We start from the raw sequence: 72,089 nt of genomic DNA, 5'->3' as shown, positions 1-72,089 counted from the left end.
AATAAACGTCCTTGATGTTTTAGACACAGTTAAATGGGTTCTCTATTACTTAGCGTGAAAAGCTTTCACAACTGATAGACACATCTTAATGGCCACTCTCTTAGCTATGCAAAGGCCCGGCAGAAGCTTTGAAATGACTCCCCATAAATACTCCTTTAACTCGCCAAGAGCCATCTGCACCTCTGTGTGGCATAAGGGAAGGACAGAGACAGTCCCTTCTACGCAAATCTGGTCTCCTTAACAAAGCTCTTTAACAGCAAGAATGCATTTTTATGTTCTTTTATCTCTTTAGTAACACCTAAACTATATCCATACACATAGAAGATGTTTAGAAAATTCCTGATGAATTGTGCTGAGCCAAGCATTTGGTAGCTATTCTTCTAAACAATTGCAGTTGGTTTCCATTTAGTTGTGTTTTTTTTTTTTTCTCTCCCATGAAGTGTCTCATTTCCCTATTATCTGAAGCTTTCTTAGGGCGGAGTCTATGTCTATTCACTATGTACCCTGGAATGTCCTGGGGCACGTTCTCCAAGCACGGCAGGGACTGCCCAGTAGGGGCCGATTGACACGGGAGAGCATATTGGACACGATGGGTGAGTCCACAACGCCAAGGTCATCTCCAGAACCCTGGTCATCTCACCCCATTGCCGATGACTGGTCCAGGAGGAAGTATCCGACTGAGAACCGGCCAATGAGATGCGCATGGGAATCTGCTGGACCTCCGGGAAGGACGTTCTCATCACTAGGAGGAGGGCACAGAGAGAGACCACCCCGCCGTTCTCCCTCTGGGACTTGTGTCTGAACACAGTAGCGGAACAGCTGCAGCCACTGTGTGACCCCAAGGGGCCCAGGCTTGTGGGGAAGCAGATTCTGAGGGTGCCAGACCAGCGAGACGGCAGAGCCAGTGTCCCTGACGAGATCACCGTGCTATGGGTGGGGGCGTTCCACACCCTCCTCCCCAAAGCTCCGGACACCTAGTTTTGTGAAATAATAAATTTCCACATTTTCAAGTGAATGCAAGTCAAGGTTTTTTGCTGCTTGCTGCTAAATGCGTCTTAACTGATGTAGGTGCTTTCGAATTAGATGGGAGGAAGGAGACCCCTCCCCGAGCTGCCTATCCAGCGGCCCTGTCTCTCTCTTACGTTCAAGCAGGAAATGATTCGTGTGCGCAGGATGCAGACGGCTGTGGGACAGGTTCCAGGCCTTCTGCTGGCCAGGCCTCTTTCTGCTGGGGCTGAGATCTCCTCTTGGTCTGCTTGTCATTTCCAAAGAGCCCCATAATTGCTCGATTTGCATCTTGAAAACCTCTAATGACTTACAGCAGCGACTAATTAACTAGCAAAACGTGTTGGGGCTTCTCCCAAATCTCAATCTCTCGTACGTCTCTTCTCGGTGCTTCCAGCCTAGGTGAGACTTAGGAGGGTGAAAATAGAGCCCCAGGGAGTGGGGTCCCAATAAAGGACCTAGGAAGTCACGAATGGGCAAGGTTTGGGCCCATAACTCTGCCTCCCACGGCGCTGGGCAGCTGTGCTGCTAGGACTGTGCCTCGGGAAGGAGCCCTAATGAGCCCTCAAAGATGCCCAGACAGGTGTGCTAGACAGAGTCAGACATGCCGTACGAGTACACCAGTTCCTGCCCGTCTCAGCCACTTGGTGTGAGCTTGGGCCAAAGCCCTGCAGTCCTCAGTCTCCTTGTTGGTAAATAAGGTGGTTGCTTCTCCTCACCTCCCAGGACTTCCTTGGTGCCAGTGTTTTCTACAGCTGTGGGCATTTCTCAGTCCACCAGTGACCTTCCAGTGGTGCAGGGCACCTTGACAAAGCCTAGACAACAGGACATGCAAACGTCTCTCTCTGCAGGAGCACTGTGATAAAAATGTCACCCAACGCCATTCTCCAGAGCTCACTTGTGCAATCAAACCCCGGAGAATGAGATGGAAGAAAAGTGTGGACATCGCTCTTCCATTGATTTCCAATCCACAGCAACCCCTGCGACAGAGGTTCCAACTCCAATTTCCCTGCATAGCCAAGGAAACCTTCCCCTCCAATTCGAGGAGCGGCATCAGGCTCCTACAGTGGTGGTAGCTCGTGGCGGGTTTGACATTTTGGGTAGAGATGGTAGAAAAATTCTCAGCTATGGAAGACTTTTAAATCGACTCATATCTTGAAAGCAATGCTATTTTATATCCACTCTGAAAGGGTAATATCAAACTTATGAAATATTTACTAACTTGGCTGCATAAACAACAAATCACCTCTTTCCCCATTAAATATTTTTGTGAAAGATATTTTCGTAAAATACTGCAGCTTGCAATTTAATTACAATGAGTAATTAAAACTTAGAGCATAATCATTTTTGGCAAAAAGTCAGTTTTTGTTAAAATTTTAAGATAGAAAAAAGATGCATATTACGACCATAATACTGTTAGTAATTAAGATAAATGCATCAATTATTAAAGATGCAAACATGTCAAGCAAGCATAACTAATTATTTGAGCATGTTAACAGTTGTTTAATGTTAACAAGCAGTGAATTATTAAAGACCCCATGTGTCACATTTTGGACTGCATAAAATATAATGTTCTGGAACGTTTTATGATTTTCAGGTTTTCCTTAGATCTCCTCCATCGGATTAGCCATAAAGTTAAGATAACTTGCCTTTAAAATGTATTTCTAAAATAATTAGCTGTAATCAGGGTAGGAGAGACCACATCTCTGAGTCTGTGCGGCGGAGAGAACTGCAGACTGAGCTCCCCGTCTGCAGGGAAGATTTATGCAGTTTGGGGGGATGTTTCCCACTAAAGGTCCGGCAGAGGGGCGGATGCCGGCATGTAAAAGCAGGGGGAAGGCGTAGGGGACGGGGAGCCTCACATCCACTCCACAGCTGTATATTTCATCTTTTTTTCTATTTAGAGATACACCTTCCTGAAAACAGCACTTCACGCAATCATATAATCAAGATGCCAATTAAGACACTTGTATAAATCACATGCAAAGCAATGCTTGGATTATTTTTGACTGTCAAACTGCAAATCAACGCCGGCAACGTTCTCACTGGAATTCAACCAGTCCTGGGTGTTTCTTTCCCCCAGACACAGCACAGGGCCCTCAGGGAACCCATCTGTTTATGGGCCCAGAGAATCAGCTAGAAAACATCCTGCTGGGGTCCTAGAGCCCCGGCGTTCTGAGCCTACGTGGCCACGCACGGTTCACTCTTGAACCTTCTAAACAGAACAGGAAGAGCTTCCCGAGCCGGGTCTGGCCGAGCCGCCTGGCGCCTGAGTGAGGCCCTCAGAGGAGCTGGGTCTTGACGGGAGGATGAGAAGGGGAGGCAGGTAGCGGGGGTGACCTCTGGCCATCCCTGCGTGGTGCCCACTGGGATGCCCAGGCACACTCCCAGTCCAGGGGGACGTGCCTTCTGATGACAAGCAGAACACGCGAGGCAGCTCACCTTTCTCTGCACACTGAGGCTCAGCCACCTTTCCAGGGCCACAGAAGGGTCCATGGCAGCCGCTGATGGAGTCCACTGGGCCTCTGCCCCGCTCGGGCCCTCCCAGGAGCTCAGCCCCCTGCCAGGCCCTGCCAGGCGTTCTGCTAGAGCCCCGCCTGCTCACGGGGGCCTTGCGATCTATTGCAACGAAAGACTCACCAGGCGGGGAAGCTAAATCCAGGAGAGGCAGTGAGACAGTGTCCGATCCTTCCACTAAACGAGAGGCGACTAAGAATGTCCGTCTTCTCATCCTGCCACACGCCCAGCCTTCTTCTCAACACCTGCTACGCACGGGCTGTTCCCTCCCCAAACCACTCCAGGTACAGGCAGTGGGGGGGGGGTGGGGGCGGGGGAACCTCCCCGGAAGGTGACACTGGGCTTACCCTGGAGATGGCACGTCTGACGGAAGCCACTAGCTCATCTGGAGGGAGGGCGGTGTCTTGCCGGGGAAGGGGTGACCGGGGTGGGGAATGGCCCGTCACAGACGCCGGTCAGAGGTGCAGGGGGTGCACCAGCTGCCTCCCCTGCCCTTCCGTGGGTGCGGGAGTGAGTGCCGCGTCCGGCTGCAGGGCGTCAAGCATCTTGCAGGCAGGCTTTCAGCAGTGACCCTGGGCTGAGAGGGAGGGACCGCTCTTCCGGAAGGGCCTCCGTGTCCCCCATCAGCTGCTCCCACAAAGGCCCTCAGCCCCAGACGTCCACACGAGCACACAACTCCCCACTCATAAACACAGCGGGAGTCATGATGTTCCAGCTAGAGTCCCTCGGGACCCCTGCGCCACCCACTGAGGCACAGGCCTGGGAGGAGCCCTATAGCAATTTTGCATTTATAATTTTGTATTTTTTTTTGGCTGAGAGGGTCCCCCAAACTGTTTAAGTTTCAGGCCCCCCCAAACCTGCACCTGCTCCGAAGCCAGCGTCTGGCCAGACTAAGCCAAAAGACTGACTCCTGTGTCCCGACAGCCCTGCCCGGGTCTGCAGTGTCCCCTGGTCACAGCACAGGAGGCACCTCAGGGTAACACCGCAGTGGCCCAGCCCGCCCCTCCCTCCCCCAGGTGCTGATGGGCACCTTAGGGTCCGGCCTTGCGGAGACCGGAATTGCCAGTTGCCTCCTCCCTGGCCCAGCACTGCTACTGGCAGGAGGGAAGTCACACCTATCGGCAGGTCTCGTCCTGAGCGGAAATTTCATTTTGCTCCTCGCACGTCCGTTGTATTTGAGACTCAAAGAGTGTTTGGCAGTGCTGGAAAGGAGAGTCCTTGCAGGGGCGCGGGGACCCTCAGGGTGGCTGGCAGAGCTCGCGTCTCCCCTCGCCCCTAACAGGGGCCTCTAATTAATTACTTGAGTGATTTCCATGGAAACCAAGAGGCCAAGAAGAGGAAGTCTGGGACCTGAGTGCCTGGGGTCAGAGGTGAGAGAGGCTAGAGGTTGAGGCTGCGGCTGGGCCTGGCCTGAGCCCCGCCCCGGCCCCAGGGCTGAGTGCTACGGAGGGACGGGCACTCTCACTTTCCATCAGAATTCAGGTGGCACCACCGGGCCCCTGTGGAACTGCCCATCTGCGAGGACCACGGTTCTCAGCGGGGGCGGGAGACCACACGTCTAGGGAGGTCAGCGAGAGCGCCGATGTCGGCTTCGGCTTTGCAGGCGGGGAGACCGTGCGAGGGCCTCCTGGAAAGCCACAGCCCTCGCACCCACGCGCCACTGCCGCTGACCGTGGGGACCTCTCACTCACGTGCCGGCCTCGTGGTACCCAAGTTCTCGTGGTCCCTGGAATATGAGTGGGAGGGGACTGTGGGACTCCGGGCCACCGCTCTGAGGACAGCAGTGGCCTCCTGTGTGTTCTCCCTCTCCCACCCCACCAGCTGGGGGCAGAAGGGGGCAAGACTCCATTGGGTGGTGGAGCCACAAGGTGTAGGGAGCCTGGGCCCCCACTCGGGTGCACGGAGGGGACCTGCCCCACCCTGTACGCTCTGTATGTGACAAATAAACTTGCGTGCGTGTGTGTCCTACATTCTGGGATCCGTGTGTGATAGAAGTGAGCCCACCTTGACTAACACAGCAAGCCAGCAAGTGTGTGCAGTAATGCCACCGGGCTGTGACACCGAAATTGTGCGAGACTTTCCTTGGAAAACACGATACCCAAGAGAGGGTCCTTTGCGTGCGTGTGGCATCCCAGCAACCGGGGTCACAGGCAGGGCTGGCACCTGGCGCCCTCCCCTCCCACCCGACAGCATTTGCACGGATGCTTCTTTGTACTAAGATTTTCCCTTCTTCCAGCAGCCGCTGGTGGCAGCTCTAGGTAAAAAGCAAATCCTAACTTAGTTAAAGGAAGCTCCGGCAAAGCTGGCAGGCCTCCACTATTGTGTTTATGCGCCATTTACAAAAGCCAGAGTGGGCTCCCCACTGGAGCTCGCGGTCACCTGGAACGCCAAGAACGCCGTCCTCCACGGCGGGACAGACGGGGCCCAGGAACCTTCCGAGGAGTTCTAAATCCTGGAGCCGCTGGTGTTCCAGATCCTGAAATTGTGGGTCTCCCGTCTCAAGCTTGAGCACTCGTGGCTGAATTAGAGTGTACGGCTGGCCCCGCGCCAAACGCATTGCTTCATGTGTCAGCCCTGAATCTCTTCATATGTTAGGGTGAGCTGCGTGTACACTGGTTTCTTCACTTCCAAGGCAGTTTCGCCATCTGTGTCTATTATGGGAGTTTATGGCTCAGAATACCTCAGACACCAGAGCCTGCGTTTTCTTCCTGGCGAGCAGTTAAAGCACTTTATGAACAGAATGATTAAAAGGTAGGGGCCTCCTTAATTTTCCCCCATTTTTCTTGGCACATTACGGAATTCAGAAGGATTTTTTACAGTTCATTTTATGAAGATGAAAGGTGATTTGAGAGAAAATTAAGAAATTATCGGGGAATGTAAATGTGGCTGCAACTCAGCTTCGAAAAATCCTTTAATCTCACGATGATTAAGTGGATTTTTCATATTGTTCCCTAACTACGTGTACTTAAGAAGGCAAAATTCAAGCACAGTCTGAAATTTGCAAATAATGTTGGGATTTGATATCTCGGAGGCTCCCGTATCTCTGTATTTTAAAACCAAATGAAGACAGCGACACTATGCAGCTTTTAGGCAAAGGGTTTTGGGTTCATCCCGCATCACACACACAGATGATCAAACCGTAGAGCTTTCACGGCAAGACATGGAAGTGTTGAAATCCCACATAAAAGCTTCACTTTTCAGGGTCTTTTTTGAACGTGACATTGGTCTACTTTGCACACACATGCACACACTCCCGTGAACACACGCACATTTTTCTGTATTCTGAATAACGAATGTGTTCACACAGCACTGAGAGGGAGAGATTGTGTTCACTCCAGTACTTTTTGTCCCTTTGCCTATTGATGCAAACAGTTGTGTGTCCTTAGAGGACACTAAAATGGGTAAGGATGACCTGTGACACCCTGGACAATGAATATAGTATTAGGGAGTAGAAGAAGCCAGAAGACTCACTACAACTTGCTTTAGAAGGGAGAACGCGGCGTATAAAATCCCCAAGAAATCTCCTCTTTGTCCATGGAGAGGCCCGTGTGTGGGGAACACGTGGGACCTGAATCCGCAGACTCCGCATTGATGTTCAGGGAAGGGGCCCCTTCCACACTGTCCGGCACCTTCCTCTCCGGCTTTAACTAGCCCGAGGAGCGTGGTAAGGTTCACACAGACCAGAGAGCCCAGGTTCCTGGGGCTCCCCAGCTCCCGAGTCTTCCTCTAACTCCCCTCCTCCCCGACCCTCCTTTGGAGGTGTCAACGTCCCCGACATGCTCCACCGTCCCAACCCGTGCCTGGTGGAGGACAGCTCAGCGTCCCCCTTCCCCAAGGGGGGGGGCTGTGCCCAGAGGCAGACCAGCTGTCCCCTGTTGCAGTCACCACTTGCCTGCTTCTGTGCCAAGCCTTCGACGGGCGCGGGGTAAGCTCCAAAGAGGAAGACCCCGCCAGGGCCCTGCATTGCCGGAGTGGGGGCTCCAGGGAAAGGAACCCGAGAACAGACAGCACAGCCTGTGCCGGCCCTCGGGGAGGGAGCACGGGGTTCGATGGGCTCTGCACAGCGTCCCTGGGCAAACACCATCACCAGGGCCGCAGAGGAGGATCCAGAGGTAGCTTAGCAGAGCCCACGGGGATTCAGCTCTTTTCAGACTCCTTTTCTTGTCACCAGGGGTGTACTGGGGGCAAGTGCACAGCAGGGGCCTGAGCTTCGACAGCAGCCCCTGGGCCGGCTCCACTGTGAACTGAGAACCACACCGGCAAGGACACTCAGCCACAGTCGAGGCGCACGACGCCGCGCGGGCTGCCGGCTCCCTCAGCAGCGTCATGGGGACACAGGACAACAAGAGGCTCAGATGCAACAAGGACATTGTCACAGCTCAAACCACCTGATCTGAGCCTCATAGCAGCTCTGCAAATGGGGGTGAGCGGGTGATGTTCTCAGGGGGTGAACTGCAGTTCTGCCGCCTCCTGTCTGAGCTGGGGCAGGTCCCCTGATGTCCCTGAGCCCCAGGTCCTTCCCGTACAGGGCAGATAGCAGGCCCAGCGCCTGCCTCACAGGCTGTAAGTGAGGAAGGTCGTGCGAGAGCTCGGTAGAGCCGGTGTAGAACCGCGTTCCCTTGGGTCACGGGTCACCGTGCGCCTGGCTAGAAAGGCTTTGCTCCCGTGAGGTCTGCGGCCACGTGTGCCTGAGGAGTCAGGACGGGGTGGCCCAGGGCACCTTATTCCCCCAAAGAGCTGCAGTGGGAGAGTTTTCTGCCCTTGTCTGTTCTAATTCCGGGACAATACAGCTTACTTTGTGCCCTGCTCACATTGTTAAATACTTGCCTCCCATGCTGACCGGTTTTGTGCTCGAAAGAGTTTTTAGTGCAAAACGAAGTACGTTCCCATCTCCAGTCCAAGTACGTCACATTTTGTTTTAGGACCAAGAAGCTCTTGCTCTCCTTTTAAGGATAATTATACTGAAATTAAGGTCTGAGACTCGGGCCAATGTGGCCAGCGACGCCTCCTGTCCCCCGCTTCCCAGAATGCAGGGGGCACCGCGTTCTGCGCCGAGGTCCCGCTGCACCCCCCTCGGTGAACAGAGCAAGCCGAGCCCCGATTGCAATTTATGGGGCCCTGCGTGTAAAGAGCCAGGTGTTACGCGACTCTCCTTTGTCCCTTGCTAGAGGACAAACGCATATTCTTCCCACGTCCTGCCAGCAAGCACACGGCCAGAGCAGCGAAGCCAGACCCGGACTCGAACGGGATTGACGACAAACACAAAGACAAACGCTGAGGTTTCGTTTATGTCTCAGATTTGGAAACAAATTCAAGGGGTCCATTCATATTGCGACCCTCTGCCAGTCACGGCCCCGCAAAGCATTTTCAGGTCTGCATGTTCAGACTGGAAACTTCCCCAAGCCCCTCACCGAGAGCAGACTTTCCACGTGGCCGACTTATGTTGGTGTCAGACAAGACACACGCTGTCATTTCCAGTTTCCTGATGGGACGGGAAGTGCACTGGTCTGGAGTTTCGTCGTATCCGGTGGATGACAACCTTCTGGGCTATTCCTCCTCCTTTTTGCATAAACTCCCCACGGGCACCATCCTCAGCCCCTTGGACTGACCCACTGGGTGTGTTCTGCCCAGGGGGCAGCAGGACCATGATGTCCTGGCCCAAAGCGTTAAATTGCCCCCACCCGTGCTCACCTCCACCTGCACCAGCCTGCCTCCCCTGCCCGGGCCGAATCCCTGTGATCTACGGAGGCTCCGTCCCTGAAGGCAGCTGACGGTCACCCTCCTCTTCTAGGTTCCCCCCTTCACGGCCAAGGTCATGCGCGAGGGGGCCCCTCCAAGCTTCCTGCCCGCGCCCTCCTTCACCCTCACTCCGCGGCGGCCTCATGAATCATCCCGTCTTCACATTGAACTCCTGACGCTTCCCTCGCACCAAACCGCCCGACTTCCGCAATTTTTCTTCATTCTCACTAACAATTTGGTAATGAAATATTGATTTTTAGTTAGATTCAAATAGATGTTATTAAGTTTGCATTGATAAATCGTTCCCTTTCTCAGGCTGGAAGTACCTCAGTCAAATTCTAACTGCGCTTTCATACCTGGTGATGTATTAATCTGACGTGTCTGTCAGCCGGCGTCGGGGCCGGAGCCGGGGGCGCCACCTCCTCGCCGCCACCTCCCCGCCGTCACCTCACGCGGAGGGCGCAGCTCCTGCCGGGGTGTCGGAAGGATCTTAGCCCCAAGACCCAGCTGGTAAACATTTCCTCTGGGGCACCCGCTTCTCAAAATGGCACCATTTTCTCCGCGGAGACTGGCCTCAGAGACAAGGAGGAGGTGGCCACGGAATCTGATTTCCCCGCCTGCCCTTTGTTAAGCGAATATGTAACGCCCAGGCTGTACGATAAAACACTGAACAGACTGGCAGGAGGGGACCGTGCCCCTCCTAGAATACAGGAGCAGGACTGAGTGCTCACAGGCGGCAGGCGGAAGCCGTGGTCCCCTCCGACAATCTCTCACCTCCTGGGTCCCCGCACGTGTTGCTTTCAACTTTGAATTAACATGCACCAGTGGGCACTTCTGCGTGCGCGCCTTTAGCACCACATTTTGAGCATCTACTTCCTTAGATGGGAGCTAACTCCTGGTGTGTCTGTTTCCCACTCCTGACTATAAGCTCCTTGGCGATAAAAATCTGATGTGTTTCCTTAGCGTCTAGAGCAGGGCTGGCACAGAGCTGAACACATGCGTGTTGAATCGAATTGAATGGAATAAATTTCACTGAAATGGATGGATGGGAATATGATTAGCTACCTCTGAGCATTGGGTATTCAACCACATACCAGTTACAAGTGACAAGAATGCTTAAAATCAAACTGGATTAAGCAAAAAAAAAAAAAAAAGTATTTGTGCGCTCATATGAGTCCGGGACCAGATCCTGCCTGAGGCCTGCTGGACCCTTGATGTGAAGAAGCAAAGTTATCTAAGTCTCTCTGTCTCTCCTTCTGTTTCCCTCTGCATCTGCTCCGTTCTCAGTAGACCTTAGCCTCATGGTGCCAAGATGGCTGCCAGAGCTCCAGTCTTACATCCAGTCCTTCTACCAACTAGAAAAGAGATGACTTCTCTCTTTCGAGTGCTCCTCACAAAAGACGTGCACGTTCTGATTGGCTTGGCTTGGGTCATGTGGCCATCACTTGGTCTGGTCCTACTGAAATGCGAGAACTAAGAGGGGAAGAAGAGCTTCCCCAGAACAAACCAGGGTGCTGACACTGTAGGAAAGGAACTGGCAACTACAGCTCACTCCCTGCAGGTGCTGGCCTGGTGGCCTCAGGCTCCCTAGCCCTGGTCCCTCAAAATGCAATCTACGTGGCACGGTTGTTTCACTGCGCTTCTCAGCCCAGCCTGTCTGGGTGCGCAGAGAAACCTATGGAAAGAGCAGCCGTTCACGAGGACCAGTGGTCTCCCGGCCACCTGCAAGGACCCCGGAGCGTGGGGTGGGAGCAACGCCCTCGTCCTCGAGCTGGAAGAGGAAATAGGGTGCCTGCCCCTCAGACTCCTTCTGAGCTTCTTGGCCCGAGTGGCAGGCCTGTCACTACAGCACGGAAGGGACAGGCTCCAGACATGTGGGTTCCAGGGGCAGATGACACTGAGAGTCGGGGTGGGGAGATGCAGGCGTCAACACAGTTCCCAGCTGGTGCCGTTCCTGGGCTGTGGGACTGACCCCAAGCTGTCCTAGAAAGGGACTGATGTCCCAACTCTTTTCTACAACGAGGGCAGTTGGGAAACACAGAGAAACCCCCACCATTCCATTGCCAAAGGCCTCGGACAGCCCAGCGGACCCGCTGCGAGACATTCGGCCGTCTCTTTCCGATCCTTCCACTCAGTGTCACCGAGGGAACAGAAGGAATGCGTCAGTCTGTGGTTGGTACCATCCTGCCCTCGCCCAGTCCTCTCGCCCAGCCGACACCATCCAGAAAACAAAGGAAAGGCGCTTGCTGGGACCGATGACAAGGGTGCCGCGGGGCCGTCCTCGTCCTCCTGCACTGGCTGCAGCTCTGTCCTCTGTCTTCCCCAGCCAGGGCTGTGCCCGTGGGGGCCGCCCAGCCTCTGTCCAGCAGCACTGGCGGAAGGTACTAGAACCGCCACAGTCCACCCGCCTGCCCTCCCAGCCCAAGGCAGAGCCAGATGGGGAGGGAGGGGGTCTCGCGTTTGGCCCCTGCTGTTTGGATTTCCCTCTCTGGCCACAGAGAATGCGATTTAGAGCTGATTGATTTTATCTGTGAAATGAGCTGAAAATCCCTCCCAGCGAGAAGTGCTCAACTCCCTTCCTCAGCCCAGACACTCCGGATAACTCGGATTGCCCATCACCCAGAACTCGCGGGCGCGTGGGGGCCGGCGGGGGCTGGCGGGGAGCAGACGGGCAGGGACTGGCGGCCGGGCCCTGCCCCAGCAGAGGAAAGGTGTGCCAGGTGTTCCCACGGCCGAAAAATCCTCAGCAACCCAGGCCCTGCCGCCCCGTCTCTGAACACCTCACCCTTGACATTCAAGGCTGCCTTAGTTTGGGTTTCTCCAGAAATAAATCCTGAGAGAGGAAGATGAGGGCAGTTGGCGATTTGGGAAAGGACCCAGGAGGCACAGTGGAGGAAGTAGGGACCTGAGTTAAGAAAGAGAAGAAATCCGGAACCCTGCTCCTTACCCCACTGTGGCCACCTGGGCCCGTCTCAGTGGGGCTGAGAGGAGCAGGCCTTGGGACCGTCCACCGAGAGGGCAGAGGCTGGGACGCTCTTCCACTGACCCTCACCCTTCCCTCCTGGGCTGCCCGGAGAGTGGGTCACCCACGCTTCTGTGGCTGGAGACCCCACCAGCAGAGACACGGCGCCATGCACCTGCGGAAAGACTGTCTGCTGGCGCCGTCCGCGCAGGCCTGGGGATCACGCGGCCAGGACAGCGTCCTCAGCGCCCACCCCCTGCTTCCACCGCGCCCCCTGCGGGCAGTGGGAGTGTCTCCCCCTGGAGCTGCGGGTTCTTCACCCCGAAGGCCCCATGTTCTGTGGTCACCGCGGGAATCCTTGCCCGGTTCCTACGCAGAGGCAGCGGCCTCCTTCCTCCCCTTCCTGGGCGGGCCAAGCCCCTGGGCTCTCCCCATGTCTCCTAGAACATTAACGGGCAATTACGACAGTCCTTCTCCTCCTCAACCCTGGTGCGGTTGTCTACGAGTCACTGATGAAGCTGATGTGAAAAATTCAGTGATTGGTTGCCAATATCCAATTACTCCGGGGTAATCTGCAAGTGATGGGGAGGAGATGGCCAAAAGGGCGCAGCCCGCAGCTGTCAGGCTCAGAGGAAGCGGAGGAGGCTTGGCTGGGGCGGAGACGGCCAGGGGACAGTGTGACCGAGGCGAGGCAGGGGTCTGTGGCCTCAGACTGTCTCCCCAGCCCAGCGCCCCCGGCTAGTCCTTCACCTCTGGCAGGAAGGCTGCTGGAGGCCCAGAGGAAATGGCCCTGCCTGGGGACAGGGCGTCCCAGCCTGTGCCCGGGGCCTTGCAGGCCCCTGTCTGTGCCGTGGGGGCCAACCCTGCCTGCACGCCCAGAAGGCTGTTGGTGGAGCCAGGAAACAACCGGTGGGAAGATAAGTTTGCAAATAAAGGCGCAATTAAGGAATGAGTGGCCTTGAGTGCCACTCACTGCCGGCCAGCCCTTCAGGGGACTCACAGGAGCACAGGCCTGGAGAGTGGTCCCTGGGGAAGGAAGGAGAAGGTGCCAGAAGCTACTCGACACACGCTGGTGTCAGTCAGTAATCGCAAAGGGACCGGCCCCTGCAGGTGACGCCTCCGCCCGGGGAGGCCGTGCCGAGCCGCGGTGCCCACCGGCAGGTCAGGGGTGAGGTCAGGGCCGGGGCGAGGGGAGGCTGCGTCCTCCTGCTGTCCTGCACTGTATCATGTCTGCAAATAAATGGGATAATTCGGTTTCCAGGACTCTTAACCTTTTCACTTGGCATAAATTGTGATCACCCAAATAAATACAGGCAAATCACATTAAAAACATATATATACGAAGCTCATTTATTCAAGACGTTTTCCGACTCTGAAAAATACCTGTATCTTACCCAGAGAGAACAAACGAAAAGCAGCTCAGTTCAGAGCTGCACACATGCATTTCTGTCTCCGCTGGCTGTGGACAGGGGCGTTTGGAGTCTAACGGCCCCAATGACCTGACAGTCCCACCTCAGACGGGTCAAAGGTCAAAGAAACCACTTTTCCTCCGTTGCGAATTGGCAGAGAGAGGGGAGATGTATGAGCAGATCGCACCGCGGTGCCAGGGACGTTTGAGCAATAATCAATGGCAAATTATGTCTTATCAAGTTAAGAGTCAAATGGAAGGGGTTGTGGCTGAATATTTTATCAAAGCAATTTAATAAGAATGCAAATGACCACGAACCTTTAAAGAGAGGTTTTCAGGTGCCCTAAAGAGCTGCACTGCCCAGGCAGGCAGCGCTGGAAACCTGTTCCTCCATCTAGAAAGCGCCACGTTTGGGGGAAGCTTCCAGAATAGCCCACTCTGGGTGGTGGCAGCGCCTGTGGCTGGGGTCAGGGACTCCATCCCTCCCAGGATCCAATTCACAGGGACGTGTCGTCCTCGTGCTCCCGGGGAACGAGGGCCACTCTGTCCTTCGTGCACAGCCTCTGCCGAGACCGTGACCTGCCATTCGTCACGGCCTGCACGCCAGGGTTACGGGGAGGTGAGGCCTCACACGAGTGCCACGGGGAAGGCAGGCCAGGGCCCAGCCTGGGGACAGGGACAGCTTGGCTGCCAGCCCCTCAGAGCTGTGGCTTCCTCCGGAGTGTGTCTCTGCAGATGCCGTGAGAGGCAGGACTCACGCATTTCTGAGAGCAGAGCAGACATACTGCCGCCACGCGCCAGTGGCCAATGCAGAGCCGTCCTCAGTGGGCATCGGAGTCACATTTAAAACGCCGTGGAGAGGCTGAAACACCAGGCGGGACCCCCCTCCCGGGCAGACTCCGGCTGTCTCCCTGCTCGGCTTGTGCCTGTCTGGGTTCACACACAGGGAAGAAAAGAAAGAAAGAAGGAAAGAGAGAAAGAAATAGAAAGGAAAGGAAAGGAAGGAAGGAAGGAAGGAAAGAGTCACACAAGTCATTGTGTTTCAACCCTGTGTACCTGTCGTGCATCACAATTCACACAGAGCTTCTGCTAACGCTTGTTGCTCACAGGCTGCCCCAGAGTAGAAGAGCTCAGAGCTCGCCCCCCCTCCCCTTGGCTGAGACAACTGGGCCCCAGAAGCCCGGGGCGGGGTGGCCTCCCGAGGTCACTGAGTCATGGAGGTGGGTCTAGAACCCACAGGGGACAAGGTCAGCACATGAGCGTCCAAAGGAGCTAGATGCATCCAGAAGAAATGGAAAGAAATGTTTCCAAGACCGATGGAAAGATGACATGCTCGTATGTGGGGCGGTTGTGGCTCAGGTCTCCACCTGTCACTTTTGGGCCACCACCGCATCCGCACCAGAACCGCATTCGGGGGTCCGCCTGGCACGGGGGAGGATGGTGAGGTGGGGTGGAGCCAGTGTCAGCCCACAGCAGGAGTGAGGGCCACGTGGCGACCAGCCAACAGCTCAGCCAGCCCCGGGACTAGAAGCCAGTTTGCACTCCGTGGGTCAGAGGGGCAAGAAGCCTAGAACCAAGTGTTCAGCCTCATCTCGTCAAAGGCACGTGCTCTCCACGGCCCGCACCCACCAGTACGGCGTTCGGGGAGCTTGTGCCCAGGTGAGGAAGACAGAGCGGCACCCCCAGCTCTCTGCCTCGCGGGACAGCCGGAGGGTCCACCCAGATACTCCTCGGCAAAGCACTGGCAAAGGACAGTCCCTGCTGGTTTATTTCTGTCTGTCTTGTAACGTCTCAGTCCAGTCGCAGGCAGACAGTAGCTGGGACAATGGGCGAGGGGGCAGGAGGTCCTAGTGTCCCCTCCACGACTGCATCTGCTCCCTGCAGAAACGGAGCCACTTTCCATGCTGGGGAGGTGGGGAGACAGCCAGGAGCTGAACCCCGAGAATCTGCTTCACGTATTCCCGTCTCGGGTGGGATGGGCTGCCTCTCCACCCATGTGAGCGATGGACTTTCTGGGATCAAATGAGCCAGCATCGGGGGTCCTGCTTCTGCTGAGACCACCCTCCACGGAGTCACTAGCTTCACCGCCCACTGTCCTGCTGCGCCCGCCTGGCCCTGCCTGGCGCCCACGGGACGGACGGGCGTCCTTACTTTGGGCTTTAATTACGCCTGATTTCAGCTTCTGTTGAGTGATCGCTCCTCTTTCTCTAAGCCCCCATTTTTCCCAGAGCATTTTCTTGATGTTATTAGAGCTGTCTATAAAATATGAATCCCAATTCCATGATCGTCATAAAAGCCATAAAATTCTATGCCTGCCATGAAAATACTACATGATTTATTTTTGTGTGAAGTACATATTAAATCTCAGTCCTGGCATAGGAGTCTGGCTCTTCAATATCACAAACTTTTAATAACACACACTTTGCCTTAAATTGCTATTATTTTAAGTTTCTTTCTTCGTTTTACAATAGCTCTCATTTCAAAATAGGATCAGAAAATAGCCCTGGTCTTATTTATAGGTTAAAGTTAGTATTCACTGTAGCTTAGATTTTTTTCCTCCTTTTTTATGGTTGTTTTTGTTTTATATAGGACATGATTTGTGCATTTGATTTGTTTTGTTTTATGTCAAGCTCCTTTGGAGAAATATCAGGTGATTAACCGAACCCTCCAATGAGTCTGATTCCACCATCCCGGGGCACAGGGTGGGTCTGCGGAAATGCACACGCGTGAACACGTGGCTGGAATCGGGAGGGAAGCGGAGGAGTCTGTGTGCGGTGGGCGGGGAGCAAACACTGAGAATCTCTCTCCTTTTCCCAACGACCACAAACCAGTCTGTAAGAAGTCCCCAAGTTCCCAGCGTCCGGCAATCAGCTGGACACTCGTGGGGCAAACAGACGAAGGAGGCTGCTTAGAGAGAAGAGAGTCACACGCGTGAGCCAGTCAGAGAACTCTGCAAGGCAGGGCGAGGCCGCCAAGCTCATGGTGCACGGGTTGGGGGGTGATCAGTAGGGAATGCGGGGATCCGGTTTAATCCACTGGGGAAGACAGGAGTCGAGTTGGCCCTCGGAGAACAAGGGGAATTCAGAGAGGCAGCGGAGAGATGCGGACAGTGCTAGGCAGAGGAGCCTGGGTCTAATGAGGAGAAGCCAGAGGGACCCCGAACGGGGTGGAGAGAGGACAGTGTCCAGGCAGGCACGGCACCGCTAGAACCAAGCCCCGACCCTAGTCCCCAACTCGACATTTGCCGGCTTTTCTGCCCAAAGACCCCACACCGTATTTCAAACAACTTCAGGGGTGGAGGGAAGATGGATTCTCAGCCGGGACGATACGTGTGACATTTGGAATGAATTGAACCTGATCTAAGGGATTTTTATTTCAAAAGCTATCTGATCTATCGTGTCGATGGGGTGTTTCACACACCTCATCAGAGTTCAAAGACGGCAGCCCCGAGAATGGGGTTTCCAAGGTGCGGAGCAGATGTAAACGGCTGGAGCGGGAGGGGGCCTTGGCCGCTTCGGAACGGCCCCACCGGCCATCTGACATGCGATGGAGAGACAGCCACGTGTTTGATGCAGCGGCCTTTGGGTGGGTGGCATCCTGGCCTGGGTACAAACAAACAGGCCACGTGTTGTGCCACCTTTTCCGACCCGTTCTCCCAGCTCACCAGCCCTCCGAGGCATCCACAAGGCGTGGGGTCATTCCCCCCTCCCCCCCCCCCCCATCACCGTCGCCGGCTGCTCCGACAAGATACCTGATGGGACGTTGCCACGCCCAGCTGTTCTGACACTGTGAGACGTGCACTCTTCTGCCTCCCCGCACCCCCCCCCCCCCCGGGGCACACATGCCTCAGCCGGGGCGCCACGTACAGCCGAACCTGCGCCGCAGCTCGGGTGCTAGCACCTCGTTAGGGAGCACAAACCCAGGGCGCACAAGTGAGGGCCAGGACGGTTGAGACAAAGAAGGAGGCAATATCAGCGTGAGGATGTGTCACCCAGCCGGTCACCTCCACCCACAACCCATTTCTCAATCTTGTAGGACTCTCATCCGAGAATCCTCACAAACCACATCTCAGATTGTCCATCAGCGGGGTGTGGGGTAGATGACTAAAATGGAAGAAATAATTTGAAATAAGTGGTCCAGGATTTGCCCCATAGGACACTAAATCTCCCACTGCTCCGGGCTGTGCAGATGTGGCCACTGGGTGAGTCCCAAGGTGTTCCGCAACTTGTGATAAGCAGGGAGTCGCTGGAGTGAGTGGAGGTCAGAGGTCGTGTCCGTGGCACCTGCGTGAAGTCAGGGGCAACCGCCCTGCAGGCCTGGCCCCTGACACAGCAGCCAAGCTAAGAGGATCGTGAGGGCGCTTGAAATCATCCCGTGGGTCGGGGAGGTCTTCCCTGCGGCACTCACCCCCCAACCCAAATGCTAACGGCCGTGCATGCACGTCAGCCCCGTCCTACAGCTCCCTCTGACTTGCGGGTTCAGGTGGAGACCCCTTCCCCGCCAGGGCCACCCTGCCTTGCAAGGTGCATCAGAGGCACTGTGGGTCAAGTATCGGGAGCCGCTGAGAGAGCCCCCGGCCCTGTACGTCAGGGCACAGGCGGCCAACCCAGCATCTGCCTTTGCCTGGAGCAGAGAAGGAGTCTCCAGGGAGCTGCCTGGCCCTAGGGGGCAGCCTGCCTAGATCGAGAGCAATAGAATTCGATCCCCAACCACAACCGACGAGCCTTCTCTCCATATGAGCACATCTACCAAATCAATCCCACAGGTTAGACAACTAATAATCCCAATATTAGTCCTAAAAATCATACACCAATCAAATAACATTTTTTGCATTAGAGAGACAGAACCAAGTGGATTGGGGGGGGGGCTCTTTGCCAGATTGGATAATGCCACCACCTCAGTTAAAATAATAAAAATAAGAAGAAGATAAAAGAACTTAAAATGGTTGAGGGGAACCTGAGACTGGCATAGAAACAGACACGCTTCTAGTCTGGTGGTTTCCAAAGAGCCTTTCTTGAGTGAGCAGCAGATGGGAGGACAAAAGGTAGGAGAGGAGGCATCTGGAAAAATATTAAGAGTTTTGTGAAAGAAAATCAATCAAGAAAGATACACAAACCTGATTAGGAAAAGGAAAAATGTGGCTGTAGTATATAGAGCAGCCTGGGAACGGGTGGCTGGCTCCTGTACGATGAAAGAAAATGACCTGAGGTCCGGGTTTCCTTCTCCTTCCGCCCTCGTGCTCGGCATCACGCACCTGGAAGCGTCCTCCCCCGGCTTCAAGCAATTTGCTGAGAAAGAATATTTTTGCTGCTAAATGATCTCGCTCCCCAGTGGCTCCTGCAGCCACCGGCTCCGAAACAAACGACCTCACCGAGAATGGATCGTGCTCGGCCTTTGCGCGCAGGAGGCCCTCGCTGGAGTCCACGCCCCACCCTGCTGTCTGCTCCTGGGGTTTTGGAAAGGCCTTTCTCAAACGGAAAGTCAGGGCAAGAACGAAGGTTCCAGGTCTCCTGGGAGACCCTCCCCTACAGAGAAAGCCTTCTGGTCCGAGCAGGGGGAGGGGGCTCCCAGGTGAAAGTATCTCCTCGCTCAGTTTTGACGTTGTCGGTCAAGAAGGCGGCCGCAAGACAAAGTGCCCGGCCAAGAAGTCAGCGCAGGGTGGTGGTTTATAGGAAACCCGTGACTTGCTAATGTTTCTCAGGCCTCAGGTGCAGGGAGTGGGGTGCACAGCACCCCCTGGCACCAGGCCTCCACCCCAAGGTTAGCAGAGCACAGCCACGCTGGCGGGCGCACGCCGGCTAACCTGCGCGCTGACGGCTGACGGGCACCTCGCTCTGGTTTCACTTCTGGGACAAGAGAGCCTGTGGTTCTTTTGCTCCATGGTTTGCTGTTTTGAGACCGAAATTCAGTGAACGGTAGGAACAGATGTAGGAAATTCACAAAAGCCATTTGACAACCACTTCTGCCTTGGTTCAACCAAAAAAAAGTAATACCCTCCCTCCTTCACTTCCTTTTTATACTCATTATTATACATATAGGAAGTCATCTGTTTGTATTTGAGAACTTGTTTATTTCTAGACTTGTATACCTTGGCCCTGCGTTAATGCCCCTGCCCCCAGTCCCCCAGGGCCCCGGCTACTAATTACCCTGCTGCGAAAATCACCGTCACTCTCAGTGACACTTTGCACTGGTTGGTGCTGTGCAAAGTTAAAATAGACACAGAAGTCAAACTACCGCCTCTTACAAACACAGTAAATTAAATGCACATTAAAAGATTATCTTTTATATTTATCATAACAAGATTTTGCATCGATGTCTTTCTCCCTTTTGAAATAGGAATAAAGATCTCATATACATTTTCTAATTTATTATCTAGTATTTGTTATGAGAAGAGAGTTTTGTCTAATCACAACTCATTAAAATCACATATTATTCACAATAACCCACTACTGAAGACTGGTCGCGTGCGTGAGAAAGAATAAAAAGTGTTTTTAAAATGAAACTTCATTTTAAGCGTTTCTCTTTGGAGATGGTCCAACATGTTAAAGAAAAGAAAGGAATATGTGTAATAAAATACCTTGGCAAAGAAAATTTGCTGCAAAAAATTTTAAAAAAATGAAAGAAATAATATCAAGGAGAGCTGAAATGCAAATGAAGTCGGAACTCTACAACCAAACTCAACAAGCTTGCTTTCAACTGTCCCCTAATGAAGAAAGAGAAGAAAAAAAATCAGGCCACGAATTTACCTAGTCTACTTCTTATTTTTAATCATGTTCCTTTTCATCCTCCAGCACCGGATGATAACTCACAGGTATCTTGTTAGCTGGATGAAGCGGTTCTTCGCTTCCCTCCTGCTCCAGCCAGGACTGATGTTCAGATCATTATTATATGCACAAAGAGGCAACAGTGTAGCATTTGCAATTCTCATGACTGTCACCCCCTTCCACAGCAGGCCATTGGAATGGAAGTTATAAATACCCAGTTTGCTGAGTGAGATGATTCTGGCATCAGCGATGTGGCATTTCCCACATGTTTAGCCTGAAAGAAGACATTTGTTTGGACTACTATATGCTTCTGTGTACTTTTTTAATGCCATAAAATTGACAGATGACTCCTTTTTGCAACAGGTTTGGAGAAAGAGAATGTTGTGGTCTCACCCTCCCCTCTTCTGCCTTGATGGCTGTTTAGACAGCAGGCCTTAAAAAAAATCACTAGTCACTAAAATCCCTCATGCCCATTTCATATTGTGTTGATTCATATTAAATTCATGACAACAAAAAAGCAACTTGAGGCACTTTTGGAAATGACCGCTCTTTAGTGCGCCTCTCCTTCCTCCGGGCTCGGTGGGCCCCGCGCCCATAAAGCTGCCTGCTGTCTTGTGTCATGAAAAGAAACAGCTTTGCCTGGGAATGCCATTACTGTGTAATGAGGCATGCAGCAAAATATACCTTCAGCAGCCACTTGATGAAGGCTTGCTGACACACCAGACCAGACAGAAATGTTTTTTTGTATGTTCTTCCTTATTTGGTCCATCAATCACATCATTAGTCAAAGCAGACAAGCCCGTCAGCCAGGCCCAGATGCGGAGTGCAGGCAACCGGCGGACAGGTGTTCCAGCTCCCCCAAAACGAGATCCCGAAACGAGATGGGAGCCAAGACCTTGTCTCAAGGGCTGGAATGTCAACGAGAAAGGGAAAAAAAAAAAAAAAAAAAGCCGCGGAGGGGAGTTCTGAAGCGGACTTCTGGGGAGCTGACTGGCATGGCGCCCCGGTATCACCCCAACGAGCCGGAACAGGGACCCCGTTTGGGAGAGGTTGGAGGAATCCAGGACAACATCCATGCGTCTCTTGTGATCAGTGAAGTGTTCAAATAGGACGTTCGGAAACAGTAAATAAATGGAACTTCCTTTGTGACCCTCTTCGATATCCCAAATGTATAAAATTAGAGTGAGTGGTCCAGACGCCTCGGGCCACCCAAGCTCACCTGAGCCGCCCACCTGGCGCTGCCTGGGAAACCGCGGGCGTCTGCAGGGGAGAAACTCACCTCCCCTCCTTTCCAGCACATTCCAGAGTTCCTCCGTTCAGGAATCGTTCTCGCCGTGCTTTCTCTCTGGAACGTAACAGGTTAACGAAACCAACCAGATGGAGTCATCTTCAATGGCTAATTTCTAGCTTTTCCAGCAAGCCCCCGAATGGATTTGCGTAACGAGCTCATTGCTCGGTTACCTCCTGGTTACCAAGAGGACTAGCTCGCCAGGCCCCCACCCCGAGCCGGGCCATTTCGGCCGCGGTGTCCAAGGTCACGCTTTGTGACGTTCCCGCTGAATTGAGGTTTTAGCAGGCACCATTTTGTTTTGTTTTCCATTTTTAAAATAGACTTCATTTTTAGGTTTTAGATTTACAGAAAAATTAAAAGGATCATACAGAGGCCTATACCCAGTGCCCCCATCATCAACATCTTAAATTAGTATAATACGTTTGCTACAAGTAATGAGCCCATGTTGATAAACTGTCATTCACCAGAGTCCATCCTCTATTCAGATTTTCTTGGTTTTACCTAGTGTCCTCTTTCTGTTCCAGAATGCCATCGAGCATACCACATTACACTTGGTTGTCATGTCTTAGGCTCTCAGCTGCCACAGTTTCTCAGATGGCTTTGTTCTTCATGACTTTGACAGTTTGGGGAGCATTCGCATGTGCCATTTTTGGTAAGTCATTTGGTTTTTATCTTGTATTCACGCATAAAAATATAAATATATATGCATGAATACAAGATCTTTTACACCTCGATAAATACTAGCACTCAGAAAGGAGGGAGGGGAACGCTGAGAGGGAAGGAAGAGGAGGAATCAGGACCATGGAAAGGCCAGAAGTCTTTATACAGCGCCAGGGAGAAGATGCCGACACTCTAATCTTTCCCAGAGCTGACCTTTCCAAAGAAATGCTGAGCAGGAAGGGGCGAGACTGGATAGATTCAGACCCACACTTCCACCTTTAACGGAGAATTAAATCTGCAGATATTTCCTCTGGGGTTTCCAAAAGGAAAGCAAGCATGTCATTAATCTAACCAGCCATCGGTAGATGCCACCCTGGCCTGACTCCATTTATTCGGCCGATGTGTGAGTGGAGTAGGGGCTGTGGAGACAGCAGGTCAGATGACATGAAGGTGTGGGCCCAAGAGGACCGGGGCTGCGGCTAAATGCGCCCAGCCTCCCGGTACCCAGACGGGCGGCGGTGCGGGAATCCAGCCCTTTGAAGATGCCTCTCCAGCAGTCTCTCTTCCCCCCAGCTCAGAGGTGTCAGCGAGGGAAGAGACAGTCAGGTTGGGCATGGATGATAAGGAAAGACCATTCGCTTCTTCCCGCATCTCAATATCTCACCTGGAGAAGAGACACTGCCTTAAAGGGCCAGCCGTCACCAGGACACCAAAACACACAGCCGCTCGGTGCCCACGGCGTCCTCCCCACAGCCTGAATGTTACATGTGATGTTGTTACGTTATACTTTACGTTTCATCCTTGCACGTACCCCAAGTTTTCCAGCTCATACGCATGTTTTACGAGCCTGACTTTCACCCAGAAGGTCTACAGAAAGTAAAATAAATGAATCTAACACTTTATTCAGCTCGGATCATCTGACATTTATTCTTAGAGGGGACAAGTGACAATTTGAGAGCTATGCTTGCACTGTAGGAATTTTCAAGCCTGATGTGCAGTACAAAAATCAATCAATCAATCGATCAGTTTTACAGAGCACCTACTGGGTGCTGGGCCGGGTGGAAAGACTGGCTCCTGCCCTCCAGGAATTTAGAATTGTTGGGGAACAGGACGCATCTTCTCTCCTGGTGGCTGCGGATTAGATTCGATTCCATGAGACTGTGCGGCTCCCCTGACTCTGCGAGGGTCAGTGAAGAGGACTGGTTGGACTATGCGGATTCTTTTTCTTGGGAATTCGGAAGTAGAACACGGAACACCTAAGCCAAGCCTCTATGTCTCCCAGTTGAAAGAATAAGCAGGTGAGGGCTGAATCGGGCTTGAGAAAGCACAAGAGGGTAAGAGAGAGAACAGGAAAGAGAGAGAGAGAAACAGCAAGACAGAGAGAACATGCACCTGTGTAGAGAGAGGTCCGACTGAAAAATAACCAGGTGGCCTCAGAGAGCAGCGGGCTGTATTTCCCGACTGGACCACCTCCACCCCTTTTTCTGGTCCTGCTGCTTCCCAGGGGCATCTCCTTCCTACCTGCCTCTCTGGGAAATACCCCCATAGCCCTCCCACCAATCCCTGGGCTTGCCTACGCCAGCTTGGGGCGGGGGGATTGTATTTTCTATACTGAAAACGCCCCTCACTAGAACCACACGTACCAAACAGACCTGAAACACAGGAAATATTCTCCCTGTCGGAGGAAGGAGAAAGGGTTGTGGGAGGAGATGCCGCCGAGGACCACAAAATTTGTAATTGCTGGAAAGACTCCGATACTCAGAGGAGAATGATGCTGCCCGTTCAGAAGACCAAACAGAAATGTGACATGAGTGATATCGGTGGAATCTGCTCCCGCCACGAGGGAATCCTGATGGAGATGTGTCTTGATTGTGGTATGGGTGACAAGGATATAAGCATATTAAAAAATATGTGATATAACTTATTTATCAAGCTGCATATTTTAAATGGGCACATCTGATCGAATGTAAATTTCATTTCAATAAACTATAAAGAATGATGCAAAGAAAAAAAAAATCTGCTCCCGCCCTCAAAAGATACTATAGGAAAAAAAAATAGTAAAGAATCCTGTAAAAGCAAAGAAATGAAGGAAATGTCTCAGCTTCTTCCAGAAGACTTAGAAAGTCTCCTAACGTCCCCGAACCCCACAGGCTGCCTCCCCCGAGAGGCTGCGTGAGCGCCTCCTGTCCGCCTAGCGCACGTGCTCACTGCCGCCCGGGGCAGGGCAGACACACGCAGCAGGGACACACATGCCTCATCCTCAGCCCCACGTGGCTGTCTTTCCCCCGGAAGAACACATTCCAGAACTAGAAACATTCATTTTCCATAGAATATTTCATGAATGATACTAACACGAGAAAACATGCAGTTCTAGAGAATGACTGTTTTTGTTTTCTGAGGGGTTTTGGTGAGCTGGTCCGTTGGGGTACTTAGAGCCCAGGGAAGTTCACCGGGTTGGACGATTTCCCACTACTTTTAGAAGTTCCTTTCCAGGTCTCTCAGAAGGAAAATCACGCACTGTCGAATTGTTCTGGTCTTCGTTCCTCGTGCCTTGACCTGGTGCTAGTAGCAGCCCCGGGGATAGCAGAGTAATAGCCATTATCCATAGAGTCTTCTGAACACTGTCTGTCACCTGAACGCCGACCACGCAGAGTGGAAATTCTCATAAGAGGCTCAGAAATGCTAAGACACGTGCGTGAGCCGCAGCGTCTGCAATAGTGGTGCTTGGATGCAGCTCTGGTCTCCAGGGCTCCAGGGCCCCTGGCTCAGCCACGAAGTCGTGTCCTGCCCCTGAATGCTCAGGGCCGGCAACGGGCAGACTCATGTATCCAAGACCATCTGGAGATGCTGGAGTCTCCGGCAGGCAGCTCCTCTGTGTACTACGTAGGTGCCTTATTAGGGAGCATTTGCAGGAAGTGTCTTTGTAGCGAGGTGTGTTTCTGTTTTTGCTGAGAGAGCAAATAGAAAGGCCTGCTGTTGTTCTGTACGTGGAAGGTAAATTTGGAGGAAGATTCAGATACGTGCTAAGGTCAGATATGAGACTTTATTCACTCTATTGGCCAAGTTCATTGTAAGGGGCGACCGTTCAGGTTGCCAAGCTGCTGACGAGAGTCGGAGTGCAATATGTCAGAGGTCCCCGAGACCACGCAGCACTCTAGTGCCAATGCAGGGTCAAGACGTTTGGTTTCCTGCAAAGAAGACAGATGATGTTTAAAGCTTGCAGAAAATGAAATATTCTTCTTAAGGCTTTGTGGAGAGAACGGCGGCAAAGAGCGGCCCGTGGCAACAGGGGCCATCAGCCTGCACTGCAGCGAGTGCGGGGTTCAAGGCCTCGGGTCCACGTGAAGCAGGGGGCTCCTCGAGGACATCGGTCCAAGTGCCGTCATCGATCCCTTCGCTCCTACGGAGCAGCCCCCTGCTAGCCCCCAGGGGCACCCTGTCGATAGCTCTGAAGGTCACGCCGACATTGCATTTACGGGGAGACTGGCTCGGCCACCTCATGGGGGCTGCGGGGTGGGCAGCAGCACTTCCTCCACACAGGACCCCCGGAGTCTCCGTTTGTCCTGCACCAACGAAAAGATGTTTCTCACTATGGTGCCTCCCTGCTTCCCCACGTGGGGTGCTGGGTGTCTGCGTGTGCGTGTGCTGTGAGTACACGTGTGCCCGCTAGTCTGTCTGGGCTGCAGAAGCCCAGATGTCCCTGTGGGGCTCCGGCCCGCCAGCCTGGCCCGTACCTGTCCCGGCCCCACCCGCAGGCGCCCCAGCGCCAACAGGGCAGGCGGAGGCCAGCAGGCGCCCTCAGCAAGTCACTCATTAGGGGCCCTGCAAACTGATAATATTCAAATATCTATCTGTTCAGCATTTATTTTAAAAAGATGGCAATAAGTGATATGTAGTAATAAAATTGCATGCATTTATTTCTTTAATTTTACCTTAGTATAATAAGCCATCCACAAAAAATGGCAAAAGACTTAAACATCGCTGAAATAAACGTGTAAGTCCCCAAATGTACCCCGACCCTACCACCGTGCCTCTCTTCAGATGTGCGCCCCGTAAAACAATCAGATTCACGCCTGTCAGTCATTTCTCCTACTCCCTTCTATAAATTTATATACATACAAAAATTAGATTTCCACATAAATGAGAATATGTTGGACATATTATCCTGTCCCCTGATTTTTTCACTTAACTCATTCCAAGGATCTTTCAAAACCAATTCACGTTATTCTCTTTAACAGCTGCTTAGTATTCCATAGTATGGACATACCATAATTTATTATTATAATTAGGTGCTTCTAGTTATTTTTTCATTATTGCAAATAAGACTTTGGTGTACAATCTTGTATATACGTCTTTGAACATTCAGAAGTGTTTCTGTAGACTAGATTTCTAGAATTAACAATGACTTATTTGAAAGATGTGTCCATTTTAAATTCAGATGTCTTCTGCTAAGTTGCCCTTTCAAGAGGGCTAATTGATGTTTCGCTGATGGTAGACAACATGATGTATTTTCCTATATTGTCGCCTGCCCAGGACTTATCAGTCTCTTAAAATTTTACCATTCTAATGTTTACAAAGAGACAGCCTTGTTTTAATTTGGATTTCTCTGATATTTAGAAAGTTTGAATGTTTTAAAATATTATGTATTTGCTATTTGTATTTCCTGTTCTCTGAATGGCCTAATCAGTTTCTTTGTCTAATTTTCTTAGGAGTTATTTTTATTTTTCTCACTGAGTTTTAGCAGTGTTTTACAACTTTATTTTATTTTATTTTAATTTTTTTTAGTGACGGAGCATCTCTCTGTCTTCCAGGCTAGAGAAATCAAAGCTCACAGCAACCTCAAACTCCTGGGCTCAGTGATCCTCCTGCCTTAGCCTCCTGAGTAGCTGGGACTAACAGGCGCATGCCACCAAGCCCAGCTAATTTTTGTAGAGAGGGGGTCTCACTATGTTGCCCAGATTGGTCTCGAACTCCTGGCCTCAAGCGATCTTGCCTCAGCCTCCCAAAGTGCTGGGATTAGAGGCATGAGCCACTGAGCCACATCTATTTACAAATTTTGGTAGTAATTCTTTGTTTGCTATGTATGTTATACCTATTTCTCCTAATCCATCATTTGTATATTGTTCAGAAGATTTTTGTTTGTTTTAAAGTAGTCAAGTATGTCAACCCATTCCTGCAGATACTCTGGACTTTGTATCTTATTGTGGAATACTTTTTACACTCTAAAATTTTTTTGCAATAATTTTTATGAACTGCTAATCCATGTCAAAATTTTGTATATTAGGAAATAGAGGTCTAATTTTCCAAATGAATAGCCAACCGTCTTCATCATTGGTTAACTGGTTGATTCTTTTCCTTCCAATTGAAAGTGCTGCCTTTGTCATCAACTAAACTCTTAATTACATGGTTCTATTTCTTCCCTCTTTATTCTATTCCGTTGACCTCTTTCTTTCTTAAGATACATGGTTTTAATTGATATACTCTTAGATTGGGTGTGCGAATTTGGCAGGGAAATTATTCCTCCCACCCCCCACTTGCCTTCTTTTTCAAAACCCTTCATGATTCTGCTGCAATGTCTCTTCCAGATGATTTCACAATCAGCTTGTCACATTTCTTTAAAAATCTCTCACTGAGGTTCGAGCAGGAGTTATATCAGACACTCATATTCCTCTGCGCCCCCCTCCAACCCTCCCTTCATTTTGGATGCTGCTGGACCATTTTCTAAAAATAAACTCCCTGCAGGCAAATTCTGACCTCAGATTTTGCTTCCTGGGAAAGCAGCCTCTATGAGAAGATAAGAGAGCAGTGGCTATTGAGTGGACACTTAATTTTGGGAGATTTGACATGTTTGCATTACTGAGTCTTCCTAGCTCTGAGGACTCTTTCATCTCCTTTGTGTCCTTTATAAACTTTGACCATTACATTGTTACAAGACTTGCACATTTTCTGTTACCTTTATTTCTAGATGTTTTATGTTCTTTGCTGCTATTAAATGGGATACGTTCACAATGTACTTATTTCTTAATTTGTTGTTGTTGTGGAGAAACACTATTGTTGTATGTTTATCTTCTATCCAACCACCTTCAAATATACTTCCAAGGAATTTGCTTGGATTTGTTAGGTATGCAAGCATATCAGCTAAAAAATCATGGTGATTTTATTTATTTTTTTACAATATTTATCCACCCACTGAACTTCATTTCCACATTCAGCAGCTGAGACGTCAATGAGCATCTTCTTGAGTTTCTTGACTTCAAATTAAATATTTCCGATTTTACATCATTAATTTGGATTTCTTAACATTTTTGTTGGGATAAGAAAGTTTTCCTCTTTTCTTACCTTACTAGGGCTTTTAAATATAATAAATGAGAGATGAGTTTTATTTAGTGCCTGCTCATATAACAGTCCTATTTTAATCTGTGAATTTTACTAGTTACAGTGATATATTTCTGTAGGTTTAACCATTCTTTCACTTCTAGGATAAACTTAACTTAGTAAAAAAACAACATAAATATATTTTATTTAGAGTTTTTGTGTCTATACTCATACATGAAATTTTTAGTTTTATGCTACCCCTGTCTTTTCTTAGTAGAAGGGAAATTTTACCCTAGCAGAATGAGTTGGGAAGGTTCTCATATTTGTCTATGTTCTGGAATGTAAGAATTATTTATCTTTGTTTTCTTTTATAAGTTTTAGTACAACTTATCTGCAAATGGTCTAGGCCTGGTGTCATTTTTAGGAAATTACTTTTACTATTTTTGTAAATTTCTTCCACAAGTTCCATTTTTTCAGGTTGTCCACTTGGATCAGTCTTGGTGATGTGCATTTACTAGAAGAAATGTTTAGATTTTGGGTATGTTTTAGAATGTATTAATGTTCACTTAATTTTATAATCTCTTCATTATCTGAGATTATATTCTCTTCCTCATTTTTAATATTATCTATCTTTGTGTATATTACTTTTTCTTGACCATAATGATCAGATATTTTTTTCCTTTTCAAAGACCCATGTATTAAAGCTATTTTTTATTTCCCATTAATTTTGGATTTGTTATCAACTTTGTCCTACTTTCTTTAGGTTTATATAATAGTATTATCCTTTTCCTAGCTTCTTGAGTTGCATGTTTAGTTCATTTAATTTCAACCATTTTTGTTTTCTAATATATACACTTAAGGTTCTTATTGTTGCCATTTTTTAATATTTGTGGGACTATCATTTTTATTGTGAATTTTTTATTTTTATTTTGATCTCTTCTTTAACTCAAAGATTATTTTAGAAGTCTGGATTTTCAGTGTGATTTGTGTACATGATCTAAATGGTTTCTGATTTGAAGAATTTATAAAAACTTTCTTTGGGACTTAATACACGAACAATTTTATAACTATTTCACATGTGTTTGAAAATAGTATGAGTTTTCTATTGTCCATTGAAAGTATGTGCATGGATACACACATAGTCAAGCTTACTGTTTTATTATATTATTGCACTATTTAAATGTTCTATAACATTACTGATTTTTCTTTTAATCTATGTTCTTAGTTTATGGAGTTCTGAGAAAGGTCAGGCAACTGTCTTCTGATATAATTGAGATATTACATGTAGTGCATTTTCATTACTTTTGCCTTGTATGTTTTGAAGCTGTGTTGGTGGGTACATAAAGGTACCTTTTTCAAAGTGAATTTAAACATTTTGTTCAACCTGCGACATTTACCTGGGAGACAGAAATAGTTTAATGCCGTCTGAATGGAGGCATCATGCCAGGAGAAAAAAAATCGGTGAGCTCGGTAAGGGACTGATTATAAAAGCATTTGGGTGCTGTGCTGTGGGTTTCGGCCTTTGTCCTCTATGGAATGAAGTCATCGAAGATTTTAATCAAGGTCGCGATAGGTCAGCTTTTGCTTTAAAATGATCACCCTGGCCGCGTTGTGAGAATCATGGCGTGGAAAGGGAGAAGGACCGACAGCTGAGAGGGGCCCACAGGTCCTGAGGAATCTACGCAGAAGGTCAGTGGGGACAGGAAATGAGGCACATATTTAAAGACTACTTTTACCCAAGGCTTAGTGTCCACACAGGCGTTACACAGAGTTTCAGATTCTGCACACACACGCTGTCCATGGAGACAAGAGGCTGTGGCAAAGGTACTAAGCACTAAGCACTGGGCACTAAGTACTAAGCGCTAAGTACTAAGATGCAAGTGCTCAGTGCTGAGGGTGAAAGTCCGTCCCTGCAAAGAAGCGGGTCACGCCACCCCCAGCCTGGCGGGAAAGCTCGGATGGAAAACACAGAAAAGCTCCAAAATAGCACAACAGGTTCGTAAGTGAACCCACGCTTGGCTACTGGAAAGACAAAGTGTGTCCGAGACACTGCCCAAAAGCAGACACCAGACGGATAAGCCGTGACTGTGTCACATCCCAGGGCCTGGATGTGTCACGTGGTGGCCACCAGAGCGCTCCGCTTCCTTTGGACGCACAAGGACCGAAAGTGGCAGGACCACAGCAGAGCCAGCCTCTCTGGGCGGCCAGGGGCTCCTGTCCTCCCTCCTGCGGGGAGGGACGGGGGTCAGACCCGACTTCTAAACACAAGCAACCCAGGCGTCGTTAAGGTTCGATGGAGCGGCTGTCTTCTTAGCAGAATTCTGGTCTCTCAAATTCAGGGACAAGATGGTTCCCTTCCTATCACTCAGGAAAAAAAAAACAAACAGAAATGGCCGTGCAACCCTCCCTGAGCTAAAGGCAGGCACTCACGGGTGCGTACCTCCAGAGTGGCCTCTCCGAGTCATCGCGAGTTAGTACCCGCTCCCAAAAAGGCAGATCAAAATAAAGCTATGTTTCGCTGACAGAAGCTAACAAAATATGGAATATTCTGGGGAGGGAGAAGGAAGAAAAACAACAGAATAAATTAAACTTGGAGTTTCAATGTTGACCTTGAGTTTTCCGTCTGTTTTCAGAACTTGAGGGTCAAGGAACGTCTGTTTCCAATTAATTTTATTCTTTATCATTTTCCTTAAAGAAAAACATGCCTTTAGAATCAAAGGCTTCTCTGTATTTAAAAAAATAAATAACAAGACTAAGAAAAGTGCTACCATTTAAAATTTGCTTTTGCTTTTTTTTTTTTTTTTGCACCATAGAGAAATGTGTAAATTGTTACAAAAAGGTTTAGAGAGAATGGCAAAAAGTCTACCATTGTTTTACAGAATAGTTTTCTTTTTCAGAAAAGTTAGGGAACTAGTAATTTTGGAGAGTCAATCATCAAATTGTGTTTAGCAAACTGGTAAAACAAGCAGATGAATATATGAATATATTTTGTTCAAACTGAAAGCATTTTTTGAATTTTTGAATGCTTTCTTAGTGCCAACATTTTAAAATAAGGATATTTCACATAAAGATCTGAATTCTTGTTTTAATTTGAAAGATACAGAGATCTGACAATATTTCACAATCTGCAAGTGCTGAGTGACAGCTGCCCTTTGGGTGGACACACCTAGACCACCGGGACCCCCACCGCTCTAGGCCTCAGAGGCAGGTGCCGTCTAGCATTAAGTTTGCATCATGGTTCTACCTGGACCAGAATTAAGAAGAAAGTGATATCCAGGTTGCTATCAAAATGGAAACACGAAAGCTGCATCATGCAGTCCAAGGGTTTGAAACAGTTGGTGTGTTCTATACCTGGCCAGCTTTGTTCATTTGGGTAATTTACCCGGCCTCCGCCAGCCTGGGGTTTGTGGCCACTGCCAGGCAGAACGCAACGTGCCCTAGACCCTGCCCTCGGGCGAGGCTCCACCTGGCACCGGTGGGAAACATTCTTTCGGGGCTGCCTCTTTATTCCAGAAACGTCTGGTTCATTTCCCCTGGGGTTCCTAGCGTCCGAAAGATCACAGTGGGAGCTGAGATAACATGAAACCGCTCCCACCAGCCATGCAGAGGAACGCTGGATACCATGTAACAACCCGAAATATTGAAAATGCAAAGCTGAGCTTGAAGATAAGGGACCCTCCTGGGTGGAAAGTGCAGAGGGAACTCGAAACGAGAGAAGTCAGCATGGCACTGAAGCCAGGGCCACCCCGGGCATGGGGCAGGAGCTGGAATCTTCTGTGTTTGTGTCCTGGGGGGGGGGGGGGGGCAGTGCGGGGGGCTTAGCAAAAGTACCACAAACGGGCAGGGGGTGCACAAAACAGCGGAAGCTGGAAACATGGCGTCAAGCGCCGCCCCCCCCCCCCACGCCCACCCCCCGCCCTGAAGGTGCAAGGCAAGAATTGCTCCGGGCTGTCCGAGGTTCTGCTAGTGTCAGGCGTCCTCGGCTGGTAAATGCTTCACTCTGTCTTTCATCTGCCTGGGCGTTCTCCCTGTGTGCTCACCTGGTCCTCCCTCTGCATGTCTGTCCCTGTGCGCAAATTCTCCCTTTCTGCGAGGACACCAGTCATGTTGGATTAGGGCCCACCCTAATAACCTCATTTTTAACTTGATTTCCTCTGTAAAAACGCTATTTCCAAATAAGGTCAGATTTTGAGATACTGGGGTTAGGACTTCAATAGCAACCCATCATTGGATCCCTTTGGGCAAACCCCCGGACTGGGGTTTTAAAGCCCATGTGGAAACTAGACCAGTTTGAAGAAGAGTTGGAACCCCCGATCCCCATGTTGAGACGGGACCCGCAGAGAGCTGCACCCTCAGTTAGGAGAAAGGCTCTGCGATAAAACTTCATGGACCACGATGGGAGAAGGAGACTAAAGCTGACTCATGGGTCTGGACCCAAATGCTTGCCTGAGGATGCAAAACCCCAGCCTGAAACTGTCTGGAGTTTGCATCTGCAGCCTCTACAGGATCTAGAAGACTCTCAGCCTCCCAAATTGATACAAGATTTGTCTAGGGCTAGTGCTGGCCCTGGGCCTCAGAAGAAGCAAAGGGCATAAAAACCTCCGTGAGATCGAGTCCGAAACACCGTCCGCCTGGGTTTCTCACAAACGAAACACAATGACAATGACAAGGGGCTCCTAGTCGAAAATGACTGAGCAGACAAGAGAGCAGCAGGTTAGGAACGAGAGTCAGCAGAAACAGTAAGTAGATGAATTAGAGCCCCAAAGTTGAGAGAATGGAATGTTGATTTAAAGGATATTATGTAACAAGAAGTTCATTTAAAATGATTTTTAACTGTTAAGACGTTTAAAAAAATTAGGCTCCTGGGAGCAAGACACTTTGAAAACAGAACACATAACATAAATTTTTTAAAAAGAATCAAATTGATAGATCATCTAGAAATAGAAAACATAGTCAATAAATTAGTGGATGGTTAAGGAGTGGATTAGACATAGCTTAAGGTAAAATGTCAAAAGTATATACCTATGAGCTACAAATAAACTTGAAATTATAGTTATTTCTCATATTATATTTTAAAGGAAGATACGGAAAACAATAAATATCATTGATAACTCAGAGGTGTCCACCAAATGCAGCTGTACTCCATAAATGTAACATATAGCACTAATATCAGTACAGCAATATTATGTAATACACAATCCATATTAACATTTTCCCTTTTGTTCCTTGTGGAGTTTTGTTTTCAGGATCCAATCAAGAATCTGACATTGCACTTGTCACCGTGTCGTTTTTGCTCCCATGACTTACAACAGTTCTCTCACTTTTTTTTCCTTCTTACCTCTATAATGTTGACACTTTTGAAGAATCCAAACCAGTTGTCCTGTGAAACATCCCCAAGTTTGGATTTTTTTGGTATTTCATTGAGATTGAATTCGTGTGCAACATACAGGTAAGACAGCTGCAAAGACCACAGGCTGCTGCAACACTTGCTTAGCAAGTCAGCAAGTGTGTGTTGGTTGTGGTATCAATAATCAGTAGACAAGTATATGTTGTAGCACAGAGCAAATAAGTAAATATATCGGTGTTGCTGGGAAATAGAATTTTCCCTGAGAAAGGAGACACGGATAGAAACTAGGGTAATTGAGGAAAACTCTTATGGTATTAGAAGTAATCTGGAGAGATTATGATTAATAAATTCACAATTTTGTTAAAGAAAGGCAAGAAAGAAAAACAGAAACTCTACGTTTTCTAGTTCTGTCTACTGAAACGGCCCAGCAGCAAGGACCCTCCCATAGAAACCAGCACATCCGGGACCCGGATTTTGGTTTCCAAATGCCGTTCTCTGCTAAGAAGAACCAGACTCCTGGGAGAAATGGCCGATTCCCGACCAAGGCAGGAAGGACAAGCTGGCCTTGGAACAGCTCGTGACACAAAACAAGGAGGTGCTCAGAGCCAAAGGGGTCCTGCCGGCCAAGCTGCAGACAGTCTGAGGACCAGAGAGAACGATGGTGGTCACAGATTGTAGCATGTGACAAAGAACCGCAGATAGACGGTGACAGATTCTTACATATGTATCAACACCAGCTCATAATTGTAGAAGTAAGGATTGCAACAGAAAATCACCGTTTTGCAAACAGAAATGTACTAAGAGACTCAGTGGTGGATTGTTCTAAAACCAATGGTCAAAATATCGTTGGGAAACAGGATATTTACAGGGTATCCAAGTATCAGCACACAGATGGTTCACTAACTGCAGAAAGCACAAGGTACTTACACCAGGAAAAGACCTGGCCGTCGCTGCTTTAACTAGGGAACGACCTTCGCATCACCAATTAACGGGACACACTGACGTCCCATTCCTCCTGGTGCGGTACCACAGAAAATGCACATCACCGCCTGAGTTTTTACTCTTACGAGGTCTCTATCTGTACCCTGAAGCTCATGCAGCCTGGAAAAACTACCGAGGAAGCAAGGACAGTGTATCCACAAAGACAGGGCAAGGTCCCCACACTTCTAAGGAGCTCACGCTCAGTCCTAGGCACCCTGCTCCTCTGCCCAGAGTCTGTCCTCCCCAGTGGCGATACCTGTCACGCTAATGCTGCCTCCCCTGGCGTTTTCCAGTGTGGGGCAGTGAGGGTCCTGGCTGTAGCTACCCGTGGTAACAGGCACTAGTCTGGCAGGAGAACACTTCATTCGGACCCAAAAAGTAGGTCCTGAGCTACCTTGCGTTTGACAGAGGCACCTGGAGCACCCGCAGATGAGTTGGGGCACCAAACACATGTTCACACCCCCGCAGCTGGGAAGAGCAATCGCACCTTCGCCGGAGATATCAGCCACCTCCTGAGAACATGGCCCGAGTGGCTCCCCTCCAATGCCTGCCCTGCTGTCTTCCTCACCTTCCTCGGATCCCCAATCAGCCTGAACGAGTCCCAGACACCAACGAGACAAGTGGCTTCCAGAACCGCATCTGAGGTCAGGACATCTGAGTGTCGGGCCAACCACAACGGCAGCGTCCAGGGACAGGGGTTCCATTCAGCCTTGAGGGGCAGTTGGGCTGGGGGCGCTTCTGCGCCTTTCCGTTTGTCCTTATTTTACCTTTCATAGGATCTTTTTTGGCAGGTTGTAAAATACATCCTCTCCCCTCAGGAGAGGCTCTGCTGTGCTGCAGTCCATCTGAACAAATATGTATTTACAACGGGTTCTTTTTTAAAACATGCATTATGTGCCTAATAGACTGGAATGACTCTTTGGGGGGAGTGCGGCAGAGATCCCAGCAGCCTTCCGCTGTCTACGACGTCCGCTCTTTTATACAGGCTATTTATTTCCTCTGCTGGTTTGGACGGTGAGAAGGGCTGTGAGGAGGGGAACCGTGTACCCACCTAGGAACTGCAGGATATAAAACCCGGAGATTGGGCATGTAGCACTAATGATCTTTGAGGCTGATATGAATTTGAGCTCTGTACTGAAAAAAGTCAAAGGGAAAAAAAAAGACTCTTTCTCCTGCTTGTGAGTTACTTTAGAAGTTTAAAGTTTGGGAGCAAATTCGTGCATCAGAACGATCTTGGCTATTAAGTGAAGGGAAACCCTACTCAAATAGCTCAAGCAATAGCGGAACCCTATTAGCCTAATAACAAAAAGTCTGGGGACAGGAGCTCCACAGCTTCTTAATCCTACGGTTCAATGGGTCCACCCAGACTCAAGTCTTCATCCTTTCCCTGGACAACCTTCATTGCATAGAAGACTGCCGCGATTCTAGCTGTCACATGTCATCCATTAATGGCCGGTGCAGGAAAAGACACCCTTATTTTGTATCACTTTACACAGTCACCTTTGCTGCTAGGAGGATTCCTTCCACATCTTAATACAGGCCTATGGCCAAGGCAATTGCCACTGAAGGGCATAAAGCCACAATGATTAGCCCTGACCAGAGGTTATTAAGCTTTTGCTCATGCAGTTTATAATCAATTAATATTTACCCTATTAGAAATCAAAATCAAAAAAACTTTAAAATATTTTTTCATTCATTTGAAAAAACAATAAACATCCTATGTTAATATAAATAGCATAGAGTTATGAAAAATAACTGTATTTTCCAAAATGAAAAAGGAAGAGCAGGAGAGCTGGTATTCTGTTATATTTGGGTGACTTCCTAGTGCCTGGTTTAATAGAGACACAGGTTTCTCATATCTGCTTCTGCAGTCAGTCTGCTGTGGTATGTTGTTTGGTTGAAATATAGGAAGAAATCTACCTTCGCAGAGCTAGACAGCTGCAAAAGGGAGGATACTGTAACAACCTCTTTGGATAATTGTGGAGATTCTTCTTTGATACTACGCTAAAACTCAACAAGTGGTAGATTTTAAATAGTAGGCACGGTGTGAAACCTGAAGCAAATCAAAGAACTATTTTGTATTTCATTACATTAAAACCCATTATTTATCTATCATGCTTTACCCAGCCATGTTTCTGTAACATCACGCATCGATCATTTGGAAAACATTGGTTAATTGAATTATGCAAATCTTCCAATGTTGACACATATTCTTACACCATTTGAAAAAAATAATGTTCATTCATATCATCACTGGTCTCATCAGAAAATCTTCAGCGATTGGGGAGCTATTAATCTCAGATCAGAATACAATGTTTCTAAAAACTATTACTTTGTTTGAAAGCTTAAATTTGATTATTGGCAACCAATACTATTAGCTATTTCCCTTTGTTTATTTTTGAAAAAAATGTCTGTCAAATATGCCAATTTGAATCACCATAGTCAGATATTCTATAAAGTAAAAATGATGTCTTACAAAAAAAGCTAGCTAGATCAGGTTACAACTTGACCCATTGCCCAAGGACCTTTCCTTGGGACAGACATGTCCACTGTACCTGGGTACGCAGCAGAAACGGTTTTGGGATACTCCCCTTCTCTACTCAGAATGATAAAATGACATGCACTCAAGAGTTGAGACTTCATAAAAATCGTAAGTTTTACTGTCTCATCAAGGATATTCTCAAATAAAACTGACATTTTAAATTGTGAGTAGTGAAGAATGCAATGTCGTTTAGGACCAGTGCCTTGACTGGCACTGAGGAACTAGGGATTTAGCGCATCTTTGCTTTTTTACCTTCAGAGTGGACGCCAACACGGAGAAAAGCAAACGTCTCGTCATGAAGATACTTTTGGTCTCAAGGATTCCTAGGACCCTGGGGTTCTATAGATCACTCTTTGAGAACTGTTAGTTCATATCATCTGGGGTTTTTCTCTGCATGTGGGATAATTTCATCCTATTAAAAATCATGTTTTGGGGGGTGCTGAGTACCCAAACAAACCTGACCCCTGCCAAGAGGAAAGACGTGGGGAACAGCTGTTCGACAGGCAACCGAAAGTGTGTGTCATAACCCTACAGGGTAGAGCTCGATATACCAAAGAAACAACCAAGTGTGACCCTTCTAAGGCTGCTCCAAGAGACCTAAGAACCAGTCCTGGCAGCACTCTCCACCCCTACACACCTGTAGGAGGCCTGTGAGCAGGTGACAGAGCAAGGTCCTAGCTGTGACCAGCCGGCCAACAGCTCTAGGCAGGATGCTAGGCGCAGAGACAAGAACATTAAACACAATCCCAGCACAAATGAATCTTAAAACAATTAACCCTAAGTAGCTGGAAGCTCTCCTCTTCAAAGTCTCCTGGTTCAGGTAACAGTCTCACCTGAGCTCCAACTCTCCGTCGGGGCTGATCAATGGGGAAAATTATCGCTACTGATCTCAGAAAACAGCAGTCCTGGTGTTCTCCCTTCACTTTAAGAAACAGTGATTTAAAACAACCACAGAACAAGGTGATCAGAAACGCCAGCCTAACACTGTGGTTCCACCCGTGTGTGAAGGGGCCTACGACACCGAGGGGAAAAGGGACCACAGACATCTAAACCAAGCTTTAGACCCACTGGGGAGACTCGTGGAAACCACTGGAATATCTCAGGCCACAACAAGAGGAAGAATAAAATCCACTCCTCGCAGCAGGGGGTCCCACAGAGACCCTGCCTGTTCATTTCATATAAACCATGCAATTTGCCTGGTTGTATCTCCCGTGCATCTTAGCTCAAAAATAAAACTCCTAATAGAATAAATGCACTGCCTATAAATCTCAACACATCCTGCGTTATTAGTGAAACTTTTTAAAATTCATAACTTATTAAGTCATAAACTCTTTTGACGACTAAGACCCCACGCACCAAACGGTGAAATACTATGAGACCTGGTAAAAGAATAAACCTGTTGAATAAATCTGCTATGCAAAAATTTATCCCAGTGTTATATATAATGCAACCCTTCTTAAACAAAACCCTGATAAAACAATAAACCTGCTCAAAGATTAAATTCGCTGCACTCCAGGGCCGTATTTCTCACCTGTTTTCGGAGCTGCCAGACAACACAACCTGTTTAACCTCTGTGGTCCTTTTTTATACCAATTTTGGCTGTTCTGCTTCAATCATTTCTACAGCTACAAAATGTGAGGAATTTCCCCAGACAGGGCACAGAACGTTGTTATTACCTCTGACGATGTTAATAGGGACAGAGTTTATCTTCTCCCCAGTGCAGACCCCTCTTCCTCAGCCACCCCGCCGTACGCCTGTTTTTATTTTAGAAGCCTTCTCCACGTGTCTTGATAAACCTTGTTTCCTCCAATTAGAGAAGGGTCCTGGCTTCCTGCCCCCCTCACGGACCCCAAAGGGCACTGGGGGAGAACATGAGAAGCTCTAGGGGAGGCCCAAGTGTGGACAGAAGGGCCCCAGATGAAAATAGCAAAGCGGACTCCATGAATTTCCCTTCACTCTTCATAAAATGTTAGCGGACGGGGCAGACCAGGAGGGTCTATCAGAAACCTAACAAGCAGTCGCAGCTGCGTGGACAGCCAAGTGCAGCCATGTCCCAACGGCACGGAAAGACCAGCCGTGGTCCCCACCTGGGTTCCTTCCTCCAACATAGAAAGTCTGGTGGTGTTAAAGGAAGGAAAAGACGCAAATAAATCCCACAGGGAAGCAAAGCCTGAGAACGAATTTTAAATTGCTTTTTTGCATTCACCTTCTTAGCCGATTCTTACATATCCGTCGGAAAAGTATTAATATGAATAAAAAAATGGGCATCCATGTAAGAGCCAAAATTCACAGCAGAGCCCTCGGGAAGCTGAACACGGATTTCAGCAATGTATCCATTGCAGAAATGATTTCTAGAATTCATATCTGGAGAGTCCCTTCAAAGCTAATTTTGTTAGTTTCTCCAGAAATACAACTACTGCTAATTACCGCCACCCTCATCCTCACCCCCACCACCCCTCCCTCACAATCCTCTCTTGGGGTTTGTGTTCAGTGGCTGGTTAACCGATTTATTCACGTGATGCTTAAAACCGAGGTCCTCATGCTTTCGAGACCTTGCCGCAGGGGCAGGGAGTGGGGTGTTGGGGCAGGGGACAGAGACGGACTGCTGCCCTCACGGTGACAGGAACATGTCCCTGCCATAGCAAGGACAGTGACCATCGCATAAAATGCTGTGTTTCTCGACCCTCAGGGATACACCAAATGCATCATTTCTAGATTGTTTTACTCTCTCTGAGGCCAATAATGACATCAAAATAAACCAGTTGGGGATTGTCTTTTTGTTTTCATCATCATACTTATTTAATAACAGTTTTATTGGTACATGATCCACGCGCCGTAACATTCATCTTTTGAAAGTATATGATTAAGTGAATTTTAGTATATTCAGAGTTACGTAGCCATCATCACTATCTCATTTTAGAGCCTTCTTATCAATCCCAAAAGAACCTCGGCACCCACTGAGTCACTCCCTACTCCCCTACGCCCAACTTCTGACAAGTACTAGTCTTTCCTTCTCTGCGGGTTTGCCTGGGCTGCGCATTACCGGCGAGTGAAGCCACACAGGTTCTGGTCTCTTGTGCATGGCTGCTGTCCCTTGGCACAGTAGCTTTACGGTCACCCGTTTGTAGTGTATGTCAGTATCTCATACCGTTTTCTCACCATTGCATGATATAGATGTATTTTATTTATCCATTCATTAATTAATGGATTAATAAATTTTGAATGAAAAATGCTGCCATAAATGCCAGTGTGTAAGTTTCTGTGCGGACACTTCTGTTTCCATTTCTCGTGGGAACACTCAGAGTCGAAGGGTAACTCTCCCCGGAAATTTTGGAGGAACTGTCAAACTGTTCACAATACCATCAGCAGTATACGATGGTTTCAATATCTCCACAGCTTTGCAAATACTTATAATTTTGTCTATCTCTGATTTTAGCCATTCCAGTGAGGATGAAGGGGTGCCTCTCTGTGGTTTTGATTTACACCTCCCTAACAATTAATGACGCCGAACAGCTTTTCATGGCTCGTTGGCCATTTGTATGCCTTCTTTGGAGAAATCTCTAAACACTTTGCCCATTTTGAATTGGATCATCTTTTATTATTAAGTTTTAAGAGTACTTATATAACTTAGATCTAAGATCCTTATAAGGCATTTGATTTGCAAATACGTTTTTCCATTCTGTGGACTGTCTTCAGTTTCTTGATAGCATCCTTTGAAATTTTCGATTAGGATAAAATCCACTTTACCTACTTTTTCTTCTAGTGTTTATGCTTTTGGTTCCTATTTAAGAAATTATTGCCTGACCCAAAGTCATGAATTTACCACTATATTCTCTTCTAACGTTTTTATAATCTTAATTTTTACATTTATGACTATGATCCTTTTTAAATTAACTTTTGTGTATGGTGTGAGGTAGGAATCCAACTTTATTTTTTTCCATGTGAATATATAGTTATCCCAGTCCCGTTTGTTGACAAGACTACTCTGTCCCCATTGAATTGTATCGGCACCTGTGTCGAAAACCGATTGACCTTGAGTAAAAAACATAACGGTTTATTGCTTGACTCTCAATTCTGTCATATTTACCCAGGTGTCCGTCCTGATGTCACCCCCACACTGCACTGATTCCTACAGCTTTGCATTAAGTTGTGAAATTGATAACTTGGTTCTTCTTGTTCAAGAAGGTTTTGGCTATTCTGGGTCTTTTGCGTCTCCATATAAATTTTAAGATCAGCATGTCAATTTATGCATGAAGGCAGCTTGGATTTTGGTAGACGTTGAGTTAAATTTGTAGATCAATTTTAGAACTGTTGACTAATCCAACTGCATAACTATCTCTGACCACAGACGTCTTCCCACTTATTTAGATCTTTAATTTCTTTCAACATGGTTTCACAGTTTTCAGTTTACAAGTCTCTCGATTATTTGTTAAATATATTGCTTAAAGTGTTTTAACTTTCTTGTTTGTGCTGCAAATGAAATTTATTTTTTTATTTTTGATTGTTCAATGATGATAATAGAAATACAATTGATTTTTATGTATTGATCTTGTATCCCATAGCCTTGCTGCTGAATTTATTTATTGTTCTAACAATTTTCAGTAGATTAAAAATTTTAGGATTTTCTACATACATGAACTTTTCTGTAAATAGAGAGTTTTACTTCTTTCCAGTCTGAATGCCTTTTATTCATTTTTCTAACCTAATTTCCCTAATAAGAACTCTCAGTGCAATGTTGAACAGAAGTGACTTTGAAAAGCTCCAACAGGTCTTCTAGATCCCCAGGAATGTGTTGAGCTTTTCAGAGCCTCCTATACTCACTCAGCCCATTCCCAGATTTTTTTTTTTTTTTTACGTTTACGTTTTTTGGGAGCTTCTCCTTTGCTGCGATTGGTATCGCTGCCTCAGACCCCGGTGATGTTAAATACTTGACTCTGCTTGTCTTCCGCAAATGCCTGGAGGCGGGGCTGCTCCCAGGGAGGGGCCTTGAGTCAGATAATGACAGGCCCTGAGAATGAGGCTTTTCTAGAGATTTGCCCAACAGGTAAAGTAGTGACAATTCTTAGGAGTGGGAGCTTTTAGGGGACCTCCAAATGCACACTGACCCTGCTGGTTCCAACGCCTGCTATGGTTTAGAGGCTGACGCCCTCCAGACTACCACAGAGCCGGGGACGGGTGCATGGAATTAGGGTAAGATCAAATGCCTTCCCTCTTGTCATTCCTTGCCAAGGCTCAGCCGGGTTTTCGTGAATAACTGCTCGTCAGACTGTTGGAGGTCTTTAGTTAATTTCTAGAGCTCTGAAAACGTTGACTTTGACCATTTTTGCCAGTGTTCTCCTTGCTTTTGCAAAGGAGCAGATCTTCAGGGGCCCTGACTCCAGCCTTCTGCAGGTGCTTCCAACACACTCTTCTATCTTCTCTTTTCCCTTCTCCCTGCGCCCAACCCAACCCCGTCACTGAGTGGAACCGCATGCATTTTAATCCGATTTCTCTGAGAGTGAAGTGATCTGTACTGCATGCAAGTAAAACATCCTCTCGACAGCCTCTATGGTGAGCATATCGTGCGATCTTCCCGGGGCGGCGTAGCGTGAGCGTGAGACCACGTCTGAATCTTTGACTTGAAAATAAAACAAGAGCAATCAAATAAGGCTAAGTGACATTTGACTAAAAATATAGCTTATGTAAGAAATTACACAGGTGAGAAAAACGTTTTCTTAAAGACGTGGCACAGTGCTGTCAATGACGTGGTCCCTACAAGGCACTTTGATCTCTGACACGAGGAAGGCTGTTAGTAAGAAACAGGCATGAAAATGCAAAGTGAAAATTATCAAGCGCAATTCACCGTCATTGTATCAGTCAGTCTCCGCGGCACTTAGGAAGTGACTCAGACCCACAGAGCGGGACGCAAGCCCCTGGCCCCGCTCGCTTCGCCCCTCCGAGGCCTGGCTGGCTCTGCCGTTCCTCTCACGTTTGTTTTTATTTCCTTCCCAAACAGCCACCGGCCTCGGCTTGGATGCCGTGATCCGGCGTCTCCCAGCCATTTTTCTGAACATAAGCAGCCTGGGTTTAAAACTCTCCGGCTCATCTGTCTTCATTTGAAGACCGGGTTAAAAAATAAAATTAATGATCGCTATCAGGGGAAAGACGGGCAGCGTCTTCGGTGAAAAGTAGATCTGCCACGTTCGGCCAAGGCCGACATCTTTCACCGGCTGGAAATGGCTGGATAGACTTGTAAACATTATTAAAAATAATAACTTAATGTTTCCTTCCTGTGACTTGCTAGCATTAGCAAGGTAGCTCCAATTAGCATTTCCTCTGAGTGAGGGAGGCCTTTTACTTCGTTTCATTTAAAAGGGGATTTGTTTTCTAATTTCTACGTCTGCCGTTGTCAATAATAGAACAGAGCTGAATGGCGGCTGCCTTCTCCCCCCATCACTTACGTTTTGCAAAGACGAAGGAAAGGAATATGCATCTTTGATTTTATTTGTTTTAGCTGTGCCTGTTTGGTGGGAGAGAAGGCACATTTACATCCGTCTGATCCGGAAGGTGTCGTACAGAGTTTTAAAACACAAGTAAATCACATCAAGGGGCTAAATCATTTTGTAGGGGTTTTGAGAGTGAAGGCAAATAATTCAATGATGCATTAGGAAGAATGGCTTGGAATGGGATCCTTGGAAAACTCAACCTCAGGTTCCCTCCGAAGCAAGGAAGAGCGAGAGGGAGGGAGGGAGGGAGGCGGGCGGGGAGGAGCATCTCCGCTGCCCAGGTACCTTCCCGGGCAGTTGCCCGTGTGCTCCTTGAATCCCCTCCCATGCGAGTGAGTGTCTCTTTAATAGACTCATCTTGCTTTATTAAAGTCAAAAATATGTTTTTAAATGCTAAGTGAGACACGCATTATTGCAAATGCAAAGCTGTAAAAAGTGTTTGGCAGCCTCGAGGTAATAACTTCTTCCAACTCCAACACAAAGTTGGTGAATATTTCCAGTGATTATGTCGGGCGATCCAGTAGTCATTTAATCATATTAACATAGAACTTGCATATTCAACATAATCTCACGCGCTCGCTTATCTTATACCCCAGAAAGCCTCCAAGGGCGCAGGCGCACGCATGGGCCCAGGCTCCCGCGCCCACGGTCGCTTCCCGCGGTGGGCTTGCTCCGAAGTCCTATTTCATGTCTAAGCCGTGCAAATGACGGTCTGCGTGAATTGACGTAACGGAACTTTTTAACGGCATAACAGAGCAAATCATTATGCAGGAGATAGGAGGCATTATTTACAACGTTAATTAAGTCCAGGGCGGGGGATGGGACCATGTGAATCCACTTCCCTTTAAGTGTCTTTGCCCGGAAACCCACGTCTTGGTCTTCTATTTACTTTGAAATTCAGGTAGAGCATGGGAGGCCGAACTTGTAAACTATTTTTGCGCGCGGAATGCTTTAGGTCTGTTTGTTTTTTGTAGCATGGTGGTAACATGCCCACGGAGCCAGGATTGGCAAGGACCGCAGGAAACGGAGAGCAGAGTGCTGGGACCCCGCTCTGTAAGGAAGGAGCGCCCTACCCGTGTGACTCAAGGGAAGGCCGTGAGTCCACATCCTCTGCCCCCAAGCAAGGAGAGAGGACAACAGTTTTAGGTGACACTTACACGCGGGCCTGTGTGTGGGAAGGAATGTGCCCCCCCAACCCCGGCAAGGGCCTGCAGCCCACCCACTCCTGCCTGCGACCCGTCTGACCTCCTAACCCACCCTCTGCTCAAGGTCAACGGGAGCCAGGCAAGTGGCCACCTTGCCCACGGGCGATACGTAAGCAGGATGACAAAGAATTCTGGGAGATGCCAGGAGAGGTTCTATTTCCTTCAGCTCTGACACCATGTATACGTCTCAGCCCGTGTCTGATACGGGCCTATGAGTCACTCATTGACACGAAAGCCCAGGGCCCAGGGACCCTCAGGCATTCCTCAGACCAGTGCTCCACCGCAGAAAGGAGCTTTAGCGAGACGGCAAAGACCCTTCAAGGAGACCTGCAGGTGACTCAAGGGAGGTGAGAGCAGATGAGGGGAGGGAGCGGCCATGCTTTATTTCAGAATAAAAGCACAACCCAGCAGGATCCCGGGCTTGTCTGACGGTGACCAAGCAACACCTCCCTGGAGGAGGGGAAGCTGGGGGCTTTGCCAAGTTGCCGCGGGGTGACAGGGCCGTTAGGAAAGATCAGGGTGGAATCTGACTCCGAGGGTCATGGCGGACTCCAGGGCCCAGCACCGGCTCCCTGGAAACCGTATTACCCCAAACTCTAGAAATCAACAAAACGACAGAATTCAGACACAGCAAGCCAGAAGCTTTTCCTCCTGCCCTTTCCTAGAGGGTTAGCAGGACAGGGGAGAGAGGAAACTTCCGAACTTGGACAGCCCAGATATGCAGGCTTACAACGTACAATGGATTATGTAGCTAATTATTATTATTATTATTATTATTTGTCTATCCAAACCATAACTAACGCAGGCACCCTCAAGAGTGGCATCATCAACAATCCAATAGACTAAATTAGAATCTCTTCATTTCTCCGGAATTCATACAACGCCACGGCTTAAAAAATACGCACCATTTTCTAATGCAGATTTGTTCCAGATTCAGACTTTGCATACTCTGAATCCCTGACAGAGCTTCTTGCCAAATTAGCGCGTGAACAAGAAGCCCGCCTGACCGGCGCCGGCCGCAGGGGTGATTCACGCCGCCCTGTTCTGCACACAGAAGGAAGGGAGTTGGGAGGTCTACGGGCGCCAGGTTCCCGGCAGAAGGAAGGTGACGGAGAGGAGAGATTGCCTGAGAACGTGTCCTGCTGTGCCTGGTGATTTGTTGGCTATCTCAGTGTTTGCTCTGTGACAAGTCGGGCTTTGGTACAAGGTCAGCTCCTGAATCTTGATTATGTTTTTTTTCCCCTTGAGCCAAGAGACATTGATCCTTACATCTGGTTTACCTTGTTTTCTTAGCCATTTGTGACACAGTACAACAGTTCCCATCGAAAAAAGTGTCATGTAAATAAATTACAACTTAGGACGTATACATTAAATAATTTTATAAATGAACTTTAAAAATTGAAGGGATAAAAAATGCCGGGCCTGGCTTGTAGAGCCATAGTGATTATTCCGATCATGTTGTCATGTGTAATGAAGCACAAGCCCATCATTAATCAAAAGAACCAATCAGATAACTAATTTAGGCAATATTCTTTACCACAGGACATGTCGGTCAGTAAAAATGCATTAAAATAGCGAAAGATCAATAGCAGCCGGCAGGGGCTGTGTTTACAAACCGGTCTTAAACTTCAGGGCATTAAACTCGCAGTCATATTGGGCATCTGGTTGGTAAAGATAAAGGGAAACTTCAGAGAAATGAAAGTTGGGTTTTTTTAGCTAATAGTGCGGTCATAATGTACACTGTAATAAATGTACGGGATGCTGCGTTATTTTGTGATAAATGGCAAAAGTGTCCCCAGCTCCCTTCAGAGGCATTATCGAGGCTCAGGAACAGGACCACGGAGTGGGCGGGCATTGACGAGCGGGTGCGGAGATGGCAGAGGGAGGCGGGCAGGTCCTGGGCGTCCAGAGGCGATTGACGTTCTGAGCAGCCGGAGCCTGGCGCGGCCGTCAGACCCCGCAGGTGGCGTGTGGCGCCATCTCCACGGCGCCTCCGCTGCCCTGGGTTTGAAATGACTGCTCCCCCTCTGGTAGGTGGGCTGCACCCCTGCAGCAGGCCCCCTCGCCAGGAGCTTCAGCTCCGTCTCATCTGATAATGAAAACTTCCACTCCACGCTTCTCACGGTGCAAAATGCATCTTGTGAAAGTCCAAAGTAGCCCCATCCTTTTTCTTTCCTATGGAAGAAAATGTATCCAAACAAAAAATTCCTCTTGTTGCTGATTCTACAAAGCTAAGGCAGCTGCTGAAGAAATAGTTCTACAAGGTAGGGCGGCGAGGTGGAGGCCAGGAAGTGGGACCCGCTCAAGAAACCGCCCCTCCTGGCTGGCTCCAGCTTTAGGGGCACTTCCCAGCCTCCCGCTAAGGCCACCAGAGAACACTTCACACCTCCTGAGCCCTCGGGGCCAACGTCTGGGTCCCTTTAGTCTCTGGCAGGGACAGGAGCAGGGTGACGGTCACTGGCGGTTTGGGTGCCCACGCTCTCCTAAGGGCTCTTCACGCGTTTTCCCATCGGAAAACAACTCTGCAAGAAAGGTGTGCTTTGCTCCTGCGTTTACTCAAGCGCTGCTGCTAATGTGCCCACTGTGTGCCTACAGACATCGTCATCGTTCCATCCCGAAACCCAGACACAGACGCTTCGAAGTTGTGGCTTGACCAACGCCACACAGCTCCCAGCTGGAAGAAAGGATGGAAAAAGGGAGGCAGGGAGGAGGGAGACACCGTCTCCCGGACCCCACTTCCTCCTGCAGCCGCTCCTGTTTCCCAGCTCATCTTCACAGCAGCCTTTCTACGCAGAAAACCAGACGTCTACACTGGAGGACTGCTTCTTCCCTCCTGTCCACTCTTCCACCCATCCCTTCTGGCTTTCACATTCACTGTTCCATTGGAATAGCTTTGATGAGTCAATGAAGAGCTCCATGTTCCCAAATCCAATGGATGCATCTAGATCTTTACATTCTTTAACTTCTCAGCAGTGTCTCTCTTCCCAAATGCTCTCAACCCTGGGCTTCCAGAGTTGTGGACATTCCTCCTGTCCTCCGCCTCCCCAGCCACTCCCTCCATCCCAGGGCCCTTAGGTGGCCTTCCTCTTCTGCACGACCTCCAGACGTTGGGGTGCAACAGCACAGAAGTGGAAACAACCTGAACATCCAGCAATAGGGGGTGTGTCATGTGAATCGTGGCACATTGATTCCACGAAATCCCACGTAGCGGTCTGAACAACCAAGTGACATCTGTGTATCCTGACACGGGAAGATCTCTCAGACATACCCTAAGTGAAAATAAAAGACGGCATCGTAGAGAAACATGCTGTTTACGTACATCTAGGTGCACATATCAATGCGTGTGATGCATTTTAAATGCTCTGAAAGGAGGCGTACACGAGGCTGGTCATGGCGGATCAACTTGGAGAGAGCACAGGGGGCTTGGGGGTGGTGAGAGGGAGACGCATTTTATCTCCATTGATGAATATTTTGACAGTGAGTCGTGTCTCCTGTAATGAATGACTCAAAGAGTATTTTAAATGAATACCTATTAGAGCAGCGTCCGGCTGGCTCCCTGCTCAAAACCTCCTCCCGCTGACCTAGCTCAGCCAGTTCAAGGGCTCAAATCTCATCTGTCTGAACGTGTCTCTAGAGCTTTAGACCCCCCCCCTTTCTTATGAGCTCCAGAAGCATCTAGATGACGACGATTCCAGGTTCTCTACCAAAGGTAGCGCTGTCGGCTACACAACCCTTCCGTGACCACCTGGAACAATTATTTTTCTCCCTAAATCTCTCTCTTGCCCCATTTTCCTCATCTCAGTACCCGCCATCACTGTCCACCCTGCCGGCCAGGTCAGACACTTGCAGGCTACACTTGATGTCCACCCCCCGCACACGCAGTCCATCAGCGAGTCTGTGCCCGTGACACCCCCCCCCCCGCACACGCAGTCCACCAGCGAGTCTGTGCCCGTGACACCCCATCCCCCGCACACGCAGTCCACCAGCGAGTCTGTGCCCGTGACACCCCATCCCCCGCACACGCAGTCCATCAGCAAATCTGTGCCCGTGACACCCCCCGCACACGCAGTCCACCAGCGAGTCTGTGCCCGTGACACCCCCCCCCGAACACGCAGTCCACCAGCGAGTCTGTGCCCGTGACACCCCATCCCCCGCACACGCAGTCCACCAGCGAGTCTGTGCCCGTGACACCCCATCCCCCGCACACGCAGTCCATCAGCAAATCTGTGCCCGTGACACCCCCCGCACACGCAGTCCACCAGCGAGTCTGTGCCCGTGACACCCCCCCCCGAACACGCAGTCCACCAGCGAGTCTGTGCCCGTGACACCCCATCCCCCGCACACGCAGTCCACCAGCGAGTCTGTGCCCGTGACACCCCATCCCCCACACACCCAGTCCACCAGCGAGTCTGTGCCCGTGACACCCCCCGCACACACAGTCCACCAGCGAGTCTGTGCCCGTGACACCCCATCCCCCACACACGCAGTCCACCAGCGAGTCTGTGCCCGTGACACCCCATCCCCCGCACACGCAGTCCACCAGCGAGTCTGTGCCCGTGACACCCCATCCCCCGCACACACAGTCCACCAGCGAGTCTGTGCCCGTGACACCCCATCCCCCGCACACGCAGTCCACCAGCGAGTCTGTGCCCGTGACACCCCATCCCCCGCACACGCAGTCCACCAGCGAGTCTGTGCCCGTGACACCCCCCGCACACGCAGTCCACCAGCGAGTCTGTGCCCGTGACACCCCCCCCCGCACACGCAGTCCACCAGCGAGTCTGTGCCCGTGACACCCCCCCCCGCACACGCAGTCCACCAGCGAGTCTGTGCCCGTGACACCCCATCCCCCGCATACGCAGTCCACCAGCGAGTCTGTGCCCGTGACACCCCCCCCCGCACACGCAGTCCACCAGCGAGTCTGTGCCCGTGACACCCCATCCCCCACACACGCAGTCCACCAGCGAGTCTGTGCCCGTGACACCCCATCCCCCACACACGCAGTCCACCAGCGAGTCTGTGCCCGTGACACCCCATCCCCCGCATACGCAGTCCACCAGCGAGTCTGTGCCCGTGACACCCCCCCCCGCACACGCAGTCCACCAGCGAGTCTGTGCCCGTGACACCCCCCCCACACACACGCAGTCCACCAGCGAGTCTGTGCCCGTGACACCCCATCCCCCACACACGCAGTCCACCAGCGAGTCTGTGCCCGTGACACCCCATCCCCCGCACACGCAGTCCACCAGCGAGTCTGTGCCCGTGACACCCCATCCCCCGCACACACAGTCCACCAGCGAGTCTGTGCCCGTGACACCCCATCCCCCGCACACGCAGTCCACCAGCGAGTCTGTGCCCGTGACACCCCATCCCCCGCACACGCAGTCCATCAGCAAATCTGTGCCCGTGACACCCCCCGCACACGCAGTCCACCAGCGAGTCTGTGCCCGTGACACCCCCCCCCGCACACGCAGTCCACCAGCGAGTCTGTGCCCGTGACACCCCACCCCCCACACACAGTCCACCAGCGAGTCTGTGCCCGTGACACCCCATCCCCCACACACACGCAGTCCACCAGCGAGTCTGTGCCCGTGACACCCCATCCCCCACACACACGCAGTCCACCAGCGAGTCTGTGCCCGTGACACCCCATCCCCCCCACACACGCAGTCCACCAGCGAGTCTGTGCCCGTGACACCCCCCGCACACACACGCAGTCCACCAGCGAGTCTGTGCCCGTGACACCCCCCCCACACACACGCAGTCCACCAGCGAGTCTGTGCCCGTGACACCCCCCCCGCACACGCAGTCCACCAGCGAGTCTGTGCCCGTGACACCCCCCCGCACACGCAGTCCACCAGCGAGTCTGTGCCCGTGACACCCCATCCGCCACACACGCAGTCCACCAGCGAGTCTGTGCCCGTGACACCCCACCCCCCCCCGCACACACAGTCCACCAGCGAGTCTGTGCCCGTGACACCCCATCCCCCGCACACGCAGTCCACCAGCGAGTCTGTGCCCGTGACACCCCATCCCCCGCACACGCAGTCCACCGGCGAGTCTGTGCCCGTGACACCCCCCCCGCACACGCAGTCCACCAGCGAGTCTGTGCCCGTGACACCCCATCCCCCGCACACGCAGTCCACCAGCGAGTCTGTGCCCGTGACACCCCATCCCCCGCACACGCAGTCCACCAGCGAGTCTGTCCCTGTGACACCCCATCCCCCGCACACGCAGTCCACCAGCGAGTCTGTCCCTGTGACAGCTCCATCCTCCTCCTCCTCTCTAAACGCTTCACTGTCACAGGAAATCCGGCCGCCGGCATCTCTCGCCTGGGCTGCTGCTGTGCCTCACAGTTGATGTCGCTGCTCCCCTCTTGTCACTGTCCCCTCTGTTATCCACCCAGCCATCAGGGCGACCTTTTACGTAAGTCGGACCCGTCGCCTCCCCAGACACCTGCGGCTCGCTGCACCCAGCCACCTGCTGGCTTCCTGCAGTGAGAACAGAGCAGGGCTGGTGACCAAATGCTCCCCAGGGGAGTGACCGTAGTAAGCTCTTTGCTCAGCTCGGCCTCTTGGAGGAGGTTAAAGGTAACCTGCCGGATGAAGGGAAAGAAGAAGGGTTTGGAAACATAGATGCGGCTTCAGTAGCTCCCGTGAAAACACAGGATAAAGAGCTTCCTTCTGCCTGCAGAGTCGGGAAATGTCTGAGAACAATCTCAGTGCTGCTCCTGAGATCAGACACTGTCCACAGCGTGTGGTTCGGGTTGGATCTCTGTGCTTCCAACCTTAGCTCCACGTGGCCGGAGAGCTGCCCAGGGCATTGGAACCAGGCCGCCCGTCCGAGCCCAACCCACAAAGCTCTCGGTGTCTGTTCCAAGACTGCAGACGGCTCCGGGCGAAAACTACAAGGAAAATACAGAAGCACATTCTGTAGAACGCGGAAACTCCTGTTCCTCAGATCCCTCGTTCTGAAAGGAGACTCCAAACTAGGCAGAAAGACAGCAAGCTCACGTTAGACTTTCCAGAATGCACTGTCTGGGTAATTGACTTGGTTTTAAGAATTACAATTCTCAGTCTTCCTGGAGAAAACTTTATAAGGCAATTCCTGAAAAAAGACCAGGATAAAGTTTTGGGGAAACAGCACGACAATGACACCAAGTGAACCGCAAATGAGAAACAAGGGTGTTTCACCACAGTGTTCTTGACAGTGCTCTTGTGGGGAAGAATCTGCTAAACTTCCCTTTGGTGAGAAGTTAGCAACTGGAAGTTTAAAATTCCAACACTAACACGTGCATGGGCACGAATGAGTCACCGTGTTTCTTACTTAAGGATCAATTGGTATTAACATCGGGCAATGAAATGCCCGATGTTAATGAAAAAAATGAAAAAAAAAATCATACCCCAAAAAACCAGCTTTAACACTCTGGATGGCCAACACGTCGGGAATTGCAAACACTGTGATTTCTGATGTGCTAGAAGATTCCATGCACCCTTCAGCCAGCGCTGGTTAAGCCACAGGAAATACGTGAAAAAGCCCGTGGTGCAGAATCTCCCAGATAGCCAGAATTCATTTATTAATAAAGCTATTGACATGTTTTAATATTTATAGTTATTTACCTTGCAAAGGAACTGACTCGGGGAGTACGGAGATCAAGTCGCCCGGGAGAGGCAGTGTTTGCCAAGGCTAATAGCTTCCCTCGGAGGACGGGCAAACAAGAGCCGGGGCCTCCGCAGCCCTCGTCAAGGACTCGGGGGGAGCACTCGGGGCGGGGCGCACACACCTCCAGCAGCGATGACATTCGTTCTAGTGCCACTCCCTGCTGCTGTCCTGCCTCACGGTGCCGGCCCCCCCGCAACGAGGGCCAGGGGACCTGGCGACAGCTCTGTCTCCGGACGGGGCATCCCTGTGGTGCCGGTTGGAGCCCCAGGAAGAGAGACTGCCCCGTGCAGAGGCAGCTGGGAGAGCAGCTTGCTAAGGGCTCGTTCAGCCAGTGGAGTGTGTGGCCGACGGGACCAGGGAGAGCGTGGGAAACGTGGAGTGCGAGAACCTACAGGGTGAAACCCAGGGAGGTGGCTCAGAAAGGGACGCATCAGAATTATCCATCTGGGTGTGGCTTTGCGTTCCGTGCCCCGCATGGTCCCTGCGTGGGGACGGCCGGAGGGCTGAGAGCAGAGACAGCCCCTCTCCCTGCCTCTCACGGAAATGGAAACTTCGGTCCAGTTTGTGTTGGGTGCCCGGGAAGGGGACGTGAACAGACGAGCTCTTCCCGGAACAAGAAGTCCTGGACCGAGAAGACGTACGGAAAAGCAGGGCAATTTCCCCAAGTCGAGGGAGGTCGGCCCCGGCCCCGAATCTTGCAGAAGTCTCTGAAAAGATCCCAACGCCCCACATGGGGGGGCAGAAGCAGCGCGGCTGTCAGACTCCACGTCCCGTGCAAACGCAGGCCACCCGAGTGCCAGCACGACCCGGGGAAGCCGGGGCAGGCCAGCCCTCGCCACGCACCCCTGCCTTGTCCACGCCGAGCACCAGGCAGCAGAGCTCGTTGTGCCCTGTGGGTCTGCAGAGCACGAAGCTTGGAGACCACCTGCCGCCACGGCTCCTGGACCAGGCCTCACCTCTTTGTAAAAAATCAAGAAACCAGAAAAGTCCATTTTGGTCCCTTTTAATTGACGGAAATCAGCAGGAACAGAAAGCCCCTGGTACGTCAGGGTGACCTTAGTTTGGTCATCATTGAAGAGCTGGAAATCACGTCCCTGGCGTATTTCTCACGCGGGCCTTCCCGGAGAGCCTCGTGGGTGGAGAGCACCCAGCCTTCGAGCGCACGCCTCCTCCCTGCCCACCTGCCACATCCTACCTCCCCTTCAAATACCAGAAAACCCTCCCGACCGTCAGACTCAGCCCTGCTCTGAACGCCGGCAGGTGACACTGTGCGCCCGCTTCCCTGGGTGGGCCACCCCGCGGCAGCTCCGTCTAGGAGACTTGAAGTCCCTTTGTCCTTTGCACTTGCAGTTCCCACGCAGGTGTGGGGTGGTCTCACCAGGTAGCACGTGCGCCCCGGCGTGACGCTCCGCCAGCGTGGTCTTCTCCCCGGCGTGTCGCTCCACCAGTGTGGTCTCCGTGCCCCCCGCACAGGGCCTCGCCCCAAGTCAGGGCTCTCAACGGATGTTTGTTTTTGTGGCCAAAATCTTAAGCCCACGTTGGGAAAGTGTAGCCCCTGCTGGTGAGGGGTTCACTCTTCTGCCTCAGCTTACACGGAGCACAGAGCGCTGCCCACCGCAGAAAGTGACGGTGTCTGCCACCCTCAGTGCTTTGTGTCCCCTGTCTAGCTGTCATTGAACGGAGTGATGAAAACGTTTGACAAGCTAGGTTAGAGCCCAGGTTTCTGAGAAATATATTGAACCTGCCATGCATAATCTCAAAGAAACAGCTTTTAAAAACTATTACCTGAGCCAGTTCAGGAGGTCATGAATTTTGCTACTTATGCTGGAAACTGAAGCAACAAATGTGTCCATTTCTATCAGACATAACTTGTCTATATTTTTTTCTCAGAGAATATGGGAGCTTATTTTTATCGGATGTATTTCAGTTACTTTTTTCCTATCATATTTTTTATAAAAAAAAAAATAGCTTATTCAAATCAGACCAGGGCTTCTTTCCATTTTGGGCCCCGTGACAGCATCTTTTGTACCCAGCTAAGCAGTCTTTGCAGCTTTGGCTCTTCTCCTGCTCCGAGGGCAAGATTAACAGACGCCCACTTCCCCGCGTCAGGACGCCACCGAGCTCTCTGCTGCTGAGTGGGCTGCGTGATTAGAGGTGACAGCCGGGAGATTCCTGGCCACAAACCGTTTCTAACGGGGACGCTGCTCTGCTTGTCCTGGAAGACACCTCTCTGCAGAAGTTCCACATGCTGGAAGTTCCTCTGTTGGCCCCAGAATTCCTCCAGTGCACCTGGCCACGGGGCTCGGCGCTTGGGGCAGCCTGGCCCGACAGTGGTGGCCCGAAGCTGCTAGGTGCATGGACCCAGCACCCATCCACGTGGCCTGGGGAGATGCCTTGGGGAGGGCCCACATTTGCTGAATGAGACTCAGTGGGGCAGGTGAGAGTGACTGACTGCACGGGGCCGGGCAGGTAAGAAAGACTGGACCCCTCTTACCGGAAGAGGGGCCCACCCTGACCACGCCGGGACCACACGCGAGTGGAAGGCACAGAGCCAAGACTGTCCTCCCCCAGCCTAGTAAGTGTGCCCTGGTCCCTCCCCTCTGCAGGGCCCCGGTGGCTGCAAGGGCATCTGGAGCACGAAGAAGACAAGCTCTCAGGTTCACCTCCTTTCCAGAGAGGAGCTTCCCCATGTAGATGCCACCAGCCAGGAGTCCGTGTCCAGCTTCACTGCGGTGTCAGCAATTAAGACACCTACTGAGCCCTCAAGCCACACGCGAGTCTCACCGGATCCAGTCCAGGTGGAGTGGGGCAGAGCCTCGGGTTTGCACCCCTGCAGGGAGCCCACAGCTTAGGGCGAGGAGCCTCACCTGAGCCAAACGGAAAACCAAGGGCTCGATGACGTCCCAGAGGGAACAGTGACATAACTCACGTGTCTTTGTTCGAAGCATAAAAGATGGATTCCTTTTGAAACATAACTTCTGCGGGTGCTGCAGAGGTTATTAGCCACTTATTTATCTATCTAGAAAGTTCAAGGGGGAAAATGCCCCAGTTTGGAGAGCATCCCCTGGGTAACTGCTAAGCCGGGGGCGGGACACTCAGGGTGGGAGATAGCATTTGCTGCGCTTGACGCCAGATGTCAAGATCATTTTCACAGTGCTCAGCATGCTCATCCGTCTTTCTGGGGCACACGTTTTCTTCCCAACCCCAATCTTTCCCTTAGGAGAGGCTCCCAGCCCCCCCTGCCCTGACCCAGCGGCCTCCAAATGACACCCTTTTGCCCCCAGGAGCTCAATGGCAACCTCCAGACAACCGGCGGTGCCGCCTTGCCAGACCAGGCATACATACTTCTTTTTTAAACCAAAGAGTAATAAAATACCTAATTAGTAACGTGCAACAGCATTATTTTTATCCATCTATACATTTCTAATTAAAACTATGCCGTTCTTAAAAATCGCAACACAATACACTCAAGCCTTTCATTTCGTATGCAGAGCGTCTGAAGGTCTGCAGTCCCTGCGAGGTGGGGATTTCAAAAGCAATGGTGAGCCGACAAAAGGGAAAAAAGTGAGACCATAAGTAAGTAATTCCTTTTGAGAAAATGTATAAGATACACTAATTTGAAAGAAAAGCGATTCTGAAATATAAAAGGAAATCTAGAAAAACGAAGCATTCTGCCCTTTCGTTGCACGGCGTTGCCAGTAATATCGTGCATGAGATTCAAGATTCTTTCTGCAGCCGCCTAAGCCAAAACTGAACTGGCCTGAGCACAGCCTCCTGCACCCCCTGCCTGGTCTCGGGGCGGGGTTGGGGGTGGGGTCTCCTTGTTGTTGGGATTCAAATGCCATCATCATCAGAGAGGTGACTCCTAGCCCCAGGGCCAGCTCACATACTGACGACTGTCTCTAAAATGGGCTGCATCGCAAAGGAGAAGCTGGAGGAGTCTTAGCTGCGTGTCCCAGCTGCGGACGGGGCAGAGGGTCCAGTCGGAACAGATGTTTCCTGCAAAAGTTGCTGCCTCCACCTGGGGTGTGGTTCATACAGTATTCGAATTCAGTTTGGCACTTTTCCCTGGAGCTGTTATGCCTACCCCCTTTCTCTGTTAGCAGTCGTAAGAAAATCTCTGTTCTCTCCAAGCAATACAGGCAGCAGCGGTTTCCGAATGTGCCGTCGCCCGAGATCCGGGAGCCAAAGATCACGGCCCGGCTTTCTGCAATTGCTTCCTAGCTCCGGTGCCGTGGGAAAACACACTTGCCCGGGTGAGCCCTGGGCTCGGCTGAGGCGGGGAACACAGACCTCTTGGCTTTGATCGGCCCTGCTGGGGGTCTGCTCTGGAGCTCCCGAGCCCTCCCCCAGGGACGTGACTCTGCAAGGAACTGTTTTAGCTTGAAACTTCCACTGAACCCTTCTGGATGACGTTAGCATCATATGGTTTTGATAACGTACGGCAGAATGCTGATCTTCAGGCCAGCAAACGCTGTGTCGGAAACAAAGTTGGGAGGAAGAGAAGACCTTGCTGTGGCTCGCACAGACCCTGGCTGGCTTTGGTGTGGAGCCCACGCTCCTGGGCTCCGGCCGGGCAGCTGGGGGCACCAGGAAGCCCGTGCGCACCAAGGACCAACGAGCTGCAAAGACGAAGACCCCGGTGGGGCAGCTGCTTCACGTACGAGGCACTTAAGGTGCCGCTTCCAAGACAGAGGGAGAGAGGACGGGTGGACACTCAGCTCAGACCAGAAGGGGCACACGCCACGTGTCCTCACCCAGAACACGTATGCATGCTCTGGTCCACATGTATGACCGCACGTGTGCTGAGCACAGAATGCACACAAAATTTAATAACCCTGCTCTAGCTACAAATTAATTCAAATCTTGTACTCACATTAAAAATGAACTCTATTTTATGTTGATCATTAACTAAGAATATTTCACACTGGAGATTTGTCATATTAAGGAGAATTGAAACCACTTATATCAATTAAATGTACAGCATTATACTTAATCTCAGCAGAGATTACCAAAATACTCTAAGCATGATTTTACAGAAATGTAAAATATAAATTAGGCAGGGGAATATTGGCTTCCACACACGCGCACGCCCCCCGTCCCCCTCAGAGTCCCTGCTGAATGTGGCTGGCTGCACGTCCACGCGGCCGGGGCTGGGGAGCGGCATTTCAGCAGGAGGCCCTGCCGTCCCCACACCATAAAAGCAAGGCCAGAGCGATTGCTGGTGCAGGTGGGAGAAAGACAGTCAGTTTAGCTTCGGTGGATTAAAGTACTGGCTGGGAACGGACAAAGAGGAGCTTTCAGAAAGGCTTTGCGGAGTCCAGAGAGAGACGGAGACTCAGGCAGGGCCACAAGCGGGAACTGCTGCAGCAGAGGGCTGTGCCTCACCTGTCCCCAGGAATGCACAGACACAAGAGTCAGAAGCACTGTGGTCTGAGGCATAAGGACCAAGCCTTCCCCACTATGGTGCCGACTCCTGCAGATTTTTCCAGCCTCTGAAAGGTGCAAGCCAGGCACGACACTCACAGAGATACATGTCATGATTATTTGCTCAGCCGGGAAGACCTCAGCTCATCTTTTATTTAGTTTTCATTCCAAAGTCTGAGTTCAGTTAGGTGTCACCTCCTCCAGGAAGTCCTCCAGGATATTCCAGAGTGGCTGTGAGCCCCTCCCTATTGCTTCTGCCACCTCTGTCACACTGTGTGTGTGTGTGTGTGTGTGTGTGTATGTATGTATTCTCTCATATGTTTATGTGCCCATCTCCTTTGCCAAACTGTAAGGTGCTAGAAGGCAGGGATAGAGCCCTGTTTATATTTGTAACCCCAGGGCCTGGTGCAGGCCTTGGGGCAGAGTGGGTAATGGCCATTATGTGATAGAGCAACTGATGCCTGCCTGTGGTGGATACTGGACCTTCCCCAGAGCCCCCCAGGGCCATCCGGAGGGAGAGGCAGCCGTGAGCACTGAGGAGCGTGTCCCCTGAGGCGTGTATGGCTCCCACGCAGGGGAGAGGTCTGCATGGGGAGTGACTGGCGGCCTGGCCCAGCCCCAGCCTCACAAGGACAAGGTTCAAGGGCCCATGGCCCTCCCTGGGGTGAGAGCTCCCTGTGTCCCTTCTGACCGTCAGGAATCCCCGGCCCCTTCGGCCCTTAACTCCGTACCCAGGCAGGGGGTCACCCTTTGACATCTGCCACCTTCCAGGCACTGCCGTGGTGCCGGGGAACACAAGGAGGGTGAGGACAAGGCCTCTGGCCCGTGGGTTTCTTTGTCTGCCTCTGGGAGGAGACACAAGCCAGGAGGAAGCGCACGCGGGAGCAAGGACGTTTCAGGGAGCAGTCAGTGCCGCCAGGACGCGGAAAGGGCAACGGACGACCAGTGGCGGGAAGGGAGCAGGGGGGTGGGCACCGTGGGTCTGGGCTGTCGGGGGCCGGGGTAGTGGGGGGCTCACCAGGGAGGGGAGGGGTGTCTCTAGTGAGACCCGAGAAGGAGCCAGGAAGAGGGAGTAGGCCAGCGGCAGGTGCAAAGGCCCTGGGTGCACCACACTGGCAGAGTCGGAAACAGGAATAGCCCCTGTGGCTGGGCTGGCCAAGCCAGACGGCGAGACCGGAGGAGGCTGAGGCTGGCGCACGTGGGCTCAGACGCCAGGGCACGGTGGCCGGCTGGCTCTGAGTGTGAGGGGGACCAGCCTCCCTCTGCAGTGGCCTGCGTGGGGCCTGCCGCCTGCCCCTGGCTGTGTGGGACAGCCGGACCGCAGGGGCTCCGGGGACAGACTGCCCAGGCTAGCTGCGTATCACCGAGCAAGAGCCCTTTGCTTTGCTTTCGGGGTGACGGCTCGCCCTGACCCGGGGTGTGCAGGAAGGAGAGAGGCAGGGGGTGCACGCCAGGTCCCTGCTCTCCCTGAGCCGTGGCTTCCAGGCGTGGCATTCCAGGTCCCTGGCGTCCCCTCCTCTGCACAGCATGGTCAGCCTGTGTCTGTCTCTGCCACGGTTTGGACAGAGACGGGCCACCAGCTGCCATTCCCAGCCAGGCCAGGAAATGTATGTTCATCTGTGTTTTTATTGCTGTGAGGAAACACCTGAGGTTGGGCAATTGATGAAGAAAAGAGGCTTATTTGGCTCACGGTTCTGCAGCTTGTGCAAGAGGCACGGCCCAGCATCTGCTCCTGGTGAGGGTTTCGGGGGCTTCCACGCATGACAGGAGGCACAGGGGCGGCAGGCGTGTCACAGGTGACAGGGGCAACAAGGGGGCGGCACCCAGCTCTTTGAAAGAACCAGCTCTCCTGTGAACTCACGCAGGAAGGGCGCCGAGCCCCTAGTGAGGAATCCACCCCCAGGACCCCAACACCTCACACTGGGCCCCACCTCCAATATCGGGGATCCTATTTCAACATCAAATTTGGGGGGCCCAGCCCAGCAACACGCGCACCTTCACAAATGAGACCGAGTGGGACCTGGAGAACGTTCCGGCACCTGCATTATTCCCTGTATCAGATGCTGCAGTATCTGGTTCAGTTATTTGTGTTACCAGAAAGATACAATGTACGTAAGTCTGTGCCGCTTAATTGGCATTTCCCAGTTTAGATTTCTTATAATATATTTTTTATTGGAAAAATCTTTTCCACCGAGTTACCGCTATTAAATATTACCAAAAATCACACGCATGCATTTCTTGTGTGGTGAGTTACAAGATACTCTTCCCCCAAATAGAACAATCTGCATTCTCACTGCGCAGTTTCAGGCGATCGTTTCGTTCCGGGGTTTGTGCTCTCCATCCCGCAGATTCGGTAGTAAGTGACGTTTAGGGACGAACAGGTGATTTAGGCAAGAGGCTTCGACAGCGTTCGTGAGAAGGCAGCGCGTCTGCAGAAACCTTTCCTCCTTTGTCCTCGCCTATCTGCAGGGTATTGACAGCCCTGACAAGACTTTGATTATCTAGTCAGCATGAGCCTGAGACCTGTCACTTGTCAGGTTGGAGCTGACAGCCCCCACGCTGATGAAACTATCAGAGAGAGACTGGCTGTGCGTGAGGAGAGTTGGGGTCAGGCACCCAAAGTTCTCTCTGCGCGGCGACCAGCGGAGTCCCTGCCCCAGTTAACGGCGCAAAGAAGTCAGCTGAGGGAGGTGGGAGGAGCTTCGGCCACCCCCCCACCCCCGCTGGTGGGGACCCTGCTGGGAGCCCCTTCTTCCCCCGCCGCGCCCCTGGCAGTGATGGCTCGCAATGCACAGGGTGGCAGGAGCCGGCCCCCCACACCGCTGCTGCTGCACCCCCCTCCCCGCACAGAAGCAGGTCACGTCCACAGCAGCTAAAGCTGATGCTGGATCTCCCCTCGTCACAGCCGGCTGCGGCTGACACCAGGCAGAGGAACCAGGCCGTAGAGAGCAGTGTCTGCGGGTCCCACGCCACGTGCGGGTGATCGATTATCATCGTGCATCGCACGTGAAGCCACCCCCCCCAGTGGCGGGCATCTTACCTGGGTCACCTGTTCGCCTGACCCTGTGGCCCAGGTCTTGCCGTTGTGCTTTGCAGACGAGGAGACTGAGGCCCACCCGAGAGGAGGATTAAAGGTGTGTCTGTGTCAGTGTCACTTAGGAAAGACACCAGCCATCACCTCCGCTGTTCTCCAAACCTGGGCTCTGTGCCCTTCACAGGTGCTGATACCCCACTTGGCCAGGAATCACAGCCTGAGAAATGCATTCACAACGACACATATTTTTGGACCAACCACCGTTTTTGGCAATTTTTTGGCGTGTGCATTTAGATGGTGTGGACACGCTCTAGTCTTTGTCACTATCTAGGGTGCACTAGCTGGCAGCCATTGTCTGTCCCCTGCATGCCTTGGAGTCCGTGACCCTGACAGGAGTCAGACACAAGGAGGCCCCAGCACCAGTCCCAGCTCCAGAAGCAGAAGTGTCAGCCCCACGGCTTTTGCTCCAAGAAAGAGGTTTTCACTGAATGCTTAGGTGGCAAGGCCCCGCGTGGGACAGCTACCTGGCTCTGTTGAAAGCAGAGATGCTGACTGGTGGGCGTGGCGTCTGACTTAGCCAAAAAGAGTCTCACCACTGCGTTCCTGACTGCCTCAGGCTTCTACCCCAGAGCGCCAACCTGCTCCAGCAAAGACACAACCAAAAGCCCCACACAGCCTTCTCTTTAGGGACCTTCCCAGAGACTCCTGCCCTAACTAGCAACCCACAGTCCTGTCCTCTGCACCCAGGCCCTAAAGGAACAAGTGCTTGGAGAAGGAGACCAGGAATGGCTCCCTGGCGTGGACAGTCCAAGGGCAAGTTCCATGCTGGGGAACCAGGGAACCGAGGCTGTGGCAGAACATCCCGCCCCATCCTGCCCTGGTGCCTGGCCGGGATTATCCGCTCCCTGTGTCCTGCGTCCAAGTCTTGGTTCCCTCTCTGAACTGACGGTGTCTGGAGGGCACAGGCCGGACTCAGCCTTCTGTCCCCTCCACAGCAGCTCCACTGACAGCCCACACCGCACACAGCCAACACCACTCACAGCCCACACCGCACACATGGCCGCTGAGGGCCAAGGGCCCTCGTGGGACAGGACAAGATGTATATGCAAACTGGAAGATGAGCTGAATTCGTGTAAGCTTTTAACATATGTTGAATTTCCCAAGATGATACACCTCTTTTGTTATAAAAAGGAAACAGTGAACCCCTTTGTCCACCTCTGCAATTCTGTTCTTCTTCGTCCTAAATAGTGTCTACAGGGATCGGTTTGGTATGTATTCTCCCAGGGCTTTTCATAATCATTTACAAATATATGAACATGTTTGTTCTTACAGAAAACATAGAATCATTTATTTATTTTTCATTTCTTTTAGCATGAACTCTGTGAAGCCAGTGCACAGCTGTCGAGATCATGCACTTTCACTCGCATGCAGGCTGAAGTCCTGTCCACATTAGTGCACACGGACTTAGCGCAGTTTTCCTAATTGCTGCCTGGTATTCTTCACTGTGGCTGCATTCACTTTTATTTGGCTGTTCCTATTTTAATGGATATGTAAATTGTTTTCAATTTTTCACTATAACGAACAAGTTGCAATAATTATTCTTGCATCTGCCTTTGTATGTCCAAGAAAGTATAACAGAGAGATACCAAGAAGTCGGCTGGCTGGATCGTGAAGTTACAGGTACATTTACTTTTAAAGTCTGCTCCCACAACCTCCTCCAGCAGACTCGTATCAGCCTCCACTCTCCCCAGCAGGTGTCAGAGCATCCTTGTACCCAAGCCTGATGGGCTGGCCCTAGCATTGACGTTGGAGAGCAGCCCTGGGTCATAGGCAGCCTCCCCGGTGCTGTGTGAGCAAACGAGTGGGTCCTTTGTGATTGGAGAGGACACACCGGGGACAGGCAAGGCTGAAGTCCAGGAGCCCACAACCCCACTCAGAGGTCGGATGTGGCAGGTGACCTGGGAGCTTCTGTCCTACCCCACGCAGGGCAGTGTGTGGGCCGAGGGACAGACCGGACAAAAGGTTCCTCCTGGACAAGCTCTGCTCAGAGCCCCCAGGGATCTGATGAAAGGTTTGCATCCTGGCCAAGGCCTGGAGCTATTTGCAAACACCTTTAAGACACACCTCCGTGGAGCTCACATTCCACGAGCACCATTGGTGGGAACACCAACAATACGAAGTTTGCAATCAGTGGTAATAGGGCTGATTTTCTGTCTGGACTAGTCCAGGACTGAGTTTTTCAGTAGACGAAGGACTGTCACGTGGAGAAGGGGCGGCGTTGCCAGGTAGACGTGGCATCCGGCCACAAAACCGTAGCCCAAGGGGAAGAGCCCCGGGAAAGCTGAGTTCAGATCCCACCCCGACGTAGAGACAGATTGAAAAGCTGGCACGAGCGCAGGAGGCCCCGTCTTCCCAGAAACCCCCGCAGGCTGCCAACGCAGACACCGGCACCATCAGAATCCCTTCTGGACGCACCCAGCTCCGCCCCGGGCGCCTCTGCCCCTTCGAGAACACCCTCCCACGCCCCGAATTCCCCAGTCCGTGGCACTCCGAGAGGATGGGTAATCAGAGTCCCTTAATCCGTGCTTATCCCAGACATCTGACCGGCAAGTGTCCCAGAGATTAACTACGTCTGACTATGCATATCAATGAGGGAAAACCTAATGCCTGGTTAAGATCCACAGCGGTGAGAATCCGCAGCACCCAGACGTGGAAACCTGGGCCAGAAGACGCAGCCCCTCCGCGGCACAGCTCTGCGTGTGACTTTGGGGATATCGCCATAACTTCAGTGGGAGCACACTACGTGTCTGCTGCACAAACGTGGTCACGAGCAAAAAGATGCGCAGCCGTCTGCCCCACGTGTCCGTGAGCTCTTACATACTCACACGCATGTGCCGCATGGGCATAAGCACATGCGTGATCTATATTCTATAATTATGTACAGTGTGTGTGTGCGTGTGCGTCACGGGAGTCCTGGCAGAGACAGGACAGGGAGCAGCAGACCCGCCACAGTCGATGCGGGAGCCCAGGGCCAGGTGGGGTGGTTTCGCTTCCACTCCTAGCGTGGACCCCCAGGGCTGCAGGGTCGGAGTGCAGAGGCCACTGACCTTGCCAGTGGAGCCCCCCCGTGACTTGGGGAGGTGACCCTACTGAGGCCGGCCGGCTCGTGGTCCCCGTGGCCTGCAGAATTATGTGGAAGGGCCCCAGGCCGTAGCAGAGCCAAGTCTCACAAAGCCACGATGTCCTGCAAAGTCACCTTCCCTCAGTGACGTCGCTTCCTAATGTCCTCAGGGGTCCCAGGTCCCCGGTCTCCTCCCACCTGTGCAGGGTCCCTGCGGACTGACGCCAGCTCTCCTCTAGTGTTAGGGGGGGAGGGGTCCTGGCAGCTCTAATGCAGGACACGGTACCAGGCGTGCATACCTGGTACCACACCCAAGGTTGGACCAGAGACCTGCAGGCTGAGGGCTGAGACAACCGAGGGGCAGAAACCCGACTGTGGTGTGAGGATACGGTGCCTCTTACCCTTAGCTTCTACCGCGGCCTCCCCCAAACTCAGGGTTGCTGTGCAGGGCTCCAGACTGGGAAATGGGAGCAAAGTGGTGAGAAAATTGTGATCTCTGTCCCCAGAGACGGGAGGGGAGGTAGGGCATTAACCAATTACAGTGTGATGGGATCAGGTGGGAAGAACTGATGTTCTAGATGCAGCTGGGAGGGGCGAGGCAACCTAAGAAGGCTTCCTGGAGGAAGTGCTGTCTGAGCTGACACCTGAAAGATGTGTCAGAGTCAAGCAGGTACGAGGATAGGTGGGGGAGCAAAGGGGAGAGTAGAGCCAGAGAGGCGCGGGCTCTCCACTGTGCCCAGGCACATACGGAGAACATGGGGTGCACCAGGCACCCCGCATGGAAGGGGCGGTGCAGTCCTGACCTGCAGGGAGCTCCCAACCAGCCAAGGAATATGCTTCCTGGAAAGGAGGAGGAAGAGGTAGGTAGGAGAGATTTCTTCCTGCCTTGACACTTCTAAAAACCGTGACTGAAGGTGCCCGCCCTGTGTCTGTGACTCAGAACCAGGGGCACCACGACCACCGCCAGCCTCCGCTGCCCCTGGCTCCACCGCTGCCAGATTCAAACACCCCGGCTGCTCTGGGGGGAGCCCGGTGAGACGCCAGCTCTCCCTCCCCCCCTGGCATGACGGCCGCGCCTCGTCTCCGCCCGGGCCACCTCCAACCCCACTCGAGGATGTTGGGTCAGCAGACAGAGCCCCCAAAAGCGCCACCAGGAAGGGGCTGCCACCCTCGTTCTCCAGAATTGAGATCCTGCAGATAACGACAGCGATTGTGGAAGGAGCTGGCAAATTAAAGATGGTTGGTATTGATTCCAAAAATACTTTTGCTTTCAGCAAAATACATCTTTAATTACTTTCCTACTAGCTGTCATTTTTCATAAAGCAGTCTAGACAACTCGTGCCAAATCATGCAAAGACTGTTTTCAATGAAATGCCTTTTCTTGATATCAAAGATCACGGAGGGGTTTAAAAAAAATCCCTTTCTATGTGAAGTTTCACAAATGTCTAGCAAACTTGTCACCGGGCAGAGTGGACTCCAATTGTAATAAACAGGCAGCGAAGATGCTACTTGCAATTTCCCTTTGTCGTCTCTGCATCTCTCGTGAGTTCTTGCATGCCGTGGTCTGTGCAAAACATATACGTATCTATGCAAATAGCATGTACATTATTCTTGCTTTTTTGCTTTTGTTGGTAATTTATTATCCATAGATTCAGACTCCTTTTCCCCCCAAGCAGTTTACCACAGAGACCAAGATAACACCTGTGCACCTACGGTGGTAGAAGATATACGGCACTGAACCAGTTCTTTTTTATCCTTATTTATCTGAAGCAAGCTGAAACAGAGCAAGAGAAAGGAAATAATTTGAGCATGTTCCCGCCTTATAAGTCTGATTAGAAATGACTGAGACAAGCAGAGAATAGGGAAAGGAACTGTAGCAAAAATGCAGATTTAGCTTCCCGCGTCAGAATCAATGTCCAAGTTTAAAATTGATATAATTGACTGTTAATTAATTCCCTTGATATTTTCATTAACACTTGGGAGCAACAAGTATTCTCTGTAGCAATTCTGAATTATTCAGGAGGCCCTCAGACTCCCTAGCAAAGGCCACGTGTGATTGATGCCACCCTCAAGAACAGAGTGAAGCCCGAGGTTCCTTTCCAGCCGGCTGCACCTTCGTGGGCAGAGTTGGCAAGAGGAGGCGCAGAGGCGGCTCAGGTGAGGCTGCAGCTCCCTGCCCTGACCACGCCCCTCTGCTCTTTGCCTCCACAAGCACACAGCACTCCGGGTGGTGGGTCCAGGCCCCGCCCTTGAATCTTCCAGATCCAGGGCCCACCTCTGATGATTGGGAAGACTGGCAAGAAGTCCTCTCCAGACTATGGGTGCAAGACACAGCTAAATCGCTACAACTTACAAACGTCAAAAGCTTAGAACCTCATGTTTTGGAGAAGAGAGAAGTGAGATAAAGTGAGCGTTGAGAGCTTGGACATCTCAGGACAGCCCAGGTACTCAGGGCGCAGAACGAATGCTGCTGCCCCCGCCGCCGCCTGCAGCTCTCCCTGCAGCCGCCATCCTCTGCGGCCACCCCATCTGCAGCCCCCGCAGCCCGTGAGCTCCTAGAACATCCGCCGCCTGCTTTGCATGAACATCAAGGTGCCAAGCCACGATCTGTACCTGGTTCCAACCATTCTGTCACTTCTGTGAACACGTTCTCTCTCCAGCCAAGGTGAGCTGTTCATTCCCGCGCTTGGAGCAGTGCAAGCAGGGTGACCAGAGGATGGAGCTGCCCCTGCAGCCCTGAATGAGGCCGCCAGGGGACAGATTGTGGACCGGTGAGTGCCCAGGAGAGAGTCACTTTCGCCCATTGCAGACTGTCAGTTCCCGCCTGCGTGTGGACCACTGAAGGGCACCCCGGCTTCAGCAGACAATGTTTAACTACCCTGAGGAACAGCCCCTGGGCCTGCCTCAGGCTTCCAGAGCCCAGGATTAAGGACCCTACACAAAGCGACTCCCGCTGCTGAGACGGTGGTGGAGAGACCTTCTGCCACTGCCTGCCCTTTTCCTCCAGTGGAAACAAAAGATTCTTTTATTTTCAAGATGGGGGTCTTGCTATGTTGCCCAGCTTGGTCTCAAACTCCTGGGCTCACGCAATGCTCCTGCTTCAGCCTGTGGAGTAGCTGGGACTACGGGTGTGCGCCACCACACCCAGCTGAGACAAAGATTCCTCTTTGTGCTGAGGAACCCAGGACAAACAGGCCCCGGTGTTTTGCCATTTCAAACAAACAGGCACATTTATCTCCGCACTACAAAAAGCAATGGAAAAATTTTAAAAGCTAAAACAAAGAAAAGGCCATGGGGATATGAGAGCCCTGGGTAGGGTCATGACCCTCTGCATGTTGCCTTTCCTTCAAAGGATGTTCAGTTTGGGATTCAGGACAAGCCCCAGCGTGTGCTCCTCCGTGCCTGGCGACCCAAACCCATCAGCAAAGTCGGGGCTGTGCCCTCCCCGCCCTGCCCTGCCTGGAACCTTCTCCTCACTTCCGGAAAAGCGAAGATTCCGACGAGGGGCCCCGCCTGTCTTCCCCCGAGACGTCTGCCAGGCAGCGGATGCCAGGGAAGGAAAGCAGAGGGGCTGGAGTGTTTTGCCAGAAAAGGAAATCACATTCTCTGACCCCCGTTGTTGATTGGAACTTAAAAAATAAGTTTTAAAAAAAAGGACTCAAGAAAATAAACCGAACAGAGTAAAACGACATTCAGTTTGAGCTTGGGAGGCGCTCGTGGGTTCACGTCACAAACTCTGCTTTGACGAGTGGGTTTCTGTCACCCGGCAGCCCCACGGGTGGCCTCGGGAGGGTGGCCTGATTGTCAGCTGGCAGATGAGGGACGGGTCTGCTTGTCACCGAGCCAGCAGATCGCCCTCGAGTTATTTGTAATGACAGGTGACAAAGAGAGAAAGAGAGCGGCTGCTCAGAGCGATCTCTTGTTTTACAAGTGTGGCATGGGGCGGGGGACCCCACGTCCCGGAACCCGGGGGCAGAGCACCCCTGACCGGAGGCGGCCTCCTCGGGCCGCGGTGCACCTTCGGCGGTTCACACGCCAGGCCGGTCCCTTCACCGTCATCCGAGTCCCAGTAAATACCGTAGTGAAAATGGTGGACGCTCTTTCCCTGTGACTCGCCACACGCCCTGCTCGAGATTTCTGTCTTTTATTGTCACACTTGAAACCGGTTCCAATCATTTTTTTTGCATTTGATCTTGATTGTCTTAAAAAATTAATCAGACACATGTTCGCTATGTTTTTTATCCAACTGTCTCCAGAATGTTTTTTGACAATTTAGAAAAATGTTTTGAAAAATAGTAAAAGGAAATATTTAAGTAATTATGATCCTCACATTGCGAGGCCAAGCACAGTAAACTAACGCAACGGAAACATGTTTTGCAGATTTGTTTAATTATTTTTAAGTACAATGAAATTGCATGTTTCTGAGGGAGAGATTTTTAATCCGGATCCTCTCTGGTGCTCACCTCTTGAGCGACTGGGTGCCTCACCAAAGGGACAGTGGCCGGGACAAGGGGTGGCCTCGGTTGGACTTAGGCTCCCTGCCCCATAACTCCCACCAGCCTTCCCTGAGCCCCTTTAAATAAACAGACAATCCAAGTCAAAACCATATGCCTGTTACGCAGAAACATCTTGAAGACGTCTCAGAACTAGACTGTGGTCCTCAGGACCTCCCAAACTGAAGTCCTGGTGTTGCCATGGCAAAGGTGGGGCCGCGCTGATGGTTCACACGTGCCCTTCCCGACAGCCAGGCGGCCTGGGACGGGCAGCCCTGCCCCGAGCTCAGGCCACCCTGTCTCTGGAGAGGAGGCGCAGCTTGGCTACGGAAAAGACCGGCTGCCTTTCACCAGATCCCGGGGCCAAAGAGGGGGCCAGGGAGGACGGGCGTCTTTTACAGATCTGCAATGTGAGAGTTTTCCACGTGCATGGGAGAAGAGAGGACCCACACGGTGAAACAGATCCACCTCCTCCTACCTAATTGGAGTGCTTTCCTCTAATTCCGGCTCCAGCCACCTGACATCAGCATAGACCCCTAGGTTAAAGGCACAGTCCCCAGTAAGACTGCCCTCATTTTAGACACCTACCGCAAATCCGGGGGTCCACAGGTCACCCACACTTCTGACAAACTGGTGACAAGGTTGGGGGAGTCTCAAGACTCCCCTCCCCCACCAGGTTTGATAATTCACTGGAGCTATTCCCAGGCCTTAGGAAATCACTAATACTTAGATTATGGTTTTATTATAAAGGCTATGAGCCAGGACCCCCAGATGAACAGATACTTAGGGTGAGGGCTCGGACAGTCCCAAACGCAGAGTTTCGGTCTCACTCCCTGTGGGCGCAGGTGCGTCACCGTCCTGGCCGTCAACGTGAGCACCAACCAGGCAGAACCACTGAGCCTGAGTGTGCAGTTTTCACTGGGGATCCACTCGGAAGACCCGATTGATTCGATGATTGGCCGGTGGTTGAACTCGATCCCCAGCCCTCCCCCCTCCCTGGAGGTCAGGCTGGGTGAAAGACCATGGTGGTCTTCCTGGTGACCGAGCAGCCCCCACCCTGACTTACCCCATTGCAGAAACTCTGGTGAGATCAAGAGGCTCATGAATAACAAAGTTACCCCTTTTACTTGGAAAATTCCAAGGATGCAGAGTCTGTCTCCCAGGACCCAGGACAGAGGCCAGCACAACTTTTATTCACACAACATCAAACCCTGAGACGGCCTGGGGTGCTGCTGTCCCTTGGAGTTCTGACATCCCCTCATCTCAAGTCTCTACCCCACCCCATGTCCGCAGTCTCTGAAAGCCCAAAGCAGGTCCCTGCCTCGCGTGAGCTTCCGGAGCTCACCCTCTCACGGCGCCTGCTGCCTCTGTTTCCCCTTTGCGCAAACCTGAGCTGAAACACGGCTTTGTCTACAGTTTCCACTCCACTCACCGGGCATTTTGTGAGTTTGGCCGTATTTACTGAGGACTTGGGGTCTTGATGAGGGGTCATTCAAACGGCTCCTCGCCCTCCACGCCCAACCCACTCCATCCGCGGCAACCGCCCTCAGGAGCCTGGGGTCTCCCGGCTCCCCCTAGAGCGGCTCAGCAGCTGTCTGTGACTCTCGGCAGGCCTCGGGGTCTTGCCCTCCAGCACACGTGGCTAAGGGATGTTTTCCTTCTAATTATCATAGCGCTCTCCGACCCTCTCACCCCATTTCTTTTTCTTTTTTTTTTTTTTTTTTTTTTTTGAGACAGAGTCTCACTCTGTTGCCCAGGCTAGAATGAGTGCCGTGGCGTCAGCCTAGCTCACAGCAACCTCAAACTCCTGAGCTCAAGCGATCCTCCTGTCTCAGCCTCCCGAGTAGCTGGGACTACAGGCATGCACCACCATGCCCGGCTAATTTTTTCTATATATATTTTTAGCTGTCCATATAATTTCTTTCTATTTTTAGTAGAGGTGGGGTCTCGCTCTTGCTCAGGCTGGTCTCGAACTCCTGAGCTCAAACGATCCGCCCACCTCGGCCTCCCAGAGTGCTAGGATTACAGGCGTGAGCCACCACGCCCGGCCTTCTCACCCCATTTCTTATTTGTCTGTCTTGACGGTGTCTACACCATCACTAGATACATGGAAAATCTGCATGTAGAGGCTGCCGCCAGAGATGGGGACAGGTGTGTAGCAAAAGCAGGCGTGTTAGGCATTCACCTGTCCAGCCGCCACACCTGCCTGAGCCTGGAGGGGCGAGGCAGTGAGCATCTCACCTCCGCGCTGGTGAACCCAGGCCGGAGACCAGACCGCAGCCCGGCCAGGCGGAGAAGCCCTGGGGATGAGGCAGCAGCCCAGGAGGCCAGGTTCACGCCCAGCAAGCTGGTCCTGGAGCCCTGCGGGGGCCGGGCGAGCTCCCCAGGGCTTGCTCAGACCTGTACTGCCACCGCTCTCCGCAGGGCCCGGGAAACACTGACATCCTCCTCCCCTCCCGCCTTCCTCCCCCAGGGGGGCCCTCAGCCGGGCACATGGCTCCCCAGGCTCTGTGGGGGACAGGGCAGGGCAGGACCTCCTCCTCCCGGGCCGGCTGCTCTCCCACGGGGCCGCGGATGTGCTTCCTGCTCCCTGGGGACGGCCCGCAGCGGTGTGACCCCCGGAGACTCGGGGAACTTACACGGGGAAAAGCATAGGCTGATGCTTTAACAAATGCACTCCAGAGCCCCTTGGACTTTTAATTCTTCATGACTGTTTCTTCACTCCCGCCGGTTTCTGGCTGCGGAGCCAGGTGGATCTAGAAGGAGGCGTGCGGTCTCGAGATCACTGCTGGGAACAGGGACAATAATGGCTTTGTTCCTCGAGCCCTCGCTCAGCTGTCGGGCGGCCATAGCATCTCAGCTTTGCAACAGACCATCAAGGTCAGGGCAGGGGGAGAAGGGTAACCCCGTTTATGGTGGGGAAACTGAGGCTCAGGAAGGCCCAGCACTTTCTAGAGGCCTGACCCTAGCAAGGGGGAGACCTGGCTCTGAATCTCAGGTGCTTTCATCGGACCCCCCTGCCGAGGCTCTGCGGGCTGGTAGAGCTCACTGGGCTCCCCGTGGACCTGCCCTCCGTTGGCGTGAGGGGCATCCTGCGCTGGTGTCTCCCCGGGGCCATTTTCCTCCCAGGC

The sequence above is a fragment of the Eulemur rufifrons genome, chromosome 24 (assembly GCF_041146395.1).
Source record: "Eulemur rufifrons isolate Redbay chromosome 24, OSU_ERuf_1, whole genome shotgun sequence".
NCBI lineage: Eukaryota > Metazoa > Chordata > Mammalia > Primates > Lemuridae > Eulemur > Eulemur rufifrons.
This window is presented reverse-complemented; position numbering follows the sequence as displayed.